Below are 72089 nucleotides of genomic sequence, written 5' to 3' on the forward strand. Positions count from 1 at the left end.
TTTTATCGTTAAACCTTTATAATATTTTTCCCCACATATTTCGAAAATTTCAGTTCACTTATTACCAAGGTCGTAAAGGGTTTTTTTTCCCTATATAAACTAATTAGAAACGTGTGATGTAGATACTCGTCCAAAATATTAATACAAGAAATATGTTAGATTTTTTTCTATCATAAATAACTTGACATGACTATATTGCAGGGATTCTCTAAAGTCTATAACTGGACAAGACTCAAACCGTAGAGATTCTAGATTAAAATTAACCCAACCTACAAAATTTCACCGAAATTGATTTGAGTAAAAATTATTTGTGATTCAAGATAATAGTAATTTAAAATTAATTCGAGTTCGAACTGGTGTTGATTTGAACTCGAGTTAAACTAGGAAATTATGGATCTGAATCAGACATGCACTCTATCTAAGAATGACATGAACCCGAATTGAACAGATAATATAATAATTGAACTTGATATGCATCCGATTGATATTAACTCGAACCAGAGATTAACTTGGTAAATAATTAATATTACCCGACATGATATTAGTCTGACATGTAATTGACTTAACTTGCAAATGATCTGACTTGTTATTGAACTGATATGATATTTATCTGACTTCTAAGTTACAATTGATGAAGTTGTGAGATTTTGAATTTATGATATTATAGTATGACAAAATACATCTTTATAATTAAAAGTATATGATAAGTCATGATCATTAAATTAATATGATCACTTTTTATATTTATAAGTTGTAGTTATAAATAAATTCAAAATTTGTATTAAACTAATAATTAAAATTGACAAAGTTAATAAGAAATAATTTTTAAAATTTTAAAAAATAATTATGATAATTAAATTAATAAATTTTATTTTCTATATTAATTGTAATCATTACATTAAAAAAATTAATTATAGTTTTATTAAATTATTTTATTAAATATTTTATTTATTGAGTGTGATTTTTTTGATTAAAAATTAGATTATATAAAATTATTGTAAATATTTATCAATTTATTTATACAAAATACAGTAAGATAATCTTCATCTCTCTCTCGGTTCAAAACAATACAACCAACTACGAGTTGTTTAAAAAATCTCAACAATTATAAGTAACATTTTAGCTCTCAACTTGTTCAAAATTCGACCCCCATACTAAAAGAAGATTCATAAGCAACTAACATAATTAGAATGACCAATATATCTCTAGTCATGTAAAAAAGTATAGGATAATAAACACTTTTTGTTTTCTAATACTCCAAAATATCAAACTCAACATCTCCAGGACAAGGGGTAAACTAACGTACGAGTCAACATTTGATTGTTCACTCCTTAATATAGCTGCTAATCGGGCAGACTTGACAGAGTGCAGCAACGGGTGTAGTGGGAAACTATATACGGTTTGGTTAACCCGGACAAAATTAGGGTATTACAATTATTATCAAGCATTATAGATTTGTAATTGACAAACTGAACTGTTTTATCCTTTCATTTTTTTCTATTAAAATTGGACATATTTTTATTTGCTTACATCAATTATTTTAACACCCCAATCATATTAGACTTTTTTTTTTCTTTAAAAAGTCAACTATGTGTTTGTATAATAATTAAAAAGTAAACTATGCGTTTGTATAATAATTTTTCTTTAAAAATTCGATGATTTGTTTAGTTCTTAAGCTCTGAAAATAAATTTGTTCAACATATAAAAATAATTAAAATTTTAATTAAAAATATTTAAACAATTTTAAATTAAAAGTAAAAAAAGTATTAAAATTATTAATTATTTATAATAAATCAAATCATGTCATTAAAATTATTTATGTAATGTAAGATGTTCGAATATTGACGTTTTAAATGGAGCCAATCATACAAAAATAGTATTTACTCTATAACAGATTTTTGGGTAAATTACGTATTTAGTACTTAAGCTATTAATTTTGGTCTATTTTAGTATCTAAGCTTTCAATGTTTTTAAAATCATACCTAAAGTTTTATTTTGTTTTTTTTCATTTTAGTATCCCGTTCAAAATTTAACATTAAGTTTTGAAAAAAATTAAAAGTTTAAATACTAAAACGGACCAAAAATGATAATTTAAGTATTAAACGCGTTAAGTTTTTAATGGCGGGTACTAAAATGAAAAAAAAACTAAACGTTAGATATAATTTTGGAAAAATTAAAAATTTAGATACTAAAACGGGTCAAAACTAATAATTTAAATATTAAATTTATAGTTTACACTAAATTTTTATAGTATTTGATCTGGTTTATCCATTAATAAATCAAATACTAGTTAATACAAAAATGAAATATTTATATTATTCATGGGGCTGGGCGGCTGGTTAGAAATTCCAGTTTTATTCAATCATGTCATCTAATCAGAAATAATAAAACAAGATACTTTTTTGTACTCAATTCCAACATGTAATTTTTTTGGTTAAATAGGAGACTCTTGAGGTTATAAAACGCATTACCATAAATCAGAAATTCATATAATAAATAATCTTTTTAATATTGTCTTCAAAATGGATATGTCAGGTTAATTTTTTTTAAAAAAATTAATAATAAATATAATATTATTTTTAGACACACAGGTGAGTTTAGGTAAATGTTTACAAATCTAGATAGATTTAAGTATTATCTAGATATTATATTCAAATAGGATAATGTTATATTTAATACAAGTATTATGAAAATTTATATAATATATTATAGTATTTTACAATATTTAATGTGACACATATACTTTTAAAATACTTAATGTGGTATCTATACTTTAACAAAATATCCAATGTTATACTTAAATTATAATTGTGCTTATTATTGTAGTGCATATGAATTTTCAATGGTTGATTTTTTGCATATATTAACAGTGTTAACCCAAAAATTATCATAATATAAGAAATGATAGTTCAAGTATGATACTAAATAGTATAACCTTAAATTATAATTTTGCTTATTATTGTAGTACCAGAACTTTCGTTGGGATGCATGGTGATTTGAGGACTTAGGGTTTGAAGATGGAAATGGGAATCCATTTAAGTTCTTGGGTATGGATTTCCTATTTTTTCTTTAAAAGTTCGTTCAATGCTTGACAGAGAAAAATCCAGTCCCATGGATTTATTTCATCTTTGGAGACATGTTTACAGGTCAATTATGCTTTTTATAAACGATTACAGCTTGGTTCCCAACTCTTTCTCCAGCCAATGGCAATCTCATACAAGCGTTTTTGTCACCATCTTCAGGTTCTTAATGCTTGTTATGCTTTTTATAAAAGTTCGTTCAATACTTGTGATCTTATTGCTTTTTCTCTCCCCTCATGAAGTATGTGTTGCAATTGTCAAATTGCTCTACTGTTAGTTTTTAAATACAATGTATTCATGTTATATATGAGGATTATATATTGCTTACTGATTCAATGGGTGATATTTATTGATTTCATCAGCTTCATCTCGTACCAACAAAGATTTTCGTTTTTTGTTTTACAGGTTCCTTATTTTTTTATTTCAAATTTTCTTTTGCTTGATCTTTATTCAGTTTTTTATTCTTCTGGGTTTCGGTTTCTTAGTTTGTATTCTGTTTTGTATTCACTTGTTAAAAATTAAAAATGCAGGAAGAGACACATGTAGTTGGTTTAGGTGAGAGTATTCATTAGGCTCATTTTCCGAAAATGCAGTTCCTGAAACTTGTTTATCTGATTAACTGCGTTGCTGTTATATGAAATAGACGGTGCCGAATCTGAGTCGAAATGAGCCTGGCCTTAAAGGTTTACCCCAAGAGTTGCATGGTAGACAGCCTTTTTAATTGATAATTGCTATCTTCATCATTGTTTTGCTAACTGTATTTGCATGGTAGACAGCCACAGTTGCATCCTTTGACGTGATTGCCCAATGTTCATGGTTGGTGTTATAGTTGAAAGAATATTCAACCATCTGTTGTTTGCATGTCTAGTTATGTAAACATGATATATTATATGATAACATATGTAAACATGATATGCACATCTGAACTTTACTTCTTATACACTTTTCCATTCCATTTATCTTTAAATTGCTCATGTACATTATTGAGAACAGAGGTACTTGAGTAAATTGAGGTTGTGCACTAATGCTGTCACCACAGCTCCATAAATTCCCTCATGGGGCACCGAACATTCGTTCAGTATTTATCCCGAAGGACCACTATGTCCCGAAGGACCACTTATTATTCCGAAGAACCACTATGTCCCGAAGGACCACTGTATATCCCTCGACTCTTGGCATGCCAATTATACCCACATTTCTCATATTAAAGGACATGGGCTTAATTAAAATTCTCATTATCATATCACTGCTACACTTCTCGTATAGCACATAATTTATTTCATATACACATGATTCTTTTCAATATTCACATACTTGTATCATATTACCCTTGCAATGTCATTTGTTCACATGATATCATATTAAAGCATAATAAATTGTGCACAAAATCACTATAACAATAATGCATGTATGCATATACATGAATATGAAATTATGAATTCAACTATCAGAGATAGACTTATCATAAGTCTTATCTCCATACACTTAAACCATAAGATGCACTCACCTTAGCCTTGCTCGTTTTGACTCTATATTAATCCTTTGATTGTTCAGGAACAAACTTACGTTCTATATTTACATAGTAATACATTAATACATATCAGTATACTAATTAATATATGCTAAACTATCACTTCTTATTCTAAAAGAAAGGATAACTTTATCTTTAATGAGGGTATGCATCGATGCACTCTACAGTGTATCAATGTATTCTTTAACGGGTGCATCGATGCACTACTTATGCATCGGTGCACAAATCACATTCGATGTTTTTATTCAATGGGGTGCATCGATGCGCTCCTTATGCATCAATGCACTAATGGCATTCGATGTTTTAATTTTATCAGAGTGCATCGATGCACATAGCTCAGAATTGTTATTTTAATCACAAAATTCATCCATTTTTCTCCCCAATTCTTCTTATTTCACTTCCTTAAATGTTTCTAACTTGCATACATATACTTACACTCATTACTACTCAATAATCACTTCTTTAAACTTAAAATCCAAACTTCCACATAGAATTCAAGAATTTCACCTCAATTCCAACATGTTCAAAATCTAATTTCAACACTTCATATCCTTTAATTAGATAGATGACAAGTCAAATTCAACTTCTTATTCCAATTATGAACTCTATTTTGAAACTTCATTCACAAACTCCAAATCTTTAAATCCTCCTACACTCTTCATTTTTTGTTTTGAAGCAAATTAAGCTTTCCTTAATCTTACTTATCACCTAATAGTCAAAACCCAACTTAAATTTCAGCACATAATCAGCTTAAAAGAAATCTCTCCTTTGCTTAGCTTCACACGTGAAGAACAAGAAGAGAAAGGAAGAGAACTCTGGAAGCTTATGTTTTTTCTTCATTCTTCCACTTGTAACTAATATAAATATAAGAAATCTTAATTAATTTCCCTTACAAATGACCATTCTATCCTTCAATTTCATTTTTCCTTGCAATTCAACCCTATACCAAATTCAACACTATTCAATCATTCTATTTTAATCACCATATTCTGAAGTTTTATAATTTAGTCACTAACCCGGTATTGAGGCTGTTACAAATCTCCCCCCTTAAAAAAATTCGTCCTCGAATTTTCATTGCGCAAAGAGATGGGGGTACTGATTCTTCAAGTTTTCTTCACGCTCCCATGTTGCTTCCTCTACCTTATGATTCTTCCACAAGACTTTAACCAATGGAATAGTCTTGTTCCTCAATTGCTTCACTTCGTATGCTAAGATTTTAACCGATTCTTCTTCATAAGTCAAATCCGGTTGAACTTCAACTTCTTCTGGGGTGACGATGTGGGAGGGATCGGATCGATATTTCCGAAGCATTGAGACATGGAATACATCATGAATCTTTCCCATTTCAGATGGTAATTCCAACTGATATACTACTGATCCCACTCTTTTCACGATCTCATATGGACCAATAAATCTGGGACCCAGCTTTCCTTTACGTCCAAACCTCAAAATTTTCTTCCAAGGATATACTTTTAAAAACACCTTGTCTCCAACTTGATACTCTATTTCCTTTCTCTTTAAGTCTGCATATGATTTCTGTCTATCAGCTGCTGCTTTAAGATTATTCTGAATAACCTGAACTTTTCCTTTCACTTCTTGAATCAATTCTGGACAGAGGACTTCTCTATCTTTAAGCTCATACCAATTTAGGGGCATACGACATCTTCTTCCATAAAGAGCTTCATAGGGAGCCATTTTAATGCTTGATTGATAACTATTATTGTAAGCGAACTCAGCAAGAGGCAAATACTTTTCCCATGATCCTTTGAACTCGATAACATAAGCTCTTAACATATCCTCCAAAATTTGGATTGTTCTCTCGGATTGCCCATCGGTTTGTGGATGAAACGTTGTACTAAAGTTCAACTGAGTTCCCAACGTTTTATGCAATGATTTCCAAAATCGTGAAGTAAATCTAGGATCTCGATCCGAAACAATAGAAACAGGCACTCTATGTAAACGTATAATCTCCCTGATGTATAACTCAGCATACTTATCCATGGAAAAGTCGACTCGTATAGGAATAAAATGAGTAGACTTAGTCAATCTATCTACAATCACCCAAAGGGAATATCTTTTATTCGGGTCAAAGTTAACCCCGCTACAAAATCCATTGTTACATTCTCCAATTTCCACTGAGGAATAGACATAGGTTGCAACAGTCCAAACGGAACCTGATGTTCAGCTTTGACTTGTTGACACGTCAAACATTTAGATATGAATTCTGAATGTCTCTTTTCATTCCAGGCCACCAATATCGACTTTTAAGGTCCATATACATCTTGTTTCCTCCCATATGCATAGTCAATGGACTACAATGAGCTTCCGTTAACAAATCTTTCTTTAACTCATCATGATCTGGAATCACCAACCTCCTTTGATAATACAGACTCCCATCCGACTTAATCTCAAAATATTTTACTTTCTCTTCTACTGACTTTGAATACACTAAGATATCATCGATGAACACCACTACGAATCGATCCAACTAGGGTTGAAATAATCGGTTCATAAGATCCATGAAAGCAGCCGGAGCATTCGTAACTCTAAACGGCATCACAATAAACTCATAATGACCATACCTCATTCTGAATGCTGTCTTTGAAACATCTTTATCTTGAATCTTCAATTGATGATACCCAGAACATATATCAATCTTCGAAAATACTGAAGTTCCCTTTAACTGATCAAATAAATCCTCAATTCGGGAAAGTGGATACTTGTTCTTGATGGTCACTTTATTTAGTTGCTTATAATCAATGCAAAGACGCATGGATCCATCCTTCTTTTTGACAAATAAAACTGGAGATCCCCATGGTGAAACACTCGGTCTAATAAATCCTTTGTCCAATAATTCTTGCAATTGGATCTTTAATTCTTGTAACTCTTTCGGAGCCATTCTGTAGGGTACCATGGCGATAGGTGCAGTTCCCGGCATTACTTCAATTTAAAATTCTACTTCTCTGTCTGGAGGCAAACCCGATAATTCTGCAGTAAAAACGTCAGAAAATTCTCTGACTATAGGGATTTCTTTAATCCCCTTCTCTTTAGCTCTTACATCCAGCACACTTGCAATAAACCCTTGACATCCCTGTAGCAATAACTTCTTTGCCGACATCACTGAAATTACATTAGTCAATGGGTTCCATCCTTCACTAAATACTATAACTTTTACCCCTTCTGGACTTCTCAACGTTACTCTTTTCAGCCTACAGTCAACATTAGCATAATAACGATATAACCAGTCCATTCCCAATATCACCTCGAATTCATCAAAAGGTAGTTCCATCAGATTAGCAGGGAATTCAATTCCCTGAATCCGTATGGGACACCCTCGACATACCATATTGACTCGAGCACTGTGTCCTAACGGATTGGTCACTATTACTTCACTGCTAGTAACTTCTAAAGAAATATTCAATTCTTGCACCAACTTACTGCAAATGTAAGAATAAGTAGACCCCAAATCAATCAATACAAACACATTATTGTCATACAATTGGAAGGTACCTGCTATGATCTCTAGGTCATCTCTATCCTCACTAGTCTTGAGATTATATACCCGAGCGGTGGAGCGTATCTCTTGTGGAGCTGATGAATCGGATTGACTTCTTCCTCTGCTTCTACCTCTTCCTCTTTGGGGAGCGAGGCAAACCTCTCTGGCTGAGCGGAATCACCGGCTAACATGGGACAATCCCGAACAAAATGCCCAGTGTTTCCACACTTAAAGCAGGCTCCAGAGATCAATCTACAAGTTCCCGAGTGATTCCTTCCACAATGTGGACATGGCTTAGCTTGATTGTGATTAGATCTCCCAGCACTTGATCCTACCGATTGAATTTGTCGACCCCTCATTTGATTAGATCCTCTAGCGGAGGATGTCACCGACTCTGTTCTAGCTTGGGGTCTAATACCAGCATCTCTACCTCTCTTGGATGGTGCAGAACTCGAGGATGCACCCGATCTCTTTGACGTCTGAGCTCGTAAATCTCCAAATCTCTCATTTTGAGCTCTTTTCAGAGCTTTAGCACGATTCACCACTTCTTGAAATGACGATAGATTCAACACAATTAACATTTCTTTTATTCTTGGACGCAAACCTTCTACAAACCAATTGCAAGCATCCTTTTCCGTAGGAATAAGCTCAGTAGCAAAGCGGCTTAGTCTATTGAATTCGCACTCGTACTCATACACTGTACGACTTCATTATTTCAAACTCATAAACTCTTGTTTCATCTGCCGCATGAACTGATCTCCGATGTACTTATGCTTAAATTCTTTTAAAAAGAAAGACCAAGTTACTTGATCACCAGACATCCTCAAGGTAACATTGGTCCACCAAATTCTCGCTTACCCTCGGAGCAAGGAGACTACTCCATCCAATTTCTCAGCTTCAGAATAGTGAAGTCCTTCAAGCATAATCTTTACGTCATTAAGCCAAAGGTCCGCAGTAACAGGACCTTCTTCGGCTTCACCTCTAAACTATGGGGCTCCTAAACTCTTCAACTCCTTTGCAACATTCATTCTGGGAGTGGAAGAAACAGAAGGTTGAAAACGCCCTAATACCGCATCCAGTGTTCTAAAGAACACATCTTGTTCACCTCTAGGCACTCCAGAGGGTGCCTGCTCTTCACTCTACCTGGCCAGGGCAGGTGAATTGCTGCTCTCAGCGGGCCTATCATCTCCCGCTTCACTCTTAGAGCTACCATGTCCGGACATCTATAATAATATAATCATATCATTCTATTAGCAAAACAACATACTTACTGTTATATCAGATCAAAAGTTCTCACTATTTTATTGGCATGTACACATTATAAGATACTTTAGACACCGGTTCATGCTGAGAATCGACTAAACCATAGCTTTGATACCATTAAATATAACACCCCAACCCGTATCCGACCCGAATACGAGTCTGAGGTGTCACCTTGACTTTTCAAACTTTGACACTTATTGAAAAACAAGGAAATTTAAAAACTTTCATTCAAAATAAAGACTGTTAATTTACAAAAATTGACCATACTACACAAAATCGATCAGAGCATTTATAACTCACAAATTGTTTACATGCCAACACACTAATTACTACAAAATACCTACATTGCAAGTTACTCCTGATCTGATCCTTCCTGTAAAGTATATTGTCCACTAAGCTCTTAATTATGATCTTCCTTCTTCTTGGCACCTACGTGTAAATCACGTACACGCTAAGTCACAGACTTAGTGAGGCAATAAATGAACATGTAACAATAAATTCATGAATATGCACCCTTACCTTTTTATCATGATATTTCAATGTACATATATATTATATGATAACATATGTAAACATGATATGCACATCTGAACTTTACTTCTTATACACTTTTCCATTCCATTTATCTTTAAATTGCCCATGTACATTATTGAGAACAGAGGTACTTGAGTAAATTGAGGTTGTGCACTAATACTGTCACCACAGCTAAATAAATTCCCTCATGGGGGGGCACCGAACATTCGTTCAGTATTTGTCCCGAAGGACCACTATGTCCCGAAGGACCACTGATTGGTCCGAAAAACAACTATGTCCCGAAGGACCACTGTATATCCCTCGACTCTTGGCATGCCAATTATACCCACATTTCTCATATTAAAGGACATGGACTTAATTAAAATTCTCATTATCATATCACTGCTATCACTTCTCATATAACACATAATTTATTTCATATACACATGATTCTTTTCAATATTCACATACCTGTATCATATTACCCTTGCAATGGCATTTGTTCACATAATATCATATTAAAGCATAATAAATTGTGCACAAAATCACTATAACAATAATGCATGTATGCATATACATGAATATGAAATTATGAATTCAACTATCAGACATAGACTTATCACAAGTCTTATCTCCATACACTTAAACCATAAGATGCACTCACCTTAGCCTTGCTCGTTTTGACTCGATATTAATCCTTTGATTGTTCCGGAACAGACTTACGTTTTATATCTACATAGTAATACATTAATACATATCAGTATACTAATTAATATATGCTAAACTATCACTTCTTATTCTAAAAGAAAGGATAACTTTATCTTTAATGAGGGTATGCATCGATGCACTCTACAGTGTATCAATGTATTCCTTAACGGGTGCATTGATGCACTACTTATGCATCGGTGCACGAATCACATTCGATGTTTTTATTCAATGGGGTGCATCGATGCACTCCTTATGCATCGATGCACTAATGGCATTCGATGTTTTAATTTTATCAGAGTGCATCAATGCACAGAGCCCAGAATTGTTATTTTAATCACAAAATTCATCCCTTTTTCTCCCCAATTCTTCTTATTTCACTTCCTTAAATGTTTCTAACTTGCATACATATACTTACACTCATTACTACTCAATAATCACTTCTTTAAACTTAAAATCCAAACTTCCACATAGAATTCAAGAATTTCACCTCAATTCCAACATGTTCAAAATCTAATTTCAACACTTCATATCCTTTAATTAGATAGATGACAAGTCAAATTTAACTTATTATTCCAATTATGAACTCTATTTCGAAACTTCATTCACAAACTCCAAATCTTTAAATCCTCCTACACTCTTCATTTTGTTGTTTTGAAGCAAATTAAGCTTTCCTTAATCTTACTTATCACCTAATAGTCAAAACTCAACTTAAATTTCAGCACATAATCAGCTTAAAAGAAATCTCACCTTTGCTTAGCTTCACACGTGAAGAACAAGAAGAGAAAGGAAGAGAACTCTGGAAGCTTATGTTTTTTCTTCCTTCTTCCACTTGTAACTAATATAAATATAAGAAATCTTAATTAATTTCCCTTACAAATGACCATTCTATCCTTCAATTTTATTTTTCCTTGCAATTCAACCCTATACCAAATTTAACACTATTCAATCATTCTATTTTAATCACCACATTCTGAAGTTTTATAATTTAGTCACTAACCCGATATTGAGGCTGTTACAAGTTATGTTAAACCCGAGTCACGCTATTGTCTTGCCCGTGTATACGAGTAAATATCTTAAAAATGCCATCAAAAACCTATTTTACAGTAGTGATTGCTAACTAAATTTTTTAATAAAAGATAAACTGAAAATGTTAGAAGGAAGATAATATTTCAGGTTGCGTCCAACTTAAAATATTATGATTTTTATTATATTTTTAATTACCTATAAAATTGGCATTTTTAATCTTAAATTAGATTTTTCATTCCATATACTTCCTCTTAAATTACTTGACTATTTCCGGGTGAAACTTCACATCCAGGAGACGTACAAAATAATGATGATTGAGATGAATTAGACAAGAAGAATCAATGCTCAACAACACTTAATACAGTATGGTATGACATGTCTAATCAATTCATATAACTCACCCAAATGAAGTGTCAAAAGCTTTTTCATCTGCTACCTCAAGAAGAATCAATGTTCAACAACACTTATTGTTTACAGTATTATATGACTGGCTGACACAGACTCTTATTTTCCTCCAACTGTAGCAAACCCCGACCTCTTTAAATTCATTTCCCATTCCTTTTTCCATCGCAAATGCCAAGAATGAATGATCATCTTCAGATACATTTGATGCAAAAACACCGTAAAAAAGCTCCAGTTTTTTTTCTACTCCGCCTTCTCTCTGAATCTTATGTAATAGAATTCATCCTTTATCCATTGCCCGTCTTTGAAATCGCTTTCCATCCCCAACCTTTTCAGCTCTTGTCATGTGTTTCATTAAAAAGAAAAACACCCAATTCTTTTATTTTTCTTCTCTTTATCAAAACCTGAAGCTAGTATACTGAAAGGAAAAAAAAATATTAAACCCAGAATATACAATGGAAAATACAAGCAACCCACGTGGAGAATTGTTCAAAACACGAAATTTGATGTATATTAAAGGAAGGAATAGAAACTCTTAAGTATCTTGAAATAGCTCCAAAAGATGGTGGATAATTGGTGGGGGCGAGATTTTATATCAGAGGATAATGACTTATAAAATTTTAAAAGAGATATAAATTTATAAAATTTTACGGAGAGATGAAAGCAAATTTTTAATAAAAAAATATTTAAGATATATAAAAATTAAAATTTTTAAAAAAATCGACCACCTTCTTCTAAATTCATCTCTAAACTGGAGTAACTAAGGATTTTGCAGCTTCTACTTTCAGCTTAATAGCTAGGGAGATTTTGTTTACGGAAGCCCAAAACTAGGGAAGAAAGCTTTTGGGTTAAAATGTTTATGAATTAAATAGATATAATATAAAATTATTTTTAATGTTTATATAAATGGTTATTTTGATTTTGGATTTTTTAAAATATTTTAATTTTTGTTTAAAGTGCGTCTTGTTAAAAAAATATTATTTTATTAATAAGGGTAAACTACATAAATGGTCACTAATGTTTGAGTAAGTTTTCGTTTTAACTATTGATGTTTCAAAAGTCACAAATCAGTCACTAACTTTATCGTTTGTTACAAATTGGTCACTCGATGTTAACAACCGTTAACAGGCGTGACGGAAAGCACACGTGGACCGTTATCTACTTACCTATATGGTTGATCGCCATAGTGAAGAACTGTTGGAATCCCTTTGACCAGTGTTTTACCAAATATTTAATGAAAGTTTAATTAATAAATAAATTAACGAGGAAAATCAAGGTTTAATAATAATAAAAGAAAAAGGTCTAACCCTTTTCAAATCTTTAAACCTTTTCTTCTTTCATTCCTCTATGAGAGAATCAGTTTCAAAGAGGGTTTGAGAGAGAGAAAGAGAAATCCACAATTCTTCTTCACTTGAGACTGAAACTTGTTCACTCATCGAAAACCCCAAGCAACGAAATAGCCAAAATCGTATTCCCATCTCTGCATAAGCTGTGAAAAAAGGCGTATATGGAAACTCACCATTGATAACAAGCTTCCTCTGGTTCAAGTTCCCAAAAAATGAACATTTCATTCTAGGATGAACAAGCTTGAGGTACTTGGCTATGGAGAACTTAACAAAAGAAAAATATGGGTTTTGAACTGGAAAGGATTTCGGCTGAGCATTTTTCAAGCTCTTGAATTCGTTGAAATATTCCTCCTTTGTGACCCCGAAATCATGAGAAACGAAGCCTTCTAACATTGTTTTACACACAAATAATTCAAAGACAAAGCATCGATGGATTTGCTTTGCTAGAATGGTAACAGGCTCAATACTTTTAACAGCTACATCAACATCCCATTTTGCTATCTCCATCTCCATCTCCTTCACCATCAACATCACGAAACTACAAACAAATTTCATTGGAAAGTACAAAACTTGAACGAAATCACTTGGATTCAACATTGTGAATTTGATATTATCGAACATTGAAAGAAGCCCACTTTCGTTTAGTTTCTTCTCCATGGATCTTTTTAAAAAGGTGCAATCTTTGAGCTATTTATGGTGTAAAGCAATGTCTGCAACTTTTCTTTCGATATCAGATTCCAGCTTCTTGATATTGATCTCGTCAGTGCACATCAAGCTTTGTTGTTCTTGGATCTCAGCGAGCATCAAACTGAATTGTTGTTAAACATCAAGCTCATGCTTTAAAAACTTGTACTTTAGCTCCGAAAGAACTTTGAGTTGTTCTATGACAGCTTGGTCGGCGGCTTGAATGGCGTCGCTGTTATAAGGGTTTTGAGCCATTTGTAGCTCGACGTAAGCAGCTTTGATGGAACTGACACTGGCGAAAACCATGGCCACCAGAGCTTCCAAGGCAACACCTCTTCGGTTAACATCGGAGCCGCCGTGGGAGCCATTTCCAATCCCATTGCTTGAAGCAATTTTTGTAGCGGTTCTCAGGTTGACGACCCTTTGAAAAGTTCTTGCTATTTTGCTCTTATGGCTGCCATTGTTGAAAGTTGGTTGGATTGTTTCCGTTGTTGAGTTTGAGCATAAAAAAGAACACAAGAACAAAAGTGAAGATGATATGTTTGAAAAGCAACAAATAATGAACAAATTTATTATTAAACCTTGATTTCCCCCCTTAATTTATTTATTAATTAAATTTTCATTAAATATTTAGTAAAACATCGGTCAAAGGGATTCCAACAGTTCTCCACTGTGGCAGTCAACCATCCACGTAAGCAGATAACGGTCCACGTGTGTTTTTCATCACGCTTGCTAACGTCTGTTAACGTCGGGGACCAATTTGTAACAAACGATAATGTTAGTGACTGATTTGCGACTTTTAAAGCATCAATGGTGAAAACGAAAACTTACTCAAACATTAGTGACTATTTGTATAGTTTACCCTTTAATGATCAACACATGTTACTAACATATTTTTTAAATATACTTAATTACTAACAGAATATGTGTCACGTCATTCAAAGAAATATCGTAGTATGTGCTATGTCAATAATTAAATATATGTAAAATTATTAGTTGACTAATAATTTATTTCAGTAAGATTAATTAAAACGTTAAGAATTAAAATATTTTAAAAAAATGAATATCCCTTATTCCATGTAATGGGGTAAGGGAGGTAATTTCATCATTAGGTCAAAACACAAGTAAAGATCGGAAAATGTAAATTATTAAAAGTTATTGATAAATATTTGATAAAAATATAATACACCTTTTTCCTTAAAAAATAATAATTTTAGATTTTGATAATGTATAATTATAGAGTGTAAAAGGGATATGAATAACCAAAAAAAAAAATAATCAATGAGATTCATACTGCGAAGTGGCTTTAAAATATCTTCAGATGTTAATCTCACATCGACACAATGAAATAATATCCTACCGTCGTCTATGACTTTCCACGTGTCACCTCTGCAGTCCGTATCCTCTCCAAAACAGACTCTCAATCTGAATAACCAAAAAAAGCTTCTTTCTTTTCTTGGCTCCAATGATTGATTCTTTGATTTTGCCGATGGCTTCCATTGCTGCTAATGCCCAGTTTTCTTTGTGTTCTCGAAACTGCGGTTTCCCTAAACGTTTAGTTCCATCTAAGTGCTTCTCTTCCAGTAAGAACAAGTTGCCTCTGAGTCAACACTCGTTCCTCCAGCTCCGCCACCGAGTCTGCCCGATTCGAGCTCTTGAATCCGACGTTCCTCACCCACTTCACAAGGTAGATAACCATTTCTTTCAAAAATCTATCGACATTGACATTTCATTTATAATAAACAAGTTGATTTTTTTTGGGGTGTGTGGGTGGTTTTACACATGAGAAACAAAAAAAAAATGTTCACTTTCACTCTTTTTTTTCCCTTCAATTTATTTATTTATTTTATCATTGAGTTTTGACCAATCGAATAAGGCATTAAATTGAACCTGTAGATTTTGGGGAAATGGCAGATTAATTGGTAAGACCGTGTTTCAGTTTTTCACTGCCCAAAACTTAAGAAGATTAAAATTTGAAGGTTTCTTCTCTCTTTTTTTTCCTTATTAATATTTTTTAAGACCCTATTTTCAAAAATTAAATGTGGTGGATTACTTGCAACTTCATGATTCCAGGTTTGGGAAAGCAAAGCAAAGAAACGGAAGAGTTTTGTGGTTTAACGATTAACTTAACGGAGCTGAATTTGTGCAGGTTATGTTAAAATGTGTTCACCGTATTCTTATTTTTGTTGTAATTTGAAAGGGATCAGTGGATTTTAAGCGTAGTAAGGACTATGAGCAATGGGATTCATTGACATCTGCGTTTTCTGGGGCGGCGAATATACCCTTTTTATTGCTTCAGTTGCCTCAGATCATCCTCAACGCACGCAATCTTCTGGCTGGGAATAAGACTGCCCTTTTGGCAGTTCCATGGCTGGTAATCTACAACTTGTGGTTTACTTATGATTTATATGGGTTTTTATTATTATTTATAGTTGTTTTCTTAATATATTTTTTATGATATCTTGAATCCAAAATTTAAGTGTTCAAGAACACATCGGTGATATGAGAGCAATGGAACAATGAATTCAGCATTATTTTTTGCTTGGTGGTGGGGAACAATATGTAAATAGAAAATAGATACCAAGTTGTTTATGTTTATGTTTTGTTGTGGAATCATGTATTCGGTTTTCTCCACTTTTGGTCAGTCGAATAAACAGTACAAAAACCTGTATTTATCACTCGAGTTAGCTTAATTTTAATGGTTCCGAGCAGTAATTTATTACCTTTATATGGAACTTTGATGACCTTAAATTTTGATGTATTTCTTGAAATTTAGCAAATGGACTGGATGAAGATGTTGATTTGAGGAACCTAAGGAAGTGTTGTAAATGCAGGGAATGTGCACCGGCTTGCTGGGAAACCTTTCATTGCTTTCGTATTTTGCCAAGAAAAAGGAAAAGGAGGCAGTTGTGGTGCAAGCTCTAGGAGTGGTATCGACATATGTGGTGATTGCTCAGCTTGCAGTGGCAGAAGCAATGCCTTTCCCTTATTTCATGGCCACTTCTGTTGTTGTGGGCTCTGGACTCGTTTTAAATTTTTTGAATTATTATGATATGCTCAACACAACAATCTGGCAATTTTGGGAAGATTTTATTACTGTTGGTGGACTTTCGGTGCTTCCCCAGGTAAAACTCTTGTCCCGCTGTTTTATGCTTGCACTTAACCGCTCCCATGCACACAAACTCAAACAGGATATATTTACAGTTCATTCATTGAATTCTATATGTGTGTGTGTTTATTTCAAGTCTCTCACCTTCTTTTGAACCGTTATGGGTGCAGATAATGTGGTCCACATTTGTCCCATACATACCCAATAGCATCTTGCCAGGGGCAGTAGCATTTTTTCTAGCTGTAGCAGCTGTTACTATGGTAATATCTATATGCTTCTCTGATATCGTTAAATTTTATGTTTCGAGTGATTTGATTAAAATTTCTTTTTAACTTGCTCTCGCTGAGATTTGCAGAAACATATGGGAAAACTTTCGGAGAAAGGTGTCAAATTTGTGGGAGCTATTTCTGGATGGACGGCGACTCTCCTTTTTATGTGGATGCCAGTTTCACAAATGGTAATTCGTGTTCGAAATTCTGTATGTGAGGCTTTGATAAGTAAAATCGGCTAATTCACATGCATAGCTGACTAAAATTTGTGCTTCCTTTTCAGTGGACGAATTTTCTTAATCCTGATAATATTAAGGGCCTATCAGCAATTTCAATGTTGCTTGCTATGATTGGAAATGGACTTATGATCCCACGTGCACTATTTATTCGCGATTTTATGTGGTAATGCATTCTTTCAACCTTTTTTATTTGTATAAACTATTTGGACCCTGTGCGCACGGCAGCGAAACCAGAAAATGCTGGACTAAGCAGACTGAATTACAAGTGACATCAGAGTTCAGACTGGATTGTTATTCATTTTGTGGTTTGACTTTGTCCTAATTTTTCATGACATTGCCGAGTTTGCAGGTTCACTGGTTCTACCTGGGCAACTCTCTTTTATGGTTACGCCAACATTGTATGCTTATACTTGTAAGGAGGCTATATGATTTAGTATGAATAGGTGCAATTTTTATCATGAAAATGTCTTGATCGTTTTGTCGTTCCAGTTTCAACTCTATCGGCCGGGAATTCTTCTTTGCTGCAACGGTCGGTTTAATTTCATGGCTAGGTTGTCTCTCCACCCTGTCTAACTCGTATTTTCTATCCTATGTCCCTTTCTCATCAACTAGAGACATAAAGATGGCAAAGGGAAAACAAATCTAATGTTTTTTTTTAATACCTTAAAATTTTGATGCATCTATTTAGTTTTACCCTTTTCCAACAGGAATGGCACTATGGAGAGACACCGTTGTGCACGGATACGAATCACCGATAAGAACTTTGAAAGAGTTGGTTTTCGGATTGTAAGCTGAAGCGAGTTGCAACATTGGACTGTGGCACGAGTTGGAATGACAAAAACGACATGGTTGCATCATGTGGAGCACGAGGTATGCTTTTGCTAAGATCCCAATCTTGTTTGCAGCCTAAAGAGTTATCCAAAATGGATAGTAGTATAAGTTTCCAAGTTACCATCGATTTCATTTGCAAAGATAAGTGGTAGACCCATCAATCCATGTATTAATGTCTTCTTTTTGGGTGTATTTGCACACGTCGCCATGATGTTTCAGGTACTCAATAATTATGTAAATTTTGGTTTTTGTTTCAGATTATTATTATTTTTTATAAAAAGTATCAAGGGTGGTTAAGGTTTTTTATGATAATTGTCTTATTATTATTTATTGATTTATCTCTGCTTTGCCCATATAAATATTAAGTTCCAATTCATTATTTTACGCATAAAAATTACAATTATTTTATATTTTTATATTTTTTTTGTTGAATTCGTTCTTTTTAAGAGAATAATACTGATTGGGTTCAACTTTCTCACTTGGGGTGTACACCCGAAGATGTTTGGAGGAACGTGTTAATTTTAAGGCGCAAGTCTGTTGTGATTATAACGTAATTGTATGTGTATAGTGTTAATTTCTTCCCATCACTATATTTCGAATAATGTACATATATAATGTTGAGCTTTTGTTTCTAATGGATTCGTATTTCAGTTTTTGATTATCCTAGTAATAATAGCTTGATGAATTCACTTATGTGAAAGGATGAACATTTATGCTATTAGTTAGTTCATAACCTAAGTGTAACAACCTGGAAATTTAAAAATAATATTTAATTGAAATTTGAGGATTTAATTGTGTAATTGGGGATTAAATTGAAAGTTTTTAAAATTTATAAGTTGTAGAGTTTAAGAAAATTCAGGGATTAAGCTCTAAATTTTCCAAAAAAAAGTGTCGGCATACACTATTAATTGGAGAATCAGATGTGCGTGGGGGGTGAATTATTAAGTAAAAATTTATAAGTTTTTTTCCTTTCAAGTCCCAACTTCTAACCACGATTCCGACGTCGTTCGACATCTGATCGTCGTTTTGAAAACACCATCGTGTTCATCGAGTGAGGAACAAACTCCTTAAATTAATTGAAGTGAAACGTTGTCAAACGTCATAAATTTCAAGTCAAAGTCTCGACGTTTTTTTAGCTCAATCGTCGAGAAAATCTTAAATTCATCGCCGATCGTTGCTCCGTTTACGACATCTCCCGCACCATCGTGTTCCTTGTGTCGTTCCGAGTCCGTCGGTGTCATCATTGGTCTCCGTCGACGGCGGCGCGTGGAGAGGTGAAGTGGTCAAAGTTTTCGATTTGTTGAAATCGAGCTCTCTGTCGTTCAAAAATTTGAACCGAGCTTTGTAAGTACCTCGAAATCGCTCAAAATAACTTTTATAAATTTTTCTGTGAATTATACGCTACCGGAAGACGTCCCATACACTCCCATGCGCCGCCACTACAATGGGGAAGGTCAAAATGACCAGTTTAACCGGCTTTAAACTGGTTTGACCGATTACAACCCGACCCGACCCGTTGACTCGACCCGTTGACCCGTTGACCGGGTGCTATTCTGGTAATTATTTAGAAAAGGGTGCTATTTTCGTAATTTTAAAAAAATAATTATTAATTTTTTTTAAAAAAATGATATTTTAGTAATGATTTTGAAAATGGTGATATTTTGGTATTTTTTTTAAAATGATGCTATTTTCGTAAAATGGTTGTTCATATCTTAATCACCTTTGACCAGAACTTTGACCGGCTTTGACCAGCCATTAAACGACCGTTAATCTTTTTCGAGAATACATATACTGATATTTTTTGATGTTTCGAATTTGTTTTTGGGGTCTGTTTCACCAAATTCGAACCCGAAAGTCTCCAAATCGTCAATCAAACCCGTTGACTTTGATTTTGACCAAGAATTCAGAATTTCAGAAGGTCATACTCTATGTTTTTCGACGTTCTAAATCTTCCGAAGTCCGTTTTGCCAAATTCTGACCCGAAATCCCCGAATCGAGCATGAGAACCCAAAAGGCTTAGTATTTTAATATTTTGATTATTTATTTTAGTTTTGGTTAAGGAATTGATTCAATAAAATATTTTATGAAGGTACTCGTTTTTTACCTGAGCGTGGATCAGTTAGGTCTGGAGTTGTTCGTTCGTCAGATCGGCCCGAACCGCGTACTACAAGAATTACCCGTAGGTTTCCGTATATTATTTAAAAAAAACTAAGATTATTTATATTAGGATTCCAATATGGATTTTTCCAATTCGTAGGATTTAGCGCTGCAGCAGAGCGTGATCGAAAACCCAATAGTAGGCTTCCCTATCTGATTTCTCAGACTGTTACAGTTGTGTTTCCTGACAGTATTACATTACTGTTTTAAAATGATTCATCTGAATACCAAGTATTTGATATCTGATTTACTGTATATTCCGATATAATTTCTGGATTAAGGTATTTCATACCGATTTCTGAAATCTGATTATCTGACATCTGAATTACCATATATTGCTGTTTTGAATTCTGATTTCCGTATTTCTGCATATGGTTTCCAAGTATGAAACATTTTTATGTTTTAAGTGATTAATCATTGTTTTCACTTGAATACATTCATGTTTAATATCGTCATTGGGGGGTATTGTTGAAGGAAGATTATCTGTAGACTCTTCGGTTTTGTGCTCAGGGTCTAAATGGCATGTGCGATTGGGTGTATGGTTTTGGGGAACCTACACATTTATGATATGAACGGATGGGGTAATGTTCATATTTAAAGATAAAAACATGTTGCATAACCGATTTTATTGAAAGATTTTATCTGTATGTTTTTTTATACTATATGGAGCACACTAGGCTTTTTAGCTCATTCTGTAGTTTTTATCCTTTTTCAGATAACAACACACCGTAAGCTAGCAGATTTGGTATCTGGGGAGATCAACTACTTATTTTGTACGAACGTATATCTCTATATGTTTTTCGGTTATGTTTGGTGACATGTATTTGCTATCGTTTTGGATATATCTGTATTATTAATATTTTGTTCTATATTATATCTAATGTATTTCAAGAATTTTAAAAATAAAAAAAACTCTGAATGGGATATGTGACAACTTAGGTTTGGGTCTAACTTACAGACCGAGTCTGGGGGGGTTACATTTGGTGGTATCAGAGCTTTCGATTTTAAACACTCGGACTGTATATGAGTCCTAAACTTTGGGTTTTTAAGAAATTTTGAAGAAAAAAAATGTCACCTTATTTTATGATTTAAAGTTCTCTCGAGATCTCTGATGCTAATCTGACATATGTTTCAAATTCTTTCTGTAGAGCCTGATAGATCCAACAATGAGTGCTGCTAGAGGTCGTAGGACAGGACGTGGCCGTGGTCGAGGACGAGTCACTCGACCTTCTGTTACGATAGACGATCCGATGTCTCCACGTGATCTTCCTGTTCCGCAAGTAAATCCAACCCTTTCTCATGATGACCAGTTTACTCCTGTGAGAGACCCTCCCGTCACTGGAGATGAGGATACTGACATGAACGAAGACGCCATTAATAGAGCTATATTACGCATGTTTCAGAGAGCTGCCAGAGCCCCTAGTAATATGACTGCGATTGAGATTTCAAATTCTCTGGTTGCTGCTGGTGTAGTTCCATTCGAGGGTATTACTGGTGGACCTCCGACAGAAGCTGAATATTGGTTGGAGGACACGGAGAGGATTATGGATGAGATGGACCTCAGACCTGAACAGAAGTTGAAGGGGGCCCTAACTATGTTGAAGAAAAAGAGATATAGATGGTGGCAATCAATTTCTGGTAGTATTCCGAGAAACCAGTTAACATGGGATCTTTTCAAGACACGTTTTCGGAGTCGCTATATTGGGGAGAGATATCTGCAAGAGCGACGCCAGGAGTTTCAGGATCTGAAGTAGGGTAATATGTCTGTTATGGTTTACGAGGTGGAGTTCATCCGATTGAGTCGTTATGCCCCTAGACTTGTTGACACTGAGGTAGATAGATGCTTGAGGTTCGAGAATGGACTCAGGTATGAAATCAGGAGCCGAGTTGCTACTCACCGGGATAGAAATTTTGATACCTTGGTTGAGATAGCCAAGACTGCGGAGAAAATAGAGCGATTGGGTATGGAGCGCAAGAGAGACAGTGATCAGGCTCAAAACCGATTCAGGAGGCCTTCTAGTTCTGTTGATTCTTCTGCATATCCTAGCAAGAGAGGCATGAGTGATTCCTTTCAGAGAGGCGGTGTGAGTGTCAGACCTGCTGCATCTGGTTCTTCAGCTATTCAGCCTTCTAGACATGGTGGATCTTCTGGGTTACAACTTTTGCAGACATGTGATTATTGTGGGAAACATCATCTTGGGGGAATGCAGGAGAAAATTTGGCACCTGTTTTAGATGTGGTTCTGGTGACCATATTATAAGGGATTGTCCAGTGTCAGTTACTACAGTTCAGACACCAGCTCGTACTCCCGCTCGTACTCAGAGTACTGTTCAGACTCTAGTAGTGAGTCATATTTAGGGAAGAGCACCAGGATCGGCTAATAGAGGCCGAGCATCTCAGAGTAGGCTCCAGTCAGATCTGAGGCCAAACAACCTGCATTGGTTTACACTGCCAGGCTTCGACAAGATCGTGATGGGCCTAATGTGACTGCAGGTACTGTTACTATTCATTCAGTTCCCTACTTTGCATTGTTTGATAGTGGCACTACCAAATCCTATGTATCACATTCCGTTTCTGAGGGTCTAAATATTCCTGTTGAGAATACTGAGCATTCGGTGATAGTTCAAAGTCCCTTAGGCAAGTTCATTGTGTTGGATCGTATTTTTAGAAAGTGTCCTATAGAGATCAATGGGGAGATTTTTCTGGCAGACCTTATGGAGTTACCTTTGGAAGAGTTTGATTTGATTCTCGGCGTAGATTGGTTGGACATACATCGAGTAAATATTGATTTTGAGACCAAGAGAGCTTTTCTGAAGACCCCAGATAATCGAAAAATTGTAATGATCGGGGAACGCCGTGGATTTCTGACGAATGTTGTGTCTGCTTTGGTAGCTGAGAAGATGATCAGGAAAGGTTCTGAGGCGTTTCTTGGTTATATATTGGATACTAGGAGTTTCCTAATATGATATTGAAGGCATCCAGATTGTTAAGGAATTTCTCGATGTTTCCCAAGGAATTGCCTGGATTACCTCCGAATAGAGAAGTTGAGTTTGAGATTGAAGTCTATTATGGTTCCACTCCGGTTTCAATGGCTCCTTATCGTATGGCCCCAAAGGAGCTTAAAGAACTGAAAGTCCAACTTCAGGAGTTGTTGGATAGGGGATTTATCCGACCCATTGTATCACCATGGGGAGCCTCAATTCTCTTTGTCATGAAGAAAGACGAGACATTGAGACTGTATTGATTATAGGAAGCTAAACAAGCTCACGGTTAAAAACAAATATCCTCTGCCCAGGATCAATGATCTATTTGACCAATTTCGAGGGGCTTCTATCTTTTCAAAAATAGATTTGAGGTCTGGGTATTATCAACTATGGCTGAAAGACTCAGATATTCCGAAGACTGCTTTCCGTACTCGGTATGGGTATTATGAATTTTTAATGATGTCATTCGGGTTAACAAATGCCCCTACTTCTTTTATGGATCTGATGCATAGGGTGTTTCGACCTTATTTGGACCAGTTTGTAGTTGTGTTCATTGATGACATATTGGTGTATTCTAAAAGTGAAGCAGAACATGAGGAGAATTTAAGGATTGTTCTACAGACTCTAAGGGAGAATAAGCTATACACTAAGTTGAGCAAGTGTGAGTTTTGGCTCAGCGAAGTGACTTTTCTTGGACATATCGTTTCTGCTGATGGTATTCGGGTGGATCCAAGCAAAGTGGAAGCTATTCTGAACTGGAAGCAACCCAGGAACGTTTCTGAGATCCGTAGTTTCTTGGGCTTAGCTGGTTACTACCGTCGTTTCGTTGAGGGGTTCTCCCTTATTGCAGCTCCTCTGATGAAACTATTGAGGAAAAATGTTCCATTTGTCTGGTCTAAGAACTAACAAACTAGCTTTGAGAAATTGAAGACTGTTCTAACTCAAGCCCCAGTGCTGATTCAGCCTGAATCTGGAAAAGATTTTTCTGTCTAAAGTGATGCTTCTCACTCTGGATTAGGATGTGTTTTGATGAAAGATGGGAAGGTTGTCACTTATGCTTCGCGTCAGTTAAAGCTGCATGAGCGTAACTATCCTATTCACGATATGGAGTTAGCTATTGTGTTTTTTGCTTTAAAGATCTGGAGACACTACCTCTACTGAGAAAAGTGTTATATGTATACTGATCATAAGAGTCTGAATATCTACTTACTCAGAAAGAATTAAATTTGAGACAACGTCGTTGGTTGGAGCTTTTAAAGGACTATGATTTAAAGATAGAATATCATCCAGGGAAAGCTAATAGTAGCAGACGCCTTGAGCCGTAAGACGATATCAGATCTCAGAGCCTTATTCGCCAACTTGAATTTATTTGACGATAATAGTTTGTTAGCAGAGTTGCAGGTTAAACCTACTTTGGCCGATGAGATTAAGACCAAACAACTTCTGGATAGCTCATTGCTTCCCATTATTGAGCAAGTTAAGCAAGGATCGAGTTCAGAGTATACTGTGGATCATGATGGTATTTTGTGTTTTCACGGTCGTTACTGCGTTCCTAAAGATGATAAGTTGAGACGGGTTATTCTTCACGAGGCTTATAGTAGTCCTTATACTATTCATCCTGGCAGGGACAAAATGTACAATAATCTCAAAGAGCACTACTTCTGGACTGGTATGAAAAATAATATTTCAGATTTTGTGGCGAGGTGTTTGACTTGTCAGCAGGTTAAGGCAGAACACCAGCATCCATCTAGATTGTTACAGTCAATTAAGATTCCTGAGTGGAAATGGGAGCGCATTACGATGGATTTCGTTATTGGTCTTCCTCTGACTCCTTCAAAAAAGGATTCTATTTGGGTAATTGTTGATCGACTCACCAAGTCAGCGCACTTTATCCATATACAGATTAACTATTCTCTAGACAAATTGGCTAAGTTGTACATTTCGGAGATTGTTAAACTTCATGGTATACCATTGTCTATCATATCTGATCGAGATCCAAGGTTCACTTCCAGGTTCTGGAAGGCTTTGCACGAGGCTCTGGGTACTCGTTTGAATTTCAGTACATCTTTTCATCATCAGACTGATGGACAGTCTGAGCGAGTAATTCATGTGTTGGCGGATATGTTACGGGGTTGTGTGATTAATTTCCATGGTAGTTGGGAAGATTTCTTGCCATTAGTTGAGTTCGCTTACAATAATAGTTATCAGGTGAGTATTCGCATGGCACCGTACGAGACTCTGTATGGACGTAGATGTTGTACTCCTATATGTTGGACAGAGTTGCATGATAGAAAAACTTTGGGTCTAGACTTGGTTCGAGAGACTGAAGATACTGTCAGATTGATCCATGATCACTTAAAAGAGGCATTCGATAGGCAGAAATCATACGCAGATAAGCGACATAAGGATATCGAGTTTGAGGTTGGAGATCAGGTCTTTCTCAAGGTATCCCCATGGAAGAAGGTATTGAGATTTGGACGTAAGGGTAAACTGAGTCCGCGATTTATTGGGCCGTATCGTATTTTGAAGAAAGTTGGACCTGTTGCTTATTAGCTTGAGTTGCCTCCCCAGCTCAGTCGTATTCATGATGTTCTTCATGTGTCTATGTTGAGGTGATACCGTCCAGATCCGGATCACATTATTCAGGTTTTAGAGAGAGATGAGCGAGTTCTTCGAATAGGCGTATTCTAATGGTCAAAGTTCAGTAGAGTAATCGTAGCCCATCAGAAGCTACTTGGGAGACATTGGAGTCAATGGAGGCTCAATTTCCTCATCTATTTTCATAAGGTAAATTTTGAGGATGAAATTTCTTGTAGAGGAGGAGAATTGTAACAACCTGGAAATTTGAAAATAATATTTAATTGAAATTTGAGGATTTAATTATGTAATTGGTAAAAATTGGGGACTAAATTGAAAGTTTTCAAAACTTGTAGGTTGTTGTAGAGTTTAAGGAAATTTAGGGACTAAGCCCTGAATTTACCCAAAAAAAGTGTCGGCAGACACTCTATTAAATGGAGAATCAGATGTGCGTGGGGGGTGAATTATTAAGCAAAAATTTATAAGTTTTCTTCCTTTCAAGCCCTAACTTCTAACCACGATCCCGACGTCGTCCAACCTCTGATAGTCTTTTTGAAAACACCATCGTGTTCATCATCGAGTGAGGAACAAACCCCTTAAATTAATTGAAGTGAACGCTGTCAAACGCCGTGAATTTCAAGTCAAAGTCTCGACGTTTTTAGCTCAATCACCAAGAAAATCTTAAATTCATCGCCGATCGTTGCTCCGTTTAGACACCTCCCGCACCATCGTGTTCCTTGTGCCGTTCCGAGTTCGCCTGTGTCATCATTGGTCTCCGTCGACGGCGGCACGTGGGGAGGTGAAGCGATCAAAGTTTTTGATTTTGTTGAAATCGAACTCTTTGCTATTCAAAAATTTGAACCGAGCTTTGTAAGTACCTCGAAATTGCTGAAAATAATTTTTAGAATTTTTCCGTGAATTATATGCTACCGCAAGACGTCCCATGCACCCCTACTGCGCGTGGGGAAGGTCAAAATGACCGGTTTGACCGGTTACAACCCGACCTGACCTGTTGACCCGACCCGACCCAACCTGTTGACCCGACCCGTTGACCCAGGTGCTATTCTGGTAATTATTTGGAAAAGGGTGCTATTCTGGTAATTATTTTGAAAAGGTGTTTTTTTCGTAATTTAAAAAAAATAATTTCGTAATTTTTTAGAAAATGATATTTTAGTAATTATTTTGAAAATGGTGATATTTTGGTAATTTTTTTGAAAATGATGTTATTTTTGTAAAATGGTTGTTCATATCTTGATCACCTTTGACCAGAACTTTGACCGACCATTAAACGGCCGTTAATCTTTTCCGAGAATACCTATCCGACATTTTTTGATGTTCCGAATCCGTTTTTGGGGTTTGTTTCACCAAATTCAAACCCGAAAGTCTCCAAATCGTCAGTCAAACCTGTTGACTTTTATTTTGACCAAGAATTCAGAATTTCAGAAGGTCATACTTTATGTTTTTCGACGTTCTGAATCTGATTCCGAAGTCCGTTTTGCCAAATTCTGACCTGAAATCCCCGAATCGAGCTTGTGAACCCAAAAGGATTAGTATTTTAATATTTTGATTATTTATTTGAGTTTTGGTTAAGGAATTGATTCAATAAAATATTTTATGAAGGTACTCGTGTTTCACCTGAGCGTGGATCAGTTAGGTCTGGAGTTGTTCGTTCGTCAGATCGGCCCGAACCGCGTACTACAAGAATTACCCGTAGGTTTCCGTATATTATTTTAAAAAATTAAGATTATTTATATTAGGATTCCAATATGGATATTTCCAATTCGTAGGATCTAGCGCTGCAATAGAGCGTGATCGAAAAACCCAGTAGTAGGCTTCCCTATCTGATTTCTCAGACTGTTATAGGTGTGTTTCCTGACAGTATTATATTACTGTTTTAAAATGATTCATCTGAATACCAAGTATTTGATATCTGATTTACTGTATATTCCGATATAATTTATGGATTAAGGTATTTCATACCGATTTCTGAAATCTGATTATCTAACATCTGAATTACCATATATTACTGTTTTGAATTCTGATTTCTGTATTTCTGCATATGGTTTCCAAGTATGAAACATTTTTATGTTTTAAGTGATTAATCATTGTTTTCACTTGAATACATTCATGTTTAATCTTGTCAATGGGAGGTATTGTTGAAGGAAGATTATCTGCAGACTCCTCGGCTTTGTGCTTAGGGTCTAAATGGCATGTGCGGTTAGGTGTATGGTTCTGGGGAACCTACACATTTATGATGTGAACGGATGGGGGTAGTGTTTATGTTTAAAAATAAAAACATGTTGCATAAACCGATTTTATTGAAAGATTTTATCTGTATGTTTTTTTTATACTGTATGGAGCACACTGGGCTTTTTAGCTCATTATGTAGTTTTTACCCTTTTTCAGATAACAACACACCATAAGCTAGTAGATTTGGCATCAGGGGAGATCAACTACTTATTTTGTACAAACGTATATCTCTATATGTTTTTCGGTTATGTTTGGTGACATGTATTTGCTATTGTTTTGGATATATCTGTATTATTAATATTTTTTTCTATATTATATCTAATGAATTTCAAGAATTAAAAAAAAAAAACTATGAATGGGATATGTGACCACTTAGGTTTGGGTCTAACTTACAGACCGGGTCTGGGGGGGTTATACTAAGATTTTGGATGGTCCTTTCGAGACTAACTTCATGAATTCATTGAATCTTAAATGTAAGAGGCTGAACTTACTAAATGCTCTTGATTAGGGACGAGAAAAACTTTACTCAACTCGAAAAATTATTTTTTTCGACTCGAATTAAATTTGAGTTGTAATTTCATAAACTCGATTTGATTAAAAAAATTTCAAGTTTAAATCGAGTTGTAACATACAACTTGAATAACTCAAAATTTTTAGTAATTAGTGGATTGGTTTTCAAGTTTGACGACTCTGAATGATATATGTATATTACATATGAATAAATATATATATGTATTGTATATGATTATAAAAAAATTAAAATTGAGGTATTAGATTGTAATAACCCTGAAGATCCAATCCATCTACATATCTGATGAGTAATGGTGCATCCTAATTAGGAAGAGATAATTTTATCCATCATGAAGCTCTTTTTCATCCTAATGAGCAAGTGGGGCATTAGATTGTAACAACCCGAAGATCCAGTCGAGCATCCACATATATGATGAGTAATGGAGCATTCTAATTAGGAAGAGATCATTTCATTCATCATGAAGCTCTATTTCACTTGCAGTGTCTTGTTTGAGTTTGTTTTTGTTCTTCCTTTATTTACCTAAATATTTTGTAAAAATGTTTGGTGATTGAACTTATGCTACTTTTTGGGTTATAAGCAATTAAAGAAGTTTTAATCTTGAAGTTCTCTTGAGTATCAAATTAATTAAATATTCTTTTTATTTTTCAAGAATTATATACCTTTGGCAAGTGGCAAAATTAGACATTTCATATCCAGTTCAAACACAAAAGCACTATTACTCGATTTTTTAAATAATTCATGGTTACTATCAAAACTAAATTTTGACGCTACATTTTCTAAGACTCCAAAGTCATACCTTTACCTTTTTTGAGACACCAAATTCATACTTTTATCTTCTCGGGTAGAACCGATCTGGTTATAACACAACATTTCCATATATACATGACTTCAAAGTCATATCTTTGTCATTTCAGACACAAAATCATCATTTTTCTTTATACTAGTAAAATCGGAAGGCCTCAAGTGCAAAATTTTCATTAGTCCATGAATATTCCTACAAGAGGAGACGAGATGGGGCATCATGAATCAACTTTTTGAAGAAAAGATCGAATAATTGGGGTATGCTACGAGCAAGAAGAAAAATAAATAAAGGGAATGATTTAAATAATTCTATTATGCATTAATTACATTATTTTCATGTAAATAAAAATTAATCTTGAATATTCATCCCCTTGGGGATACCTCTTTTTGCAAGGACTTCTGTGTATGAAATGATGAACGGTCTTCTTTCATTTATCCCTCCACAAAAAGGGAAAATATATATACCTTGTTGTCCCCATTTGAACCTGAACTATTTTTTTTCTGATTCGACCCTAATCAAGGACCACCCTCCACATTAGGGGGCAAGGTGAAGGATATTTGCTCGCAGGAGTAAAGACTGTCAATTCAAGATTTATTACAGGGGCAAGTCTCCATGAAATAACGAGAAACCAAAAGGAAGATCAAATGCAAAGTGATTAGAGATCAGATCCAGTCAAGAACAACAAATGAAGTTCCAAATACAAGAAACAAAAAGGTCAAAAATGTGCTCAAAGCAAATGGAGTCCTATACTCATCCAATAAATTCACAAAAAATATAGAGATAAAGAGGAGAGAAGAAAATAAAAAAGAAGATAAAAAGAGAAAAAAGAAAAGAGAAAATATAGAAAAAGAAGAAGAAAAAAGAGAAAAAAAAGAAAAGAGAGAAAAAGAGAAGAGAAAAGATAGAAAAAGAAGAAGAGAAAAATAAAAAAGATGAAAAAAAATAAAGAAAATAAATCAAGATGAGTGACTCATTGAGCCTCAAACAAAAAGGTTGATCAAGTGGAATCGTTTCAAAGATTCAGATTCAACAAGAAGAGCGAGAAATACTGAAGATATAAGAAAATGGAGATGAACTCTAGGATGAAAACCTAAAAATGGATAGTCTAATGGGATCCAGAAAAAGCAAAAGAAAAAATAAAAGACAAGTAGCAAACAGATCCAAGTAGAGTAAGGAAATATTGAAGGCATTAGAATGAATTGATCCTTGGTTCTATTACCCTTAAACACTCGTTTTGCCCAATTTATCATTTTCTTTCATAACCGTGAGCCCTGGCCTATGTTACGTGCCTGAAAAGTCCATTCTAATCATACAGGGATTTCTAAGTGAAAGAGACTATCTTCAGATTTCATTCAGCTTCTCAGAATTAATTTTTATTTGTAAGAATTGGTTTTATAAAAATCTTTAATGCATGATAGGAAAAATAATAAAGGTGAGTTCAAGACGTAAAATTTTGAATAACGTCTTGAAGCCAAAGGAGGATTTGAGTTGAAAACCTGAAAGGGCGGCTTGAATATTAAATTGTGCAACTACGACATAAGATGAAGTCTTACAAAGCTCTTGATGAAGCACGACACATCCCAAACGTGTCCCTAAGAATTTGGAACTAGTGAGTATCTCTAGAAGATGAGCATAACAACCACTTCCTCAAGTCAGTGGACGCCCAAAGAGACATATATGCTATAATAAAAAGGTTAACCTAAAAGACCTTACCTTTTTCAAAATCAACTTATATGTTAAATTTGTCAGTAATTTTGACATTTTCTAGAGGGCTATGATTGTTTTGAAAGATTAAAAGAGTAGTTAACTTGTTTGATATTCATTAAACTCATGTTTTAAAATTTTTAATTGCGAGCCTATTGTATGGGACACAATTTTTCAAAAAAATCTTCATCAAGAATTTTCAAAATTTGAAAATAAAAGAAACATTTTCAAACAAGATAATGTTGACATTTGACACAGATCTCATGCTTAGAATTAATGATGGAGCAAGAAATGATGAATATTGGGGGCACTTTTGAGGGCTCGTATCATCCATAAATAATAAATGTTGGGGCATTTTTGAAGGCCCATATCAACAAGAAATGATAAATGTTGGGGCATTTTTGAAGGCCCATATCATTTAGGAATACAAGATCATTGAATTGAGCAAACATTTATTTTCAATGAGACATAAAGATGTGAAGAATGAAAATGGTGAAACAGGGACAACGAAGCTTAGTATATATGATTGTTTTGTCCATCATCACAACATACAATTGCATTATTTTAGGTGATTTCCCATACATTAATGTTGGCAAGTCAAAGCGTCCCACTTATATTCCCACTGAGCTAAATCCTTCGGTATCCTTGCAATGCAGTACAAAAACTCTGAACACCATGTAAGGAGCTTCCCTGGTTGAAAAAAATATAGGCAGAAGACACAGGAAAGGATAAATAAGTTGTCAAATGTTTTATTCTACAACCCTGAGATTAAAAGTGAGGAATGGTGAAGATTTCCTTCCATGTAATAGACGATGGAATTTTAACATCAAGAAACTAGCGGAGCCAATTAAGATTGAACGATGGGTTGTTCTTAAACTTCTTGTCATGATTTGATACAAATAGCCTTGTTCAAGATTTGATTAGATGTGGAGACAGGAAAGAAATTAGGATAGTCCCTCCATTTGATGGTTTCAAGAGTTAAATCAAAATAGACACTGCTCTCCTATTGATATAGTGGATAAAATGTTTGAGGACATCCAATCTAATCTTCTTGGAGCTCCACAGTTCCTCCTTTGTGTTTTACCTAATAATAAAATTCTAATCTTTATAGTTTGGTATAGTCACACAAGTGTATGGCAATACCTTTACGAATTTGCTTATAAAAATCAATGCAAAACTTAGAGGGCTAAGTTCGAGGTTAGCAAATGGGAAAATGCCTTCAATTCCATTTATTTCTAAGGTTCAACCATCATCATTGGCATGAATGTGTCTCATGGCTCCCCTAGGCAGTCTGATATTCCATCAACTGCTACGATGGTCAGCTCCAGGCAGTGACCTTTGATTTCCCGCTACAGGGCAACAACACCTGCACAGTCTCCAAAGCTTGAAATGGTGGATTCTTTTTTCAAAGATGAAAGCTCTATTGGATTGAACACAAGTTCAAGTCGAGAAAACCTATCTTATCAGGGGAAAATTTACTGGGGTAAGAAAAAATTGACACAAGACAAGAATACAAGAGTGTAACCAGTCAAGGATGAATTTTGGAACCCAAGTAGGGAGGAGCCACGAAAATACCCATATTAGGGCATGACAAAAAAACCTAGATCATGTTGAGATAACAAGATTCAGATCGAAAATACATTGAGAATAAGTCTCACGGCTTCGAGTGTCAGGAGCAGACCATGAATTTGAGCAGAGCTTACCAGGTAAAGCAAACCATTCGAGCATCAATTAACTGTAGAGTTCTGGAAAAACAACTCTGAAAGGGTAACTGAGCGAAGGACAGAAAGGGGTATCAAGATCATATTACTGACCGTAGCAAGAATTCGAGAGAGAAAACACTTCGTCTGAAATGAAGACTGAAAACAAAGACCACAGGAGGATCAGGCTGATCCTCTGAAGATTACAGACCTGAGTTGACGAGTTGCTATATGTTCTATGCAAAAATGACCAAGTGAAGGAAGACTGAGGTCTCCACTTTAGTGCGAGAAGAATATTGATCAACATTTCCGCATACAATAAATTCATGCACTACATTTAGAGATATTTAAGTGCATTATTTCATTAAGTACATTATTTCATACCTGCATATTTCTTACAGATTTTCAAGAAAAGAAGAGAAAAGAAAAATCAGAATTCAAGCCTCAAATGTAGGGAATTGCATTAGAGTGGCAAAAACTCAAAAATTGAGGTGAACAATACACAAAATAGTCATCATTTTTTAAGTGATGCATGTTACCTATTTAATGTGTTTTTAGAAACTAAGTATGCTTTTCAGAGGTTTCTAAACATGATAGATTTTTTTTGAAAAACTAAACTTGATTTGAAAAAGTTTCCAAAATTGGTAAGTCCTCCGGGCCATCAGTAAGTCTTTCGAGCATGATGAGTAAATCCTTCGGGTCATCTATAAGCCTTTCGAGCAAGAGGATAAATTCTTCGGGCCATCCATAAGACGTTCGGGTAGGATGTTTTCACATGTTTTTTTGAAAAATGAGACAATTTTCTCATTTAATCTGAAAATTGAAATTTTTCAAAAAAATGAGAAAACAATGTCCAAATTTTCTCATTTAAGTCTCTCCTGAAAAATGAAAATTTAAAAAAAAAATAACAAATTAAGATTTCCGTGTTTGGTGGAGGTAAGATAAGCTCTCATAAGAGAAATCACTTTCCAAAGATTATCATCCCAAGACTCTCAGGTATGATGTTTTCTAAGTCTCAAACACATGCTAACAAAGGTTAATGATTAATTTTAGATTTGATATTCTTGAAGACAAGAGAAACAAATCGAATTCGATTCAATCTTCCCTGAAGAACAGTAGAATGAATCAACGTCTCTATATCTAATTTTCCCTCAAGAATAAGCGGGACAGATTCATATCTTTTTAGATTTGATATTCCCTGAGTAACAGTGAAACAAGCCTGCCTCGATTCAATCTTTCCTGAAGAACAGTGGAATGAATCAATGTCCCCAGATCTGATTTTCCCTCAAGAAAAAGTAGAACATAACCATCTCTTTCAAGATTTGATATTCCATGAGTAATATTCGAACAAGTCTGCCTTAATTCAATATTCCATTGGTAAAATTGGAATGAATCAACATCCCCATATATGATTTTACCTAAAAATGAAATGGAACAGATCCCTATATTTCAAGATTTGATATTCTCCGAGTAACAGCGGAACAAGTCTGCCTCGATTCAATCTTCCCTGAGTAATAGTGGAATTAATCAACGTCCTCAGATTTGATTTTCCCTCAAGAACAAGCGGAACAAATCCCTTTCTTTCAAGATTTGATATTCCCTGAGTAACAGCGGAATAAGTCTACCTTGATTCAATCTTTCGTGAGTAACAGTGGAATTAATCAACGTCCCCATATATGATTTTCCTTCAGGAAGAAGCGAAACATATCATTCTCTTTCAAGATTTAATATTCCTTGAGTAATAGTAGAATAAATCAACATCCCCAGATATGATTTTCTCTCAAGAAGAAGCGAAATAGATCCCTCACTTTTCAATATTTGATATTCCCTGAGAATAAGTGGAACAAGTCTGCCACGATTCAATCTTCCCCGAGGAACAGTGGAATGAATCAACGTCCCCAGATCTGATTTTCCCTCAAGAAGATTGAAAACATGTCCCTCTTTTTTAAGATTTGATATTTCTGAGTGACAGTGGAACAAATCTAGCTCGATTTAATCTTCCCTGAAGAAGAGTGGAATGAATCAATATTTCTTGATCTAATCTACCCTCAAGAAACAGTGGAGCAAATCTCTCATCAAATTTCAAATCATTGAGTCGACCGAACAAAAATTCATTATATCTTCGTCTGCCCTATTTTTGTTAACACAAGAATAGAAAAGAGGGGCAGCTGTCGATAGTGGTTTTCGTTTGGAGATAATTTATCATTATTATTATTATTATTTATTACAAGCCAAACAACCAGCCCAAAACTGGGTCTTGAATTTCAACAGGCCCATTCGGACTAAATAAAAGACAAGCCCAATTTTAAACCAGTTATAACCTTGACCAAGACAGACTCGACTCGGACCCGGTTGTAGCTATACCAACCTTCTACCGATGCCATGCCCTGTCCCAAGCAGAAAATTTCTGCTCCACGTCAACAACCCTACGTCAGTCACTGTGTTCACCATGCCATACCACCAGCTGCCACAAGAGATAGTTCCCCTCTTCTTGTCAACCAACCCACGCAACAAAATTAGAAGAATAATTTTTATTCTAACATTGTAATGGGGATATATAACCAAAAAAAAAAATGCAGGGGGAGGGGATGATTCGAATCAGGACATAAAAAATCAGGGGCTCTGGATTTTGAAAAACAGATTGTAAAAGGGGTTCTTCCCCACTTTCTTTCGATAGTGATATAAAACAAATTTTTTTCTTATGAGTTCTTTCTCATAAATCAAACACTAAGATATATATATGTTGGGACCGTCGGCGCACCCCACGACACAGCGGAAACAAAACTCGACGGTCTCACCAGCGATCCAAGTATGTAAAGCTGAAATCGAGAGGAATGGATGAGAATACTTATAGATGGTTCCTTGAAAAACAACAAGGACAACAACGACTGATGGTGGTGTCGATCAGTTTAAATCGTAAGCCTCCACAAAATCACGTATCGACCTCTACTCAGTTCACCCGATTGAGAGCAATATTTGTTTTCCCCAAAACTATTTTTGAGAAAAACTACTGAAGATTATGTGTGTTCTCAACGAGTGTTTGACGTAACATATCTTTTTATATCCGAGTTACCCTAATCATATTAGGGATTTTTATTATTTTAAATTAATTAAATTTTTATTTAATTTATTGGAATTAAAATATTCATGATTATTAAAACATATGTATATCAAACATACATATATTAACTCTAGATATATTTCAGTATTGTACAATAATTGTACATCCTTGCTCGTTTCAATCCTAGGGTGTGACCCTGTAGGTTATTGTAACGTTAGCAACAATTATTAGAACAATTCTAATATTACATACAATGAGTGACATCTAGCAATATATCATTGTCACCTAAGTTACAAGAAAATATGATTCGACATATCATCTTGTGATTAACTCTTTTATGTATTACGTCCTTATGTCATTATATGTAGAATAGGCACAAGTTTTGGAATAGTCACACTTGTATAGCCCATCTATTGTTTCTTAATATCTAGAGTAGACTTTAATTAAAGAATAGTTTATGATATCTCATATCAACTTATTCGAGCATGGTCATGCGTTTCTAGTCTCACTCAATCAAGTGGCCTGTGATATATTTCTTATTATTTAGGAAGGACAAATCCGATCTTAATCATACACACCCACTTATATTGAGATATATTCAATAACAGTCTTTATAGAGAAACCAGTTACGGAGCTTGTTTAACTGCATCAAAACATACAATAATATATGTTGGGATAATATTGATCTCAAGTCTGAGGATCATACATATAGTCATCACCATGAGCAATGTTATGACTGTCACATAATAATCCAAGACATATACTCATGGTGGGTCAATCCAATACATTGTTCTCTAACAATGTAATCATGTATCAATTCTGACATCTCTATGTCAATGACAACTCGTTTCATCAATCAATAACATGTTAGTATTAAGATTATTATTATTGTCCATGCCCATAATAATACTTGACTATGGATCTTTTAATAATAACAATTATGTCATTATATGGACTTTATTATCTTTTGTATATGTTAAACACATATATATAACTGAAAATAATTGCGGCAATGCCTTTATTCAATAAAATCGGTAAATTAAAGTATTATTACAATCATTATATAATGGCTCCATTATTGTCACAACAGCATTCTACAGCATATGATATGCTAGGAACAACCCCTAATTCCAATATGAACTTCTTGATCCAAACAACCTCTTTTGCTGCTTCACTGGCTGCAATGTATTTTAGAATCAACTACTGTGTCTTGCTTCGAACTTTTCCAGCTCACAGCACCTCTATTAAGACAAAGCACAAAACCCGATTGCGATCGTGAGTCATCATTGTCAGTTTGTAAGCTGGCATTAGTATAACCTTTTATACTAAGTTCTTCCTCCCCTCCATAGATAAGAAATTTATCCTTAGTTCTTCTTAAGTACTTAAGGATATTTTTAACCGCAACCCAATGATTGTCACCAGGGTTTGCTTGATACCATCTCGTCATGCTTAGAGCATACAATATATCTGGTTGATTACATATCATGACATACATTATAGAACCAATAGCCGAAGCATATGGAATCTTATTCATCCGTTCTCTTTCTTGTGGAGTTGAAGGACACATTTCCTTCGAAAGAGAAATGCCATGTCTCATAGGCAAAAATCCTTTCTTGGATTCTTTCATATTGAACTTTTTTAGCACTTTGTCTATATATGTACTTTGACTTAAACCTAGAAGTCGTCTTGATCTATCTCTATAGATCTTAACTCCTAAGATATACGCTGCCTCACCCAAATCTTTCATAGAGAAACAATTACCTAACCAAGTCTTAATATACTGTAAAGTAGGTATATCATTTCCTATAATGAGTATGTCGTCTACATCCAAGATTAGGAAATAAAAAATGCTCCCACTAGACTTCTTATAAACACACGACTCATCTTCATTTCTGATAAAACCAAATTCTTTGATTGCATCATTGAAACGAAGATTCCAACTTCGAGAAGCTTGCTTTAGTCCATAAATATACCTCTGTAGCTTACAAACCTTTCTCGCATTTCCTGGAGCGAAAAAACCTTCTGGTTGTGTCATAGACACATCCTCTTCAAGTTTTCCATTATGGAAAGCGGTTTTAACGTCCATTTGCCAGATTTCATAATCATGGAATGCAGCTATTGCGAGCAAGATCCGGATGAACTTAAACATAGCTACAGGGGAGAATGTTTCGTCATAGTCTACACCAAGAACTTGTCGAAAACCTTTAGCGACTAATCATCCCTTGTATGTTTGTCATTACCATCCATGTCAGTTTTCTTCTTGAAAACCCATTTACACCTTGTAGGTTTGATCCCTTCAGGTGGTTCAACCAAAGTCCATACTTGGTTTACTGACATGGAATCCATATCAGATTTCATGGCTTCAAGCCATTTCTCATAGTCTAGGCTAGACACTACCTCCTGATAAGTCCTAGGCTCATATTGATCCATAAGAAGAATATCTCCATGTGCAGTAACAAGAAATCCAAATCTCTCAGGTGCACGTCGTTCTCTTGTGGATCTGCGCAGCGTTGTGTTTCTAAATCTGTTAATTTTTCCTTAACAACTTGTGAAACATGCTCAACTTCAAGTTCATTGATTTGTTGTTCTTGAACTTCTCCAAGTTAAATATTTCTACCATTCCCTTTCTTTGAGACAAATTCTCTTTCGAGAAAAGCTTTTGTTCGAGCAACAAACACTTTCTTCTCATTAGGGTTGAAGAAATAATATCCCTTAGTTTCTTTAGGATATCCAACAAATATACACTTATGAGATTTAGGTTCGAGTTTTGTAGACATATGAGGTTTTACATAAGCTTCACAACCCCAAATCTTAATAAAAGACATACTAGGATGCTTCCCAGTCTATATCTCGCATGGTGGCTTTTGAACCGATTTAGATGGAACACGATTTAGTGTGAAAGCGGCTGTTTCAAGTGCATGTCCCTAAAAAGAAGTCAAAAGATCATTATGACTCATCATCGATCGAACCATGTCTAAAAGTGTTAGATTCCTTCTTTCAGAAACTCCATTCCACTGTGTTGTACCAGGTGGTGTAAGTTGTGAGACAATGCCACATTCTTTCAGGAGTTCATAAAACTCTATGCTAAGTATTCTCCACCTCGATATGATTGAAGTACCTTAATACTCTTGCCTATTTGATTTTGTACTTCATTTTTAAATTCCTTAAACTTTTCAAGGGCTTCAGATTTATGGTGCATAAGATAAATATGCCCATACGATTGAAGTCATCGGTGAAAGTAATGAAGTAATGGAATCCACCTCTGGCTTGTGTATTCATCGGTCCACATACATCACTATGTATTAACCCTAATAAATCACTTTCTCGCTCACATTTACTATTAAAAGGAGCTTTAGTCATTTTTCCCAACAAGCAAGATTCACATACATCATATTGTTCGAAAACAAATGAATCTAAGAATCCATCTTTATGGAGTTTTGATATGCGTTTCTCACTTATATGGTCTAAATGACAATGCCAAAGACAAGTTTGATTCGAGTCATTTGTTTTTGATATCTTAGTATTTATGTTATAAATGGTGTTTTCTTGATCCAAAATATAGAGACCATTAACCAATTGTGTCGAACCATAAAAACACTATCGAGATAAAAAACAATAATTATTCTTAATAATAATCTCAAAACCAATCTTGTCCAAACAAGAAATATAAATAATGTTCTTAGTCAAACTAGGCACAAAATAACAATCCTCTAAATTTAAATCAAGTCCACTAGGCAAAGATAAAACATATGTCCTAATAGCTAATGCAACAACTCTTTCTCCATTTCCCACTCGTAGGTCTACGTCTCCTTTAGCCAGATTCCTTCTCTTTTGCAGTCCCTGTAAGGAAGTACAAATATGAGAACCATAACCGGTATCTAATACCTAAGAAGTAGATGTTGACAAATTAACATCAATAACATAAATACCTGAAATAAATTTTCTGTTTACTTTTGCCTTCTTTGACCTCTTCAAGGTAAACAGGGTAGTTTCTCTTCCAGTGTCCGGTCTTATTGCAATGGAAACATTTTCCTTCTTTGCTAACTCCCCCTTTAGGTTTCAATGCATTTTCCCTTTTACTTTGGCCTTACCATTACCCTTAGACTTTGCCACTACCTTTTTCTTTCCCTTTCTTTTGTCCTTGTGGACCATCAGAATGGGCTTAGGTCCAACCTTTTTCATGTTACTTTCAGTAGTTCGTAACATGCCAAGTTAACTGTGGCAAAGTCTTGTTAATTTCATTCATGTTGAAATTAAGGAAAAATTGGCTAAAGCTAACTGGCAACGATTACAGGATAACATCGGTAGCCAATTCATCTTTGATAGGAAATCCCAACTTTTCCAACGTTTGTATGTAGCCCTTCATCTTGATGACATGAGCTCCTACAAGAGTTCCCTCTGCCATTTTGCATTGAAATAGAGCTTTAGAGGTCTCATATCTCTCTTGACGTGCTGCCCTTCATATATTTCTTTGAGATTTTGAATCATCTCATATGCAACCATGTCCTCATGTTGATTCTAAAGCTCAGGAGTCATGGTGGCAAGCATTAGACATCCAAAAACTAACATATCATCCATATGTTTCTTGAATTTTTCTTTGTCAGCTCTTGAAGCATTAGCTGTCAGTTCATCAGGAACAAGTTCTTTAATGACATATTCCTTCATTTCCTGTTTGAGAACAATTCTCAAATTACGAAACCAATCAAGAAAGTTTATGCCATTAAGTTTATCATACTCAAGGAGTGATCGCAGTGATAAAGTGTTGTTTGCCATTAAATCTACAACAATGGAAATATTAAAGTAAATAAATTTACTGAATTAAAATTTATAAATAAGTCTTTATTTAAAAATTACTCCCACTATTTTTTTCAAAATTAAAAACCCTCTCCGTTTTAATTTCGAAAAAATTCAACGAAAACTTTTCTAGTGGGTGAGGATCCATAATACATCAATTTCCTAAATCAACTTTGGCTTTTCTTTTAGGATAGTGATTATTTAGGTAAGTAACACTTTACTAGTTACATCTCATGTAACTCCTTTTGGTGAACAACTCTTGTTCAAGTCATCTCATGACTTATCCAAATATTTAACCTATAGGTTTCTAATCCTATTAGAATAACCTAGCTAAGTTATTACCAATATCTCAACCGGTGAATATCACTTGCTCATTCTTCGCGTTTAACCAAGATAGATTTATGTGCCAATACTTTGATAAAGCCCACAAAATATCGATCGAAGTCTTAACGAAGGTAAATATTGGTCGGTTAAGTTAACTTAGATTATAAAGAGGGATTTGTGTAATTATCTCATCATTTTTCGTTTTAATATTAGACCCTTATTGATCTCATCAATATTCATTCTTATTTTATCATTTGATGCATTCATACATAACAGATATAGTAATAAATAAGATGCAATGGTTATAGTTCAAAAACAATGACTAAAGTGGCCCATCCCAAGCCAATGGGAGAACAAAAAAAAAACTAAAGCCTAAGACTGCTTTCTAGGTATCTTCTCGCCATTATTCTGTTCTTTGTGAATCTTCATAGGATTACAATTTTAAAAGAAACTCGTTTTACATATGAGGGAGTAAGATGAGAAGAGAAATACAACTGAGATATAGAAAAGGCATGGCTCGCAGACCGTATTTCAAATTAAACCATTGTAAAATTTAACAAGGGCTATAACCATCCATGTTAAACACCGTGCAAAACAAACATATCATATATATATATACACGTTGTTACGCCTTTGTTAAAATATTAATATAGGCCTTTAATCTATACTCCTGATGAAGGGTCAAGGGGAAAAAATACAAGCTGCTATTGCACACCCACGAATCATCATTATTCCTATAGAAAAACCTCACGATTTGATAACACTTGTCAACAGAATCGTGTTTTTGGGATTTTCAATCCCAAAGGTTTTCTACATCGGAACAACCATTGTTCTACTACCAAACGCGATCTATTATCGCACATCCACATATCATTATATCAACAATTGACATATGGATTTCGTAAAATCCTTGCAACAACACATAGGTTGTAAAAACAAATTAACAAGTTAATATATATTTATCGTTGCAATTATCGAATCGAACAATGATATCATGCATATTTACCGAAAAAGATAAAACTAGAACATTCATCTCATACATATAACATCAACCAAGAATTTAACCTTAATTCAGATCATACAAGTGGCTCTGATACCACTGTTGGGACTGTCGGTGCACCCCACGGTGCAGTAAAAATAAAAATCGATGGCCTCACTAGCAATCCAAGTTCGTAAAATCGAAATCAGGAGGAATGGATGTGAATACTTACAGCGGGTTCTTGAAAAACAGCAAGGATAAGAGCGGCTGATGGTGGTGTTAATCAGTTCGAATCGTAAGCCTTCACGAAATCACGTCTCAGCCTCTTCTTAGTTCACCCGATTGAGAACTATATTTGTTTTCCCCAAAACTATTTTTGAGAAAAACGTATGAAGATTATGTGTGTACTCAACGACTGCTAGACCTAACACATCCTTTTATATATGAGTTACCCTAATCATATTAGGGATTTTTATTATTTTAAATTAATTAAATCTTTATTTAATTAATTGGAATTAAATATTTGGGATTATTAAAACATATGTATATCAAACATACATATATTAACTCTAGATATATTTTAGTAATGTACACCAATTGTACATCCTTGCTCGTTTCAATCCTACGGTGTGACCTTGTAGGTTCTTGTAACGTTATCAATGATTATTAGAACAATTCTAATATTACATACAATGAGTGACATCTAGCAATATATCATTGTCACCTAAGTTACAAGAAAATATGATTCAAAATATCATCTTGGTGATTAACTCTTTTATGCATTACATCCTTATGTCCTTTATATCTAGAATAGGCAAAAGGCTTGGAATAGTCACACTTGAATAACCCATCTATTGTTTCTTGATATCTAGAGTAGACTTTAATTAATGAATAGTTTGTGATATCTTATATCAACTTATTCGAGCATGTTCATGCATTTCTAGTCTCACTCATTCAAGTGGCCTGTGATATATTTCCTATTATGTAGGAAGAACAAATCCTATCTTAATCATACATACCCACTACATATATTGAGATATATTCAATAACAGTCTTTATAGAACAATCAGTTACAAATTGTTTAACTGCATCAAAACATACAACAATATATGTTGGGATAGTATTAATCTCAAGTCTGATAATCATACATATAGTCATCACCATGATCAATGTTATGACTGTCACATAATAATCCAAAACATATGCTCATGGTGGGTCAATCCAATACATTATTCTCTAACAATGTAATCATGTATCAATTCTGACATCTCTATGTCAATGACAACTCGTTGTCATCAATCAATAATATGTTAGTCTTAAGCGTATTATTATTTTCCATGCCCATAATAATACTTGACTAGGGATCTTTTAATAATAACAATTATGTCATTATATGGACTTTATTATCTTCCAGTTTATGTTAAACACATATCTATAATTGAAAATAATAGCGGCAATGCCTTTATTCAATAAAATTGGTAAATGAAAGTATTATTATAATCATTATATCTTTTATACTATATATATATATATATATATATATATATATATATAATATAAAAAGGGGGTTTTTTACATTCAGTCAGATATTCTACTGGATTTGGGGATCTCGTTCGAGGATCTGGATGGTCAAATGAAAGAAGATGAGGCGACGAGCAACATACTCTGAAATCGCGACAATTTGACGACGAACAGTAAAGATCGAAGCCCTGGAAAGCCATATGATCTTTGGCCATTTTGCAACGTTCGGAGCATCCCCTAGGTGAAATGGGCTCCAAATTCGGATTACCCGCGTCGAGGGGAGCAAACAGGTGAAATTTGGTGGCCAATGGCGGTGGCACGGTAGCACAGCGACAGGCAGCGGCCGAACGACCGGCAAGTGACCGAAATTCTAGAGAGAAACAAAATTTAAAAGAAAAAAAATAAAAAAGTTACTTTTATAGAAAACTTTAGGGGAAAATTGCACTTAGGTCCCCCTAAGTTATATAGGGACTATTTTTTAATTTACCCATTTATGATGCATGTTATATAATTTTGGTTTAATTGTTGTTTAGTCCCTGTATATTTATGTGTGTTTTACATTTTGGTCATGTGTAGTGAGTGTTTAGTTTTTTAATACTTAGGGGCTGATTTAATGATTTTCTCTTTTTATTTCTCAGCACTAATTTTTTTGTTTATTTTCTTCTAGGTCCCTCTACTTTACGCGCGTTTTTCTATTTGTGTCACTGGTCCTCTATTTATTTTATTTCTTTAATTTTGTACTATAATTTGTGTTTGTTTTTAATTTAGTCATTCTTATTATTTTAGTTTATTTGAAATTAGTCATTGTTTTTTCATTATTTTCATTTTGGTTACTATTTGGATTTTGTTTATTATTTTATTATGATTTGGCTATGATATCTTCAATTTATGCATTTTAGCCACCAATTGATTATGATTTGGCTATTGTTTTTATTTTTATCTTATTTTAGTCCTTTATGCTTGTTATATTATTTTTAGGATTATTTTAATTTGAGTTCCTTACTTTAATAATTTCCATTTTGGTCCTGAACGATTGCAATTGGTTTATTTATGATTACAGTACCTAGTTTGTAAAATATTCAAAATGGTTGCCTTTATTTCGTGTTGGTTGTATAGTTTAATCCCTAAAGTCACTATCTTTATTATTTTGATCTATTATTTACATATTTGTTAATTTCCTGCTAGTTATAATATTTTCAAATATTATTTCACTCGAGAAATTTATAGAAACGCGCCTTAACTAACAAGGAGTGTGTTTCTAAGAATTTTTTGAACAAAATAATACCTTTTATATATTCAAATGAAATTGTTTTTTATAATATATATATATATATATATATATATATATATATATATATATCTAAAAATTTGGGCAATATTATTTTGTGGGGGAATCCATGGAAATGCTCCCTTAAATGAAAAGGAAGGTATTTCAAAATTGTTCGTGCAAAATAACAACCCTTATATTTTTCTAAAAAAGGATCATAATTTAAATGTATATTCGAATTTGCCAATTTTAATATTCAGATGACATATAATTGCTTAGGTACCGATTTCGGGCATTGTGGGGTGCTAATCCTTCCCCACACGTAATCGACTCCCAAACCCTTTTTTAAAACGAATTTCTGGTTAAATGTAGATCATTTTTTATTTTTTAAAATTATTTTTCTTAAAATTATTTTAAAGGTATTTTTAGGTATTCGACCAGCCTAACCCAAAGGTCGATGGCGACTCCAAATCTATTTATCTGTTCTTTATTTTAAAACCCATTCTTTTCCAAGATTAAGTTGGATTACTCCCCGCCATAGCCCTAAAAAGCTTAAGGGCAGTTCCGAAAATAATCTGATCTCGTAACCGTTTGATTGTATTTTGTGGGTTGACTCTTCCTTTACAATATGTCATTGAGCTAGTGTTTGAAAGTAAAGAAAGTGTCAATAGGCATCATTAAAATATAATTTTATCATATCTCAATCAACAAGTTGACATACATCTCATATGGTCGTTAATTTTTTTAACGGAAAATGATGAGTTCAGAACATATGAATAGTTGAGTGACCATTTTTATAATTTTTAATAGCCAGATGACTCAATAATACAACACCCTATTGTTGGGGGCATTTTGTAACTTTTAAAAGTTGAGGGATTAAAAAAACAACGCTCTATATTCAGGGGACTATTTGTGTACTTTACCCGTTGACCATTAAAAAATAGGGTAAAATACACAAATGGTCCCCCGACTATAGAATATTTCTTTATTAAGTCCCTTGACTAAAGTTATAAATGATCCTCTAATTATAGAGTATTCTTTAGTCCCTTGACTATTAAAAGTTACAAAAATGGTCACCAAACTATTCATTATGTTCCAAACACATCATTTTTTGTTAAAAAAATTATGTCTATCTGAGATATATGTCAACCTGACTGTGATATCATAAAATACGATCCCAAAATCTCAAACGACTATCATATCTCAGTCATCATGTTAATATCTAACTTAGATAACCTCAAATTTTTTAGCGAAAAAGGACGAGTGTTGGACATAATGAATAGTTAGGTGACCATTTTGTAACTTTTAATAGTCGAGGGACTTAACAAAGCAACATCCTATAGTCAGATGGCCATTTTATAATTTTTAATAGTTGAGGGACTTAATAAAATAATACTCTATAATTGGGGGACAATTTTTGTACTTTACTTTAAAAATAAAGATATATGCAATATAATTTTATACTCAATATGCACTATTGATTTCGGATAATATTTTGAAAATATAACTAAATTCAACGTTAAAATGTAAGGCATTGACTTTCCAATTTTGAAATACTATAACAGATAAATATTTGGAATATTGAGTGTTAAATTGAATAAAAATGTGCTTAATTAATTAATTGATAGTTATTTCTAATGAGATTTGACAATTCAAAAGTTTCTTTTTTTAGATTTAATAAATTCATCATTGAATTTGCTCATGCATACGGAGTGAGATTCTGAATTGACCGATAAAAATGGTCAAATCATATATTTATTTGTTTGATTATTTTTAGACACGTATAACGTAGTTATATTTTATAGATATAATTATTTATGTATAATTTCTTATAAAATTATATTTTTATTATCATTGAAGTAATTTAATTGATAAAAAAAATCGTCGTTGTTCGTAGATATCACGAGCTCGAGCACTATCGACTCTAGTAGAGTGATTGAACGTTCATTGACAAATAATTAAGAGTATTTAGAACATACAATATTATGTAATCATTTTAATTTAATAAAAAAATGAATTCTAGGACATTTTATCTTAAAAATAAAGAATCTCATATTTATACGATGTGAGATTTGAGAAGCTCATGGTTAAAAATTTTAATTTTAAAACTCTCAAATCTGAAGGGCATGGACGATCTTTGGTCACTATCTGATTGTTGAACCCTGGACGATAGACTTTTCTTCCACCCAACTATACCAAAAAAAAAAAAAATCATGGCATTATGCGTCTTCCTGGCTTACCAGTTACGCTCTACAAATGAAATTTGTTGACCGAAATTGGTGAATGCATAAGTCTGGTTATTAAGATTGACTTCCAGACTGAGAATGGAAGACGCGGTCGTTTTGCTCGTACAACTTTTTTCCCTCTTCCATTCAAAAAAATATTATATATGAATTATATCAATTTAAACTATAAAAAATATAAATGTAAAAATAAAAAATATAATATTATATATGAATTATATCAATTTAAACTATAACAAAAATATAAAAATACAAATAAAAATATAATTATAATAAAATATATTTTATATAACTCACTATTAATATATGAATCATAATTTTATTTATGATTAAATAATTAAAATAAATTATTAAATAATTAAATTATTTTTAAGGATGTTAGTATTAAATTATTAAAACAAAATATAAATATATAATTTTGTGAAGCCCACACATTAGTAAGGGTAAAATTATAATTTGCTTCCAAATACAAAGTTGAAAATAAAAAAGCTAGAAATCTTAGCTTTTACCATAGCTTTTACGATTGGTTTGAAACAACCGTTTCAACAACAATTTGTTTTTCCCTTTCACATTGATTTTACGATTACAACGAATTTTTAGGTAAAAGTGCTTTTAGAAAACTTTACCAAATGAACCCTTAATATATATATATATATATATATATATATATATATATAATCTTAGCCTTTGATTTCTTCCAATCCTACGATCATAAAATGTTGTAAAACTAAAAGATTTTAGTTTTACCCATTGTAAGTGGATTCTGACCCTATATGGGATAGAATCCAATTACATAGTGTAAAACTAAAAAGTTTTACGACATTTTAAGATCGTTGGATGAAGATAAATCAAAGGCTGAGATTAATAGTATGAAATAAGAAGATATTCACTGGAAAAAACAAGGAATTAATCTCAACCAACGATCGTAGAAAAGGTTATAAATTTTAATTAAACCTAAGCCATTTATTTATTTTAATCTAACAACTATAAATTAGTGTAAAACTTATTACTTTTACATAATGTAAGCAGATCATGCCCCATATATATATATATAGAAAATTTAGTTTGAATAGTATGAGCCAAACGACCTCAGTGGTTAAAGGGATGATCATTGTTTCTAGAGATTACAGGTTTAAGCACCAACGACTGTCTGGGTATTTGAGTGTTATTGTCAAATGGTTGATAGTCTTTAGAACATATACTACCACTAGGGGTGCTTAATGAGTTGAGCAATTCGTGAGCTGCTCGAACTCGACTCGATTAACACTCGACTCTGTTGATTTGACTCTAAATAGACTCGAGACCTTAACGAGTTGAGTCAAGCAAAGTCCAACTTGACTCAATAAGTGCGAATTTTAGTAATTTGGTGATTACAAGCAATGAATGAATAGAAGAGATGTTGGTTTCTTTATTTTTAATATTGATTATGTATAGTTGAACTTCTTTTTTTTAAAAATAGAAGAGATGTTGGTTTCTTTATTTTTAATATTGATTATGTATAGTTGAACTTTTTTTAAAAAGAATGTTTTTAATTTGTTAGTTTGATGTATTTGTTGATTGGTTCTTTAGCTTTAATATGTTGGTCTGTGCATTTGTTTATTGTTACTTTAGAGTTTAAACTTTGAACTTGTTTCATACACTTTTTTGATAAATTTTTCATTTGAATTTAATAATTTATGTTTATATTAATCTTTACATAGTATTAGTAGATTCTACTTATAGTTAAAAAACAAGGTAAAAATTCTAGTGAGTTTAACAAGGAACGAGTCGAGTTGAGCAACAATTTTTTTAACGAGCAAGAGTCTAGTAAAATTTTTACGAACTTAAAGAGCAACTAGTCATGTTGAGCAACAAAATTTTTAACGAGCACAAATTAACACTGCAGAACTCGCGATCAACTCATTAAATATGTATCCCTAACTACCACTTGTAACCAACATATGTTAATTGAAAAGGATTTCCACAAATAAAATTCACACGGTTAAGTTTCTACAAGTAAAATTAAGAGTATTACAAGTAGAATATAATAAACAAAAATATGATATAATATTTAAAAATCACCCTAAATCATTTCTAGAGTTAGCTCTAAAATTACTACATAAAAATGTATTATTTGGCAAGAATACAAAACTTGGTGAAATACCCAGACATTCAAAACAAATTACGGCTCGAAATCGAAAGGGTTGCGGGGGATAATTATAACGAATAGATGATCAAAGAAGAAGATTTGCGGAAGCTGCCGTATTTGAAGGCAGTGGCATTGGAAGGGTTAAGTGTTGGATTAAAATCCATAATTATGAGCACATATTTATAATGTATATTGTTATCATAAAATATGACGTAAAGTAAGTGATCAATTATGTTATAAAGTCATAAGATATTAGAAGTGTCATGGAAATAAAAGTGTAGATACTATTAAAGTTGAATTTATAATTCGATGAGAGACAGAGTTATAAATACATATAATAACTGATTCTTAAATCAAATATATAAAAGGCTTATGGTCCCCACGAAGTAGACATTATCATATTTACTCTTATTCCCGTCAATGAGTTTATACTGAAGAGCACTCTATCTTCTTGGAAGATAACAACCAAAAGAAGATTCAAGGATTTCAACGTTTGAAAACTGATCAGGTAAAGATTGTGTTGATTGAATATTTTAGTTTGGATATCTAGATATTGTTGCACTCATTACTAATTGTTATGGATATTTGGGTTCTACTTCAGAAAATCATCTATAATATTAAAGTTTCATGTGAATATTATCAGTGTATACTTTGACTTTAATTTTGGATTCATTCTGGGCACATTGTTATTTTCGCAATTTCTGACTATTTGGTTTTAGTTTATTTTATGTGTTTTGGTTTAATTTGGTGAACCCATAATTAAGAAATTCGTGAAAAATAGTTAAAGATTTAGGTTTTCAATTTCTAATAACTTCTTTTGGACAAATTTATTATGGGTTACTTTGAAATCATGACGTGATAGAAAATTCAGTTTTAATTGTTTGACTACTATGGATTATAGAATATATATTCGGTATTGATATATTCGATTCTATTTGATTAAATTTGTTTTTCAATCTTTGGAAAAGAGTTAATTAATTAGTATGCACTTTTGATATTTGATTATTTTGAATTTGGTTTATTTTTGGTGCTTTATGAAGTCATGAATTAAATGCATGTTTAAGGAATTTTTCAGAAACAATTAAAGACTTAAGTTTTCAATTTTTGATAGCACCATTTATGTAACCTTATTCTGGGTTATTTTGGATATTGTAGTATAATAAAAAATTTCACTTTTGACTTTTGATTGTTATAGAAATATTAAATTTGAATACTAAGAATTATTTTGATACGGCTTAATTAATGCAATAAGTCGTTAAAGTAGTCTCCATTATGGAATATATATATATATATATATATATATATATATATATATATTAAATACAAATGTTATGTACATGTAACTTAGGACATGTTTGTATTGATCAGCCCAAAGGAAGATTAATAATTGACATAATCACATGTACAATTTTGGTAATAAGCATAAGATAATTGTCCGGTTTGATGTGTGAGTAATAAATTGGCCCAAAAGAAGATTTTTGCTTGACATGTTCTTATTATCAATGTTTGGTTGCTGCCATAGATATCAATTAAGGTGAATATTTTATCTAAAGATGAAATATTAATGAAGTATTTGATATTTTCAGATAAAGTTTAAGTGTTTAAATTTATTATTACTTTTGTTATCTTTTAATTTAATTAAAAGATAAATCAAGAGAAATTGATTGGTTGACAATATTTCTATGGTTTTATTTATATTGTTAGTGCAATATATGTATATACTCAATTCCCTTTTTTTAGTTTTGATTGTTGGTTACTAGAATATATATATATATATTGAAACAAATTAATTCATATTATGACAATGTCTGATATTTTGATAGATTAGTTGAAACATAATGTCGCCAAAGTGACATCTTTTGTGTAGACTAATTTATTTAAATATCAAGATGATTACGTGTTTCTTGTGATTCATGCGTTTATTAATTGGCCCAAAGAAAATTTAATATTTGGCCGATTTTCAAGCAACACCTGTGGTAATAGCACGTGACAATTATAAGGTATTTTTTTATGTGAGCATTACATTAGTCCAAAGATTAATATTTTGTTCGAATAACTTATTGTCAGTGTTTGATTACTACAATTGTTAATATTACTGTTCAAAGACTTGATATTGATGTAGTGCTTGGTATCATGTGATGGGAATTAGGCATTATTTTGAATTTATTTTCTTATTTAAGATGTGAGCTTCAATTTTGTTTATGTTTTGTTATATATTTGACTAATTATTTATTTAGTGATATCACAATATTTGCAATTATCCATTTTATTCTCATGCTTCATGAGAAAATTTCAAGTAATGGAAAAATGCACTTACATAAAGTTTTGATTGTATGAACATAAACTTTGCAACAAGGAAAGAACAAATTCCACCTCTCATGAGGATAACATCCTTAATTGGTATAATGAATTTTTTGAGAGGAAAAAATTGTTCAATTGCATAAGTTAAATGGTCATGAAACACAACATTTTAGAAGCCTTTAAGGGAACATAATCTGAAAAGATTACTTAGGCCAATGGTTTCCTTGACGAAATTGAGAAATATTTTCCTAAAAACAATAAGGTTTAAATGACATCACTTTTGACTTCTTTGATGTCAATAAAGTCTAAGGGTAAAGGAAATGTGAGGGAGTACATTATGGATATGTTTCATTTTGCTTCAAGAGTTAAGACACTTAGGATCGAATTTTTCTAAAGAATTACTTGTGCTTGTGATTCTAGTATCGCTTCCTATAAAGTTTAATCAACTCAAAGGGAGAAATGAACTCTAATTGTAATATCCCAAATATCATACCAGGGACTATATCGAAAAGATTTGAAAATTTAAGATTAAATTGAATAAGTGGTAAAAGATGAGAAAAAGGATTTAAAATAGTGTTTAGACTAATTTGTATCAATAGATAAGTTAAGAGGGAACTTTGGTCTTTTAAGAGGAAAATGAATTTAAAAATAGATTAGGGATATTTTTTTAAAAAAAGGAAGAAAGAGGAAAGTAAGACATTCCTACACTTGTTCTTCTTCTTCACGTTGGTGTGCTATCCTCTCTAGCATAATATCGAAACCAAGCTCCTGAGTCAAGTGAAGAAAAAGGCAAAGGCCAAGTTCTGGAGTAGCAGTTTGTGCGTTTTGGATATCAAAGCAAGGCAAGTCAGGTGAGTACATTTATTGTATGCAATCTATTTAAAGGCAACATGCAATAAGTTTAATTAGAATGTTTAAATTTTAAAGTATGTTTTACAGTAGTTACTAAGTTTTATTTAATGTATGGAAAGAATATTATGAATGAGTTTTAGAGTATGAACTGCTCTGGAATGAATGAACAAAAGAATAATGCATATGGGTGCATTATTGGCATTAAAGGATGCCATAACTGAAATGCATATGGGTGCATTGTCGACATAAAAGAATAATTCATATGGGTGCATTATTGGCATGAAAGGATGCATAGCTGAAATGCATATGGGTGATTATCGGCATAAAACAATAATGCATATGGGTGCATTATTGGCATTAAAGGATGCCATAGCTGAAATGCATATGGGTGCATTATCGACATAAAAGAATAATGCTTATGCGTGTATTATCGGCATGAAAGGATGCCAAAAGAATAATGCATATGGGCATTATTGGCATGAAAGGATGCAATAACTGAAATGCATATGGGTGCATTATTGACATAAAAGTATACTATACTTGAAATGCATAATGGTGTATTATAAACATGAATGGAACATAGTTCATTTGAGAATGATTATAAAATCCTTAAAGAATATACAATTCGATGTGAATTCAATAATATGACATACTTATGTATAAATAAAGGTTACTGTACAATATTATGACTCACTAAGTAATTACTTAACGTGTGTGTTTCCATGCGTAGGTAACATCTGAGAATAATCAAGTAAGGAGTTCAACCGTAGTAGCAAATATCATCCACTAAGATTGATTCACCAGTAACATTAGGACAATAGTAATAATTTTGGAAACTTGTCTGGCATGTAATTAAATTTAACAAAATATTTTGTATTGTCTTAATGAATACTTATTTATTATGTTCATTTATGTGGAATCAAGTTTGCAACAGAATTTTAAAGACTTTTCAAAATGAGTAAATAGTTTTTAAAGCGATGTGACATTTGTATTCGTATATGGAAATGTATACAGAATATGGGTGTTACACTAAATGAGCTCATTTTTCATTGTGTGAAAGAAGAAGAAAGGTTGAAGCATAATAATTTCGAAAATACTCACTTGAAAAATTCATATAAAGATAAGGGAAAAATAAAACCAGAATGCAGTTGTTAAAAGCCTTACTCAAAAGAGACAATAATATATTATAAAGGGTTGTTCTCTTTTGTAATAAGTTAGGACAAATGAGGAGATTAAATTCTAAAACAATAATAAACTACTTTGGTTATTCTATGTGATTTAGGGGTTATAAGTTTTATGATCTCATAATTAGCAATATTTTTAAGATGAGATCTATTATATCAATTTTGAGTATGCTGAGTTTGAAGGGAGAAATAAGGTTTGAGGAATTGATTTTAAGGAGGAATTGAATTATAACTAAATTCCTATTATCATTTTTAATGATATACACTTGTTTATACATGTCATTAATCAAGAAGTGAATCTAGAATCTCAATAAGGTTATTTTGAACAACTCCATTTAAGATAAGAAATCATTATGGAAGAACAAACTCAACAACCTTGGAGAACAAGTGTCATTAAGAAGATCCACGAGATGAGAGAAATAATATTTAGATTATTATGTTGTATTTGTCCAAGAAATAAGGATGACAATATAATGATGTAGGATGATCTAATAAACTTTCTTCATGTCATAAAAGTTCTTACTCTCATAAATGGATAAATATCATGGAAGAAGAGTATAAGTTCTGTATAAGATAATAAAATTTAGGAACTTGTCTCATTACTTGAAGATGCAAAATTAATTGGTTGTGAATGGATATTTAAAACCAAAATTGATGCAAAAGGTGATGTTGACATGTATAAGGCATGTCTTGTATCTAAAGGATATACTCATAAAGAATGCATTGATTTTGTAGAGACTTTCTCTTTGGTTTCATTGAAAGACTTTCACGATAATTATGATAGTTTTTGCTCATATTTTATTTTGAGTTACATAAGTTGGATTTCAAAATTGTGTTTCCCAATGGTAACATTGGTAAAATATTTTATACGGTGTAGTTATAAAATTGTGTTTGATGATACAAAATTAATGATATGCAAATTAAGAAATCCATTTATGAGTTTAAGTATGACTCTCGTTAATTGTATAACAAATTTCGCCAAGTGATTATCTCGTTTCATTTTGAGATAAATTTGGTTGATAATTGCATATACTATAAGTTCAGTGGGTGTAAAACAAATAATACATCTTATTACTAAAGGAAACAAGTTTAATCTTGATCAGTGCCCTAAGGATGATTTTGAAACTAAGAAATTTCAGAAAGGTTCCTTGTGCTTCAAAATAAATAAAGAATTTAATATATACTAAGGTTTATATGCATTTAGACATAGCGTAGATTTTATGATATTAAGAAGTTATTTAAGCAATTCAGGTATGGATCGTTGGATAGAAGCCAAATTGATTCATACAATACATTTAAGAAAAAAATGTTACATGTTCACATATTGGAGATTCAATAAGTAAGAGATCATTAGGTTTATGGACTCTGATTTATTGGAATATGGATGCAAATTTTGTCACATTAACTACTAATTATGGATTGATAAGAAAGACCACTTGATTTATTATGTGACAACTAAGTTGCAGTCCTTTATTCCACATATAACAGAAACATCTGAAGTCTCAACACACAGACATTATGTTTTTGGTTGTTAAAAAAATTCAGAGTGATTGTGTGTTTATAGAGCATATTCGTACAAATTCATAATTGCGCGCTTACTAAGGAACTATCACCCAAGGTCTTTTATGAGCACACTACTCATGTGGGTGTAATATCATTTAAATATATTAGGTTTTAGTGGGAGTTTGTATTTAATGCTCGTTTATTATAAACACAATTTTAGTTACTTTAGTTTAAGGACATTTATTTCAAAGTTATTTTTTGCAAAAATAAAGTTTATTTTGGTTTATTCATACTTTGGTTTTTGGTAAAATTTGATCTCACTAATGTTTAAAGAGGTCCAGTTGTAAGTAGACATGTGCGGTTCACATTGCATGTAATTTCCATACTACACTCCATGATTGATCTATGTCATTTTACAATGTATATGTGACCATTGATGGGTCTAGTCATGATAGATATGGAAAAGGCCACTTTGATCATATATGGATATAGTTGATGGACGAGATAGCTATAGAATACCTATTGCATGATTACAAGTTTTGAGCTCATAAGGTTTTACATTTATATGGAAATATATATTGCCCAAGTGGGAGATTGTTGGATTAAAATCCATAATTATGGGAAAATATTTATAATGTATATTATTATCATAAAATATGACATAAATTAAGTGACCAATTATGTTATAAAGTCATAAGGTATTAGAACTGTCATGGAAATAAAAGTGTAGATACTATTAAAGTTAAATTTATAATTCAATGAGAGACAAGTTATAAATACAGACAATAATTAATTATTAAATCAGTTATATAAAGGGGTTATGGTCCCCAAGAAAAAGAATTTCTCGTATTTACTCTTATCCCTGTAAGCAAGTTTAAACTCAAGGGAACTATATCTTCGTGGAAGATCACAACCAAAGGATGATTCAATAATTTCAACCTATCAATTAATTCAGGTACGCTTCCGCAAATCTAGTATTTGTTATTCTTGATGATTTGGCATGATTAGATCCTGGTTTTTGTTTGTATTTATTATGATTTTTGGTTTTAACACTAAGTAATATAGTACTAAATATGGTCGTGAAATATGTGCAAGTATACATAATCAAACAAGTAATATAGTGATGAATGAATATCGTATCCACAGGGATTGAAGGAGATTTATAAGGTCAATCAAAGCAAGTAACTTCTTTATCTAAATATAGTTAGTGTGATAGTATGTACAATGAGAATACTGAGGCAAAATGAAATGTATGTTGGCGGAGATAGGATGATAGTGTGATGTGGAAACAAATGGAGATGTCGTGGCAAAATAGATTGTGTTTAGTGCAATCAAATGAAAATGTAAAGACAAAACAAAATATAAACAATGAACTTGAATAAAATGACTTGACAATTCTTATACCGGAAGCTACTACGGGAATGAATGATACGAGTCACTTAGGAAACTTAAGTCTATCTTCTTAGGATACTCTTACTTCTATGTCTAACTTACCTGAAAGAGTTTACTAAAGGTGTCCCACGCTATCTCTAGTCAAGGGACTCGATAGGTTGAGAATGCCATGGCAATACCTCTCGGTGTTAGTGGTACATGGATCCCATTGGCTCAGATCAACAGAATACGTCACGATAACACTACTCAGTGTCAACACTAGTATGTAACCTCTCGACCGAGCACTACTCCTTTTAGTCAATTGAAATCCTAGCCTTATGTGTAAGGGTTGATTAGGTCTAGTTATTATCTAAAACCCGTTGCTTATGTTGATCCTCCTTAGTTTCGCTTTAACACTAAGTATTTTCCTAAGGAATGACTACTTTCACAGCTCCTACAACCTTAAGTCATTAAGCACCATAAGCAAAACAAATAAAAACATAAGAAAAAACAACCATCCATTAAAGAAAAACTTAAGCATCCATAATGAACTCCCATAAAATAAAGCTAGTTCATGGTGGGGTTAAAATAATCCATGAAACAAAACATGAAATTCATCCGTTCCATACAACCCAAATATGATAATAGATAAAAAAAATAGCAAAGGGATATAGGAAAAGCCTTCGACGCGCTCTTTCGGAGCTCCCATCGGCCACCACGAACTGCCCTAGCTCACTAGTTCCTCTCGGATGCCTAGCTCACCGCTCTCGAGCTTGCTAATGGAGAAATGCCACGACAAAAGTGAATGACAGAAAAAGGGAATAAACCTTGGAATTTATGTCAAAATTTCCATGATACCCCAAGTTTGTTCCCTTCACGTGAGAGGTGGTACATGGGTTGCAGTGATCTCCTCTTGGGTGGCTGGAAGTTGGGCATACATGAAGACAAGGTCAGTCGACCAACGTGGAAGATGTTCCCTCCTAGGTGTCTGGCAGCTGAAGGCACGTGAAGACAAGGACAACTGGCTGAAAAATATATTCATTTGTCTTTCTCACTTCCGAAATGTCATCCGAGTTGGCATTTATATTATGCTTAGCATTCCCAATTTGTCACGACAATTCTCCTCGCTCGTGCTTCCTCTCAAATCCTAGACATCATCAAACAAAGCACCTTCCCCATAATGCAACACAAATATCAAAATAAAATACCACGACAAAATGCATTTTCACTACATACAACTATATGCTCCTGAATGCATCTATATGATCCTATATGAGCTCTTAGACAGTCAATAACTTAAGTGAAAAGGCCATAAATATGGCCTTTTTACGAACTTATCACACTCCCGAACTTAAGCTATTGCTTGTCCTTAAGCAATGGATAATTGTAAGCCAAATAAAATACCATGGCACGTTCAGGTTTAAGATAGTCATATTTGATAGAATTTCATCCGTCAAAACAATTGGCTTCATCACGCTAGACCAATTTGAGAAATCAAGTATTGTTCCATAGGGCAAGATCCTTTGTTTGCGTGTGTATGATTGTATATAGTCCATACATAACAAATCTATAAAATTTCTAAGCAAGCTTTCTTGTTTGTCCATGGTATTTACAAGTTTTACTCCCATAATGTTTTCTTCTTCTTCTTCTCCTTACACTCCTACGAGGGGAGTCAGCCTATCACACCTACCATCCCACACTCTAGGTGAAAGAGAGCATACCTTCCACCCTCGAGCTAGTCAGGTAGAGTCATCTTGTGACTACTTTCACTCACTCATATGTCATGGCTGCTATTTATTTAAATGAAGTATCCAGGCAATGCCATGGCATAACAGAGTATCCTTCTACAATTAAGCCGAAGCATTTATTGGCAAGTTCATTTATTTCATAATTTTTCATTTTTTTCATTTTCATGAACATGTGGGTGGGGTTTCATCATTAAAGGACATTGCCAAAATTTTATGCCAAGTCATGCAAGAGTTCTCTTATAAAAAATTTCTAAGTTCCTTAAGCATGGAAAACATTTAATCGTGTATAAAAAAGTTACAAAGAAGCAAGTCCTAGAGTTGGTACTATCATTCTCAACAGTCATGTACATTCAGTTCTATCCATAAAGAGTTCATCATCATCGGGCATCATTAATTTATTCCAAAAAACTAATTCGAGCACTTACTAATGTCATGACATATTTATTCTACTAATACTATCATGTAATGATTTAATAAGAACTCTACCTCCTCCAAACTTGAGAGAAGCATTATCCTCAATATTAAATAAAAAATAAGTTAAACCTAGACTATGTAATACCCCAAAAAAGTCTTAGTTGGCATGTATACGAGAATGAAATGTCTGAAATTTCTTAAAATAATTAGTATTAAGTATAAATAATAGTATGAATAAATATTATGATTTTTCTCTGAATAATTATTTTATAATAATTGTTCAAGTTATGAAACTGGAGATATTTGAATGAAACAAAATTTTACTCAGTTCAATTAAAGAAATGTTTTAAATTTTTGATGTGACATCTATAACTAGTATGGTTCACGTATACGGGTTATGGGTGTTACAGACTACATATTATGCAATGTAAGGTACCTTGACTACTTATGGTGGTGGTGCTATGGCTGTCGTGCGGGTGTGTGACGCGGGCGTTTGAGTAAAGGTGTGGGGTTGGATTATTTAGAATTTGTTGGTGGTGCAGTAGGGGGTCCTAAGGCCTTCAATAATCGGGGTAAATTGAGGTTCCTCACACTGAAACACCTTCTTTAGATGGCACAACTCCTTCGTAGAGGGAATTTCCATGGCATTTTAATGGTGATGCATTGTGTGGCTTTGTGGGTTGCGAGTGTGTTGACAATGTTGATAGATAGAGCTTAGTCTCATGGTGCTTGGTTATTAACAGTGAGTGGATTGGATCAGAATCTTCTGTATCCTCATCATTAGTAGGTTGAGGAGTATCTACTGATATCTTGGCATTCGTAGAGGGACGCAAGAGCGTATCGGTGAAGACTAATATATGAAGTGCAACGTGCGAGAGGATCTCCATGAAGTTAATCACCATAAACTTGTCCCTGTGCTTGACATAGGCAAAGAAGGTCTTCAGTTGCTTGTCAGTTGTGCCACATGATCCTGGGTATGCTTAGCGACCTCCTCTAGAGCATCTAGTTTTTCCATGTCATCTTGGTTTCAATTAGATCGGGAGGTGATCTCCTTTTTTCCTTGCCCTTGTTTTCCTTGAATCCAAGCAACATAATAAGACTAGCCTTTGTAATACCAGAGAATCTGAGCAATATTTCGTCAAACAGGTCCTCGAGCAGCTTTTTCTTATAGCAGAGTGTTGTAATGAGGTTTATAAATACCAGGGCACTGGCAGGTCGCTTCAAACAAGTATGAACTTGTTCCAAGATTATCTTTCCCATGTCAATGGAGCGTCCTACCAAAATAGAGTGCAGCAGAAGCATCCTTTACAGTCAAACAATGGTGTTGTGGGTAGTGGGCAATGGGGAGAAGCTTATGCTTCATGAAATGATTTAACAAATTAGCCCTCAGTTGTAGCATCTCTTGATCGACCGATCATCGGCTGGCTTGTTGCCCCTTGCATTTTGTGTTTGAAAAATAGAGGTTTTCCACTATGCCATGGTAAGTCTCATTATCTGCCTTCTTTGCGAATGTGGTGTGGCTATCAACAATATCCTACAATTTAAAGTAACGATTAATAGCCGAAGGGGTAAAGCACATAGAAATATTGTAAACCACCACGACATATTGATTTGGGTCGGTTAAGTTGACATAAAACTCCTTCACAAGAGAGGCATTCACGTTCTCCGGATGCCTAGAAAATTTTCCACTTGTGTGGGTGAACAATGTCCATGACATTGCCTCCAAGGTCGGTATCTTCAGCATTGGAGAAGATAAAGCCTAACTTAAAAAAAAATCGGTGATTTTTTAGCCCTTAAAACTGTTCTTGAGCCGCTTCATTGATGAAACGCGGTGGAGACGAAGGAACCATGCTTGGGGGATGTGAGCGCTCCATTGATTGGTTAGAAAAAAAAGAAATGATGAAAAACTAGAAGCTTTTCAGCTATGGCATACGATTTGAAGGAGGTAAGAAGAAGAAGAGATGAAGTTGAAGTGAGAGAGTAAAAAGATAGAAACAAAATAAAATGGGAAAAAGGGTTATTTAACGGACTGATAAAAACATTAAATGTAAAAGTAAACCCAAAAAAGTAAAAAAATTCAAAAAGTCAAAAGTGAAGATTTGCCTCATATTTTTTTCGTGGTGCAGCACACTCCTATGTTATGAACCGTACGATTCTCACATGTCTTCCGCGTAGGTCCCTAAAAATTCAAAATAACTTAATTAACCAAAAAATAACTAAAAATAAAATAAAATAAATAAAATAAAATAAACATTCATTTATGCATATGAGTAAATCTGAAATGTCATGGCATAATCAAAATGCTTTGCAAATTTTGACATCTTGGAAGAAGAGTGTCGATTTGTTACACAAGGGAGGAGCTCTTTGATAAGCTTTCAGACTCTGACCATTAACTTTGAAAATGGCCCCATCATCTATATTCTTGATATCAACAATGCCATAAGGGAAGACACAATGTACTTCAATGGGTCAGGACCATCGTGACTTTAGTTTACCGGGAAAGAGCTTCAACCTAGAGTTGAAGAGGAGAACCTGCTGGCCAATATGAAAGTACGTTGGCAAAGCCATTTGATCATGCCACTTATTAGTTTTTTCTTTGTAAGGCTTGGCATTTTTATATGCTTGTGCTCTAAATTCTGCTATTTCGTTCAAATTGAGTAATCGTTGCTCCCCAGCAAGTTGCGCATCAAAGTTAAGATTCTTAATAGCCCAATACGCCTTGTGCTCTAACTCCAAAGGTAGGTGGCAGGCTTACCCATACACCATTTTGAAAGGTGACATTCCCAAAGGTGTTTTGAATGCTGTTCGATAAGCCCAAAACGCTTCATCAAGATTTGAGGACCAATCCTTCCTTCTAGGATTGACTATCTTCTCCAGTATTTTTTAATCTCCCAGTTGGACACTTTAATTTTCCCATTGGTTTGTGGGTGATATGTCGTGGCAATTTTGTGTCGTACTCTATATCTTTGCAATGCCTTGGAAATTAGCTTGTTATCAAAATGAGTTCATCCATCACTGATGATGGCTCTAGGCGCTCCAAATCGGGTGAAGATGTTCTTGTGAAGGAACTTGAGCACAGTTTTAGATTTATTCTTTGGTATTACAATTGCTTCAACCCACTGAGATACATAGTTTACAACAAGCAAGATATAAAAGTCTCCAAAAAAAGATGGAAACGGTCCCATGAAGTTAATGCCCCAAACATCAAAGAGCTCGATCTCCAGAATCTTTTTACAAATGAATTTCATATCGCCTGGAAATGTTCGCAGTGCGCTGGCATCTATCACAAGCTTTAAAAAACTCATGGGCATACTTGAACAATGAAGGCCAATAAAAGCATGATTGAAAGACCTTAGCAGTAGTCCTCGCCCCTCCAAAATGGCTTCCAAAGGGGGCTATGTGGCAATGATGTAGAGTATCTCTTTGCTCCTTATCAGGGAGACAACGTCAAATTATTTGATCAACACATTGTTTGAATAAGTATGTCTCATCCCAAAAGTAGAACTTAGCATTATACTTCAACTTATTCCTACCATGGCTGTTGAATTCATAAGGAAAAATACTAATAACAAGAAAATTGACTATGTCAATATACCACGGAATTTCCATGGCATATAAAATTTTCTCATCAGGGAATTCTTCTTGAATACCTAAAATGTCATGACATTCAGAATTGTTCTCTAGCCTAGATAAATGATTTGCAACCTGGTTCTTAGTACCTTTTCTATCTATCACCACTAAGTCAAATTCTTACAATAGTAATATCCACCTAATGAGTCTAGGCTTGGCATCTTTCTTGTTCACTAAGTATTTTATAGCTAAATGATAATTACGAACAATAACTTTGGTGCCTATTAAGTATTACCTAAACTTGCCAATTGTAAATACCACGGCAAGTAATTCATTCTCAGTGGTTGTGTATTTCATTTGTGTGTCATTCAAGGTATGTCTAGCATAATATATAACATGGAAAATTTTACCTCGGTGTTGCACAAGAACAGCTCCCACAATAAAATCATCCGCATCACACGTTAGCTCAAATGGTGACTTCCAATAGGGGTAACCATGATGGGTACAAAGATAAGTCTTTGTTTCAACTAGATGAATATTCCATGGCAATTTTTATTGAACACGAAGGGATGATTTTGTTGAAGCAGGGTGCATAAGGGCTTGGATATCGTGCAGAAGCCCTTGATGAATATTCTTTAGAATCCAACATATCCAAGGAAACTCTTAATACCCTCGACAGATGTTGGTGGGGGTAGCTTCTCAATCACCTCGATGTTGGCTTTAACCACTTCAATGCCCTTCTAAGAGATATTATGGCATAACACAATGCCTTCGGTCATCATGAAGTGACACTTTTCCCAATTCAGCACGAGGTCGGCCTCCTCACATCACTTGAGTACCTTTGCCAAATTTTCGAGGCATTTCTCAAAGTTGTCTCCAAAAATGGAGAAGTCATCCATAAATATTTTTAGGAAGTCCTCAACCATGTCAGAAAAGATTGCTTGAATACAACGTTGAAAAGTTGTCGAGGCATTACATTGTCCATAAAGTATCATCCAAAAAGCTTAAGTGCCATAGGGACACACGTAAACATAGTATTCTCCCGGTTTTCTGATATGATGAAAATTTGATTGTACCCATAATATCCATCCAAGAAGTAGTAAAATACCTTGCCTGCCAATCGATCCAACATTTGATCGATTAAGGGCAAAGGAAAGCGGTTGTTCCTGGTGGCCTTGTTTAGCTTGCGATAGTCCATGCATATCCTCCACCTTGTGACAGTGCGTGTTGGTTATAACTCATTATCCTCTTTAGTCACTACGATTATGACTCCTTTCTTTGGCACACATTGGGTAGGACTCACCCATGAATTATTAGATATAGAGTAAATCACTTGAGTATCAAGCCATTTGTGGATTTCTTTCATCACTGCTTTCTTTATGATTGGGGTTAGTCTTCTTTGTGTCTTTATGGATTTTCAAGTGCATTCTTCCAGCATGATCTTGTGCATGCAGATAGTGGTACTTATCCCTTTTAGATCCACCATAGTCCATCTTAATACTTTTTTGTGATGTGACAAAATACTTAACAAACTACAGTCTCGATTAAGAGTAAGGGTAGAGGAAATAATAACCAGTAAAGTTTCATTACTACCTAGGTAAGAATATTTAAGATGTTGTGGAAAATTCTTTAACTCTAGGGTAGGTACATGCTGTAATGAGGGCTTAGGAGGAATAAACTCACTAAAATCAAGAGGTTCATAGTGTGTATCTGAGCTAGCTATGAGAAAGCTAGCCTGCTCCTCCTCTAAAGAAAAGTCATTGAGCTCCTCGACACTTTCTTCTTCAATGAGCATCTCATAATTTTCTAGCTGAATTAAATTGTCATGGAAAAATTAATCAGCTTTTCCTGCTGTCAATGAATCTTCTTCAAAAATACTTTGACATTCTTCATATTCGTCCATGTACTTGAGAGTTCAGAAAACATTAACAGTGACACATTGGTTGCCACTCTCATGGTGAGCTCACCCTTCTCATTGTCGATAATAATACGCACAGTAGCTAGAAAGGGTCTCCCCAAGATTATGGGTGTCGTGGAATCAGCCTCACAATAAAGTATAAGGAAGTCTACTAAAAACACAAATTTGTCCACCTTTACAATGACATCCTCAACTCGCCCTTCAGGACGAACATAGGAGTGGTCGGCTAGTTGAAAGATAACAGAGGTGGGTCTTGCATTTCCTATTCAAGCTTCACGAAGATTGACTTAGGCATTAAGTTCACGCTTGAGCCAAGGCCACATAGTGCCTTCCCAACATAATTTTCTACTATCGAACATGGAATAATAAACTGCCTGGATCTTGTTACTTTGGCGACAGCTTGCTTAAAGTAGAGCAATATACTTTTACCATGGAAACAGTCTCATACTTCTAAGCTTTTCTTTTCTTGGTAACAATCTTTTTGAGAAATTTAGCATATGTTGGCATTTTCTCTATTGCTTCAAGAAAAGGAACATTATTGTGGAGTTGGTCCAGAATATCGATAAACTTCTTGAATTGGATGTAATTATTATGCTTCTTTAGTCTTTGTGGGAAGGGTGAGGTGTCTGACTTCCTCTAATGAAGGGATGCGAACAACATTTGTCGTGGCATTTTTGTTTGCTCCTTCAGTTGCTTCATTGGATGAACCCTCATCCTTAACCTCCTCCACTTGTGTCTCTTCTAGTATTGCATGCTCAACTATGGGGGTTGAATCATCCTTCTTCATTTCCCCAAACTTGTCTTGTACATTGATTTGGGTGCCACACCATAAAGTTAGTACACTACATTGCTCTTTTCTATGAGGTTTAGTGACTTCAGTGTCACTCGATAAATGACCTGGTTGATGTTTTTGTAATGCCGTGACTATTTGAGCAATCTGTCCCTCTAAAGCCCTTAGAGATGAACTGTGGCTTTGAAGCAAATCTCCTTGGTTTTTTATGGAGGTAAAATGGTCTTGTAGCATGGTCTTCGTGGTTACTATAAAATATTGGATTGTGGCCTCTAATGAACTTGTGTTGGATGGAGATTGAACTCCCTTGTTAGAATTATGCCATGGCATATTCCTTTGAAAACCTTAGGAGTCATTTAAATTCTGCGGTCGAAAGGGCTGATTAGTATTATTGGTTCCTTGATTTCCCACGAGAAGTTTGGATGCTGACACTATCCAGGATTATAGGTGTTAGAATATAGGTTGTTATTGCCTCAATTGTAGTTCCTTACATAGTTGATGGACTCCTGATTGGTCGGACACTCACTCTCATGGCGATTTCCATGGCATAATAGATATTATGAGTTGGTTGTCATTACTTCTTTCACCTCACTTGATCGTTGTAAATTCTTCAACATATTGGTGATGACAGAAAGTTGGGTAGACAAGGAATCCATAGTATCAAACTCAAATGTCCCAGGCGCTTTTCACCCAGCTCTAAGCCTTGAAAATGAAAACTGAAAATCATTGTTGGCAATCCTATCCAGGATGTCAAATACATCTGCAGGTGATTTATCGAGCAATATCCTATTTTCTAAGGCATCTAGCATCATTCTCGTGGGTGCATTGACTCCATTGTAGAACATTACCACTTGAGTCAAATATTGAAAACCATTATTTGAGCATTTACGATGCAATCCTTTATACATATCCAATATTCATACATTGATTCGTCATCAGCTTGACGAAAAGAAGCAATGTCATTCCTTAGTTGGGTGTTCATGTTCGACGGATTATACTGCAATAAAAAAACTTTTGCACAGATTAGTCCAAGACTCCATCGAACCCGCTGGAACACCACTTAACCAAGCCCTTGCTTAGTTACACAGAGAATATGAAAATAACTTTAACTTTAATACATCTTCGTGCACTCCTTGTTGTAAGAAAGAATAACACACCTCCAAGAAGTTACAAATATGTTTCCTAGAATCTTCATTAGGCATGCCCCCAAACTCCCCTATAGAATTTAACATATTGAACATGACAGGATTGAGCTTAAAATGGGCTACCTGAATCTCGGGTGCCAAAATTCTCTAATTTAATTCGTCCAAGATAGGATTTAAGTGATGTTGAATGGCACGAGGCCTGGCTGCATTCCGAACATTCGAAATTGCCTCGACATTATGATATTCCTCTTGACCAATACCTTGGTTGCTAATTTTGATATGCACGTTGAACATGACTTCTTTGCCTTAAAAACATCTAAATCTTAGGTTTTAATGGTTCGTTAGAGATGTCGTGGCAAAATAGACTGTGTTCAAACAAATGAAAATGTAAAGCCAAAACAAAATGTAAACACTGGACTTGAATAAAATGACTTGACAATCCTCACACAATAAGCTACTACGGGAATGAATGATATGAGTCACATAGGAAACTTAAGTCTATCTTCTCAGGATGGTCTTACTTCTATGTCGTACTTGCCCGATAGAGTTTATTAAAGGTGCCTTATGCTATCTCTAGTCAAGGGACTCAACAGGTTGAGAATTCCATGGCAATACCTCTCGGCGTTAGCATGTATATAGATCCCATTGGTTCATATCAACAAAATACGTCACAGAAACACCACTCAGTTTTAGAACTAGCATCTAACCTCTCGACCAAGCACTAATCCTTTTAGTCGATTGAAATCCTAACCTTATGTCTAAGGGTGGATTAGGTCTAGTTACTATTTAAAACCCATTATTTATGTTGATCATCTTTAGTTTCTCTCACACTAAAGATGAGCTACTTAGTTTCTCTTGAACACTAAGTATTTTCCTAAGGAATGACTACTCTGATAGCTCCTACAACCTTATGTCATTAAGCACCATAAGCAAAACAAATAAAAACATAATAAAAAAAACAACCATCTATTAAAGAAAACCTAAGCATCCATAATGAACTCCGATCAAATAAAACTAGTTCACGGTGAGGTTCAAATATTCCATGAAACAAAACATGAAATTCATTCATTCCATACAACCTAAATATGGTAAAAGATAAAAAATAGCAAAAGGAGGGAGGAAAAGCCTTTGACGCATGTTACTACAGCTCTTCTCGGCCAGCACAAACTACCCTAGCTCGCTAGCTCCTCTCGGACGCCTAGCCTTCCAGTACCTCGAGCTTGCTAATAGAGAAATACCACGGCAAAAGCGAATGATAGAAAAAGGATGAACTTTTTTCTTCCAACTACTTCTACACTCTCTTTTATCTAAAATCTCATCTTATAATCTGGTGGCTTCATCTCCTATTTATAGTGGAGAATAAACCTAGGGATTTGTATCAAAATTCCCATGATACCCCAAGTTTGCTCCCTTCTTATGAGAGGTGGTACAGAGGTGACAGTTGTCCCCTCCTGGGTGGATGAAAGTTGGGCGTACGTTCAGACAAGGTCAGCCATCCAAGGTGGCATATGTTCCCTCTTTGTTTTGTAGCTAAAGGCAGGTGAAAACAAGGACAACTGGCTGAAAAATATATTCCTTTGTCTTTCTCGCTTCCGGAATGTTGTTCGAGTTGGCATTTGTATTCCCAATTTCTCACGGTAATTCTTCTTGTTCGTCCTTGCTCCAAAATCTTGCACATCATCAAACAAAGCACCTTCCCCATAACGTAACAACATTTTCAAAATAAATTTCCACAGAAAAATATATTTCCACCACATTCAACTATATTCTCCTAAATGCATTTATATAATCCTATATGAGCTCTTATAAAGTCAATAACTTAAGTGAAAAGTCCCTAAATATGGACTTTTTACAGAGTTATCACCGAGACACTTTGTTCTACCTTATCGGGTGACGAAAGATGCCATGTTGGGTGGTTTCAAGGTCTCAAAAGATGAGACGATCAATTTCATGGCTGCTCATATGGGCCGGGCTCCTAATGTTTGGAAATATCCGATGGTGTCTAAGCTGGAAAGGTTCTTGCAAATCGGTGGTTCTGGTGACCAACTGTTTGATATTACGGGGAGTTGAGAGATTAAGATGATGCCGTTCGGAGTTGGAAGAAGGATTTTCCCTACGTTTGGATTAGCACTTTTGTATTTGGAGTTTTTGTAGTGAATTTGATTTGGAAATTTGAATGGAAAGCCATTGATGGCGATTCCTTTAGCTTAGAGGAGAATGAGGAGTTCATTGTAGTGATGAAATTTCCATTGAAGGCTCGAATTTCAGCCAGGAAAAGATAGATTAAGTAGACCTAACAATATTGGTATATTTAGTTTATTATGTGATATAGGTAGTAGTAAGGAAACTTATTTTATGTATTTCTGGAGAAAAATTTATATTCACTGTATGAAATTATAATCCACAATGATAATATTATCGTGTTAAATTTTGGTGTACATACTATTAGATTTTGAATTTAGAATTTAAAATGTAATATTGTGATGTACGAATCAAGTTATCTTAGTGAATAAATGGATGGTTCTTACTTTTAAAGGTTCCGAGTTTGTGTACATCACATATTAGAGGTGTTTGGGCGTTTATTTTCAAATAGAAAGAACATATATACTACATTATATTCTTTCTTAAATTAATCATAAAAAAGTAGCATTTTAATCTTTATCATGTTGTTGGCTGCATCTCTTATAGTCAGATCAACCCCTACTAAAATTTACATATTCTTTTATATTTTAGGCATATTTGTATATTTTCTATTAAAATTTTATTTTCGTCCCTTAAAATTTTATAAATCAGTCATCTAATATAAAATATTGTAACCACAATTACTTGTAATGATTAATAAAGAAATTCTAGAGAACTTATTATTTTCCTAAATGATTCCGATATATTTATCTTACATAAAGATTGATAGTTTTTTCGATGTGACAACATCTTATTACCATCATGAACGATGACGCTATCTAAGCTATAAATATTATTTGGGTAAAGTATATAAATAGTCCCCAAACTTTTAGGGTAATTGCATTTTAGTTACTTAACTTGTGAAACTTACAACACAATCATCAAACTTTTAATTTGTTTCCAGTAAGGTCCCTACCCTTACCTCCATTAGTTTTTTGTTGACGTGGTAGTTAACCTCTCGTTATCCCCTTCTTATTCTTCTTCTTTTGTTTTCTTCTTCTCTTAAAATAAACCTATCTCTAAATCACCATGAACCCTAAAATATCCCCCTAAAATCACTAAGAACCCTAAAATTTCTCCAAATATTAAATTCTTCAACTTTGCTTTAAGTTTATCCATGCAAAATTCGAATCTCTTCCCTTTCCTTCCATTTTTGTTTCTCATAAAAATCAAAAGACAAATTGTAGAAGAAATCCATTTGAAACCCATAATAAATATTTATTGCAAATTCTAAAAAAATTAGTTTTTTTCTCTGTGAAAAGTAAAAGAGAAACGATTTTTATTTTCTCTTGATTGATGGAAGAAATGGGTAAGAACAAGGTAAAATCATCATCCATATATATACAATCAATGCCTTTTCTTTGATTCTTTTCATCAAAAGTAAAATGGGGTATGTGAAGGGTCTTCATTGCAAAATCAATCTTATTTCTTTCAATCCTCATTATGGGACTTAATTTAGACCAATATGAGACGAGAAGATGATTGAGTTTAGAAATGCTTTAGAAAAAGGTGGTTGCACTATTTTTATGCGGTCAGTAGAGGCGATGATCAGATGGTTGCATGTGGTTAGCTGCGGAACCCTGGTTCAATTCAAGCACACTTACTCCGCGTTCCATAGCAATTTTGGGTAGCTCTCAACACCGTACTGGTACATCATTTCTTGGTTTATGAATCGATGTACGTAATATAGTAGTAAGTTAATTATCTTCTCCTCAGGGATTGGTAGGACTTTGTTATGTTTTGCCACAGCTAGAGCTAAGTGTCACAAGCTAGTCCTACAGTTCTTGTCAAAGAGTAAGGCAAAAGAAAACAAATGGTATAAACATATGGAAGAGTATTATCGAGGTAAGAAATATTGTAAAGTATGGTGTGTAGAAAAATTTGGTCGAGACAAGAAAATTATGCAAAAGTAAACAAATAAAAGTTTTCGAAGCAAATAAAAATGTTGAGTTCAATGTATTCAGAAAAACCTCACACAATCAGACTTCTTACGGAGCACTTAGGTTGGTTTTCCTATGGCGAGAAGTTATTTCATGCTAAGAATGATTTAGTGTGCTATGCTTATGTTGTTTGACATGATTACTAGAGTATTCAAGAACGGTTGCTATGCCAAAACTACTCGACGTGAGCTACAACTCTTGGTTTGTCAAACTGTTACTGCGGTAATACCCCTCAGCGTAAACTGTATTCTTTGCCTATCTTACTCAAGTATTTACCTCTTTTAGTCGAATAAAACCCTCTCCTTATCTGTAAGGCAGACTAGAACCTCACCATCCCATATTAGTTATGTTGTTCGCATAGATATTACCCTAAATCTCTCTATATTAGGCATCTAATCCTAGAAAAATGGCAATCTCTTGAAAGCTCTTATAAAGTCTAGGAATGCTTAGCCAAGGAACCAGACAATCTCTCAAAACCTCTTACAGTGTCAAGACAAAATATTTAAATAGTAAACAAAACAAAACTTAGCATAAACAAACTGCATCATTTATTAATAAGCATATAATGTTAAAAAAACAATAACCAGCACCAAGTAAAATAGTTCATGGTGCGATGAATATCATCCATAAATCATTCTTTTAAGTACAACCCTTAATAGTATATAAAGATGAAGAAAAAAGAAGAAACACTCCCAAAATAAATGCTCTACCATGACATTCTGACCACCACCACACCTGCTCCAGTAGCCAGACTCTCGCGAGGGCCTGGCCGCTACTCTGATTAAGCCCGACTATGGAGGGCACTGGTCAAGTGGGAACGTGGAAAGTAGGGTGCTGCAGCCACTTAATCCAAGCCTAGGGTATATTCTCTCCTTGGTTGCGCTGCCTTTTGAAAAACAATGATGGGGTATTTATAATAGGAATTTCTAGGGTTTTGTGCCCTTGGAAATTCCCTAAATACACTCATCGACATACCCGTTTTATAATGACATAGCAACTGGCAGTGATCAATTTCCTTGATGATGTCATGATTGCACGTTAGGATGAAGCTGGGCAAGTGACATCAATAGTTCTATTGAGCAACATCAGACTTGCAAGATAAATCTTTCGTTGGCAAGAAATTATGGTCCTTACTATCGTCTTCTTGTGTTCCTCAGCCTTGTAGAATTGATCTATCTCGGCAAATAAATTCCTCATTCTTCATTTCCTAGATCAACACAACCAACCAATAACCTTCCTTTAAAGCAACATCAGTTGAACCAAATAAAGTTTGCCTTGGAAAAACTTATCCACCACATGCAAATGTATACTACATGCAACTAAAATTCTAGACGAATGGCTTTTAGCCAAACAATAACCTAAGTAAAAAGACCCAGAACATAGTCTTTTATGGAGTTATCACACTCCCAAACTTAAGTTATTGCTTGTCCTCAAGCAATGGATAATAAACGGTAAAACATTAAGTGTCACGACAAAGTAAAATTAGGACCATCATGTGGTTTTAAAATTTTAGCACTCAGCAAAAAGTTTAGCCTCAACATGATAGACTGCATGAGAAGTTAAACACTTTTCCCTAGGTTAAGACTCTTTGTCACTGTGTGTGTGTGGTTGTATATATTCTCTACTTTAACGTATTTAAAAAACTCTTAAGT

General features: G+C 34.0%; 1 protein-coding gene and 1 long non-coding RNA gene across 2 annotated transcripts; one reads left to right on the forward strand and one right to left on the reverse strand.

Moving 5' to 3' along the window:
• Window positions 1–13539: 13539 nt before the first annotated feature.
• Window positions 13540–31769, reverse strand: LOC120179152. The gene is made up of 3 exons (XR_005521582.1): window positions 31758–31769; window positions 25871–25874; window positions 13540–13674 (listed from the first exon to the last, which is right to left on the reverse strand). It is a non-coding gene; the product is annotated as an uncharacterized LOC120179152 (long non-coding RNA).
• LOC120179151 (maltose excess protein 1, chloroplastic-like) lies at window positions 15524–18591 on the forward strand. The gene is made up of 9 exons (XM_039184837.1): window positions 15524–15736; window positions 16250–16423; window positions 16884–17174; window positions 17329–17418; window positions 17514–17615; window positions 17711–17829; window positions 18016–18078; window positions 18156–18217; window positions 18374–18591. The coding sequence occupies exons 1-9, from the start codon at window positions 15539–15541 to the stop codon at window positions 18454–18456; spliced, it is 1182 nt and encodes a 393-aa protein (XP_039040768.1). The 5' UTR covers window positions 15524–15538; the 3' UTR covers window positions 18457–18591.
• Window positions 31770–72089: the final 40320 nt, after the last annotated feature.

This window comes from Hibiscus syriacus, unplaced genomic scaffold (assembly GCF_006381635.1).
Source record: "Hibiscus syriacus cultivar Baekdansim isolate YM2019G1 unplaced genomic scaffold, ASM638163v2 tig00112402_pilon, whole genome shotgun sequence".
NCBI classification, from domain to species: domain Eukaryota; kingdom Viridiplantae; phylum Streptophyta; class Magnoliopsida; order Malvales; family Malvaceae; genus Hibiscus; species Hibiscus syriacus.

What these genes read in the sequence shown, in the direction of transcription:
- LOC120179151 (XM_039184837.1), top strand. Translation starts at nt 15,539, where the DNA reads ATGGCTTCCATTGCTGCTAATGCCCAGTTTTCTTTGTGTTCTCGAAAC. An exon ending in GACTTTCGGTGCTTCCCCAG is followed by an intron (nt 17,175 to 17,328) that starts GTAAAACTCTTG and finishes TTATGGGTGCAG; the next exon opens with ATAATGTGGTCCACATTTGT. An exon ending in CTGTAGCAGCTGTTACTATG is followed by an intron (nt 17,419 to 17,513) that starts GTAATATCTATA and finishes TGAGATTTGCAG; the next exon opens with AAACATATGGGAAAACTTTC.